Genomic DNA, 72,089 nt, shown 5'->3' on the forward strand with positions numbered 1-72,089 from the left:
CATCTGCATAAACCATTTCTAATAGAGAGTTTTTGCCCTTCTTGGAAATCCAGCTGGGTGATTACCTCCAACCTCAGAACTCATTGAAAAGCAAAGCAGTGGAATCTCTGGTTGTTTATACAATTTCCTTGATGGTTTTAGTTAAATAATTTCACAGCTCTATGCCTCAGTTTCCCCACCCACAATTCATTGCAAGTGCTTTTTTTTTCTTTTTTTTTTTAATTTTTTATTTTTTATAAACATATATTTTTATCCCCAGGGGTACAGGTCTGTGAATTGCCAGGTTTACACACTTCACAGCACTCACCAAAGCACATACCCTCCCCAATGCCCATAACCCCACCCCCTCTTCTCCCAACCCCCCTCCCCCCAGCAACCCTCAGTTTGTTTTGTGAGATTAAGAGTCACTTATGGTTTGTCTCCCTCCCAATCCCATCTTGTTTCATTTATTCTTCTCCTACCCATTTAAGCCCCCATGTTGCATCACCACTTCCTCATATCAGGGAGATCATATGATAGTTGTCTTTCTCCGCTTGACTTATTTCGCTAAGCATGATACGCTCTAGTTCCATCCATGTTGTCGCAAATGGCAAGATTTTGTTTCTTTTGATGGCTGCATAGTATTCCATTGTGTATATATATATACCACATCTTCTTTATCCATTCATCTGTTGATGGACATCTAGGTTCTTTCCATAGTTTGGCTATTGTGGACACTGCTGCTATAAACATTCGGGTGCACGTGCCCCTTTGGATCACTACCTTTGTATCTTTAGGGTAAATACCCAGTAGTGCAATTGCTGGGTCATAGGGCAGTTCTATTTTCAACATTTTGAGGAACCTCCATGATGTTTTCAAGAGTGGTTGCACCAGCTTGCATTCCCACCAACAGTGTAGGAGGGTTCCCCTTTCTCCGCATCCTCGCCAGCATCTGTCATTTCCTGACTTGATTTTAACCATTCTGACTGGTGTAAGGTGATATCTCATTGTGGTTTTGATTTGTATTTCCCTGATGCCGAGTGATATGGAGCGCTTTTTCATGTGTCTGTTGGCCATCTGGATGTCTTCTTTGCAGAAATGTCTGTTCATGTCCTCTGCCCATTTCTTGATTGGATTATTTGTTCTTTGGGTGTTGAGTTTGCTAAGTTCTTTATAGATTTTGGACACTAGTCCTTTATCTGATACGTCGTTTGCAAATATCTTCTCCCATTCTGTCTCCTGGATTGGAAGAATAAATATTGTGAAAATGTCTATGTTACCTAGAGCAATCTACACATTTAATGCAATTCCTATCAAAGTACCATCCATCTTCTTCAAAGAAATGGAACAAATAATTTTAAAATTTATATGGAACCAGAAAAGACCTCGAATAGCCAAAGGGATATTGAAAAACAAAGCCAAAGTTGGTGGCATCACAATTCCAGACTTCAAGCTTTATTACAAAGCTGTCATCATCAAGACAGCATGGTACTGGCACAAAAACAGACACATAGACCAATGGAACAGAATAGAGAGCCCAGAAATAGACCCTCAACTCTATGGTCAACTAATCTTCGACAAAGCAGGAAAGAATGTCCAATGGAAAAAAGACAGCCTCTTCAATAAATGGTGTTGGGAAAATTGGACAGCCACGTGCAGAAAAATGAAATTGGACCATTTCCTTACACCACACACAAAAATAGACTCAAAATGAATGAAGGACCTCAATGTGAGAAAGGAATCCATCAAAATCCTTGAGGAGAACACAGGCAGTAACCTCTTCGACCTCAGCCGCAGCAACATCTTCCTAGGAACATCGCCAAAGGCAAGGGAAACAAGGGCAAAAATGAACTATTGGGATTTCATCAAGAGCAAAAGCTTTTGCATTGCAAGTGCTTTTTAATGTATATCATATATTATAAAAATTTAAGAGTTTCCCTGACAATACATCAAAATTATTTGTTGGCATAAAGCCATATTTAAATGGCAGCTTTGTTCCAATGGGCAAATACATATAATCTGCTGTTTTTCTCATTTTTAAATTGGATTCAGTGATGCTGAATTTATGGCAGGCACCCCATTGGAGGCAACACAAATTGCAGGGACAGGAAAGGTTCGTTCAAAAGCAGAACCTGGGAAGTGAATACTATCTGTCATCTTTCTTACCTAATGACATTTGAATGTAAGATTTGAATGTAAGACACCTTAATAAAGATGACTTGCTTTCCAAAATGTCCTGCTGATTTGGTAAAAGAGGATTTGGAGAAGGAAAGCAACAACAGTTGGAAGGGAAAAAGACTAATTCCTACAAATTTTGACAAATACCAGAAATTGCCCTGGGTAGTCCAGTGGATTTAAATGAGGATCCCTGGAAAAACTGAGCATTGCTTTGTAAATGGACATCTCTAAATTTTATGGATCTACTATCGAGTCAAAAAATGATCCATGGGATTTTCCAAGATTTCTTGCCCTTTGGTCCACAGTGGAATTTCTCAAAGTATATTTTCAATGGATGATGATTAAGAATTATATGAAAAAAATGAAATAGGAAGGTCATGATCAGAACCCATTATATATAGAAGCTTGATTCATGGCAAAAATGAAACTGCAGGAAGTAGGGAAAGAATGGCTATCATAATAAATGGTGCTAGAACAACTGGGCATCCATAAGGGAGAGAAAATGATATTACATCTATGACATTAGAGTAAAAAAAATTAAAATCACACTGCATATTTGACATTTTATATATAGAGCAGTGCCTCTCAAAGTGTGGTTTATGGACCACTTGCATTCAGGTCACCAGCGTGATAATGAAATATATAGATTCCCTAGATTACCTTAGACCTGCTAATTCTCTAGGAATGAGACCGAAGAATCTGTATTTTTATCAAACTCCCCTAGATGAGTTTTAGCACATTAAAGCTTGTCTTTCACCAGCAGAGTGTTTGGCAGTTATGAAAACAACCATCTGAATCCCAGCTCTGCCATTTAGGGGTAAATTAATAAATCTGTCTAAAAGCAGTTTTCTTACCAGTAAAGTGGTGATAATACCAACATCATAGATAGGTTGCAGTGATTAAGTGAGATACTGGATATATAGTGCTTAGCACAGTCTTAGTTCACAGTAAACACTCAGTAAATATTACAATTACTTCCCATATCCAGTAAACCTACCAAAAATGAAGAGTTTTCAGTCACTAACAAAAATTTGCAATTATAAAATTGCGGTTTGGTACTCGTGATACGGTATATAAAGCACATAACTTTATCACGTGTATTAACAGGTAAGTGGTGAGTATTTGATCTTGAGAACTTATTTGGAGGTCCTGCTTGAAGATCATAGCTATTCATTCATATACCCCCATCTAAGAAGTCATGGTCCCATCCAAAGATACAACTTTAGAATGTGTGTATGTGATGCAGTGATCACTGTCTACCCAGTGACCCTGACGAGCTAAGTCACCTTGGTCATCAATGCAATGACAGATTAATTTATTCAGCAAATGTTTATGTCCCAGGCCCTGCAGCAGATGCTGAGCACTAAGAAGAAAAAGATGCGGACCTTGCTCTCTAATAGCACCTAGTTTGTGTATATTCCAGCAATTTTTGCTGTTGTTGCTGTCAAGTGGCAAGAAGACTAGGAAACCCCAGTTTTATGGGCAGGGCATTTACGGCTGAATCAGTGATAAAAGAAAGATATTAAACAATAAATGCACCCAGCTCCCTCTCCTCCTCCTGTCTCCGAAAGCAAACACTTTTCCAGATTTTCTTCCAGCATCCAGTACTACATTGATGAGAAATGTGCCACAATGAATGAAGGAAGGGAACTACCGTGAGGAGTAAAACTACCTTAGCAATCTCTTGTGCCTGTACATTCCTCTGCTTGCTCTTCAGCATCGAGGGACTAACCGTCAATGCAGAGAAGAAACAGCTGCTTCAGAAAAGAAAAGGCAAAGAATGCAGGTGTCTGGGCTCTACTGTGCCGGGACAGTCCTAGCCAGGGACACCTGAGATTCAGATGAGACATTCTGCAGAGACAGGACAAATTAGTTTCCTAGGGCTGCTATAACAAAGTTCCACACATTGGGTGCCTCACACAATGAAAATTTATTCTCTTACCATTCTGGAGGCTAAGAAATTCATCAGCAAGATGTCACCAGGGCCATGTTTCCTCTCAGTGCTGCAGGGAAGAATCTGTTCTGTACCTCTCTTCGAGCTTCTTGGTGTTCCTTGGCTGGTAGCTGCATCGCTCCAATCTCTGCCCCCATCTTCCCAGCACCTTCTTCCCTCTGTGTCGTCTCTTCTTAGAAGGACACCAGTCCTTGGATAAAAGGCTCACCCAAATCCAGGATCTTCCCCTAAACTTAACTAATTATATCTCCAAGGACACTATTTCTCAATAATCACATTCTGAGGTAGAGACAGATTTAGGGGAGGCACTATTCAACCCAGCCCAGTCTCAGTAGAGTATGGTTTGAGGAGGAGAAGGCAATGAGGCAGGGATGGGAGCAAAGGCAGAAAATCCTACACACTTAACATCTGGCAGCACCCAAGTAGTCAGGGCTGCCTTCCACATATTCCTATCTCCACCAGCAGGGCCCCCATATCCACAGGAACAATAAGCACAGGCCCTAGTTCCTTTAGGGGCCCATGAAAATGTTTCAAACTCTTAAAATCTACAAAAATAAACAAATATAATCCAACCTAGATTCCACATATACTTATATTGATGCAGTCCATAAAATACAGTTTTTAATATTTTAGGCAAAAATGCCTAGGGCACACAAAATCACAATGCAGCCCTGTTCACTAACATCCATCCTCACACTTTCCACCTGAAATTTCCTTCCTCTCCACCACCATCTTGTCTTACCCTTCAGGACTCAATTTATGAGTCAGTGCCTCGGGGAATGTTCCTTGACAACCACCCCCACTCCCTTCCATTCCATTCCCCCACCTAGCTTGGTTACGTGCACCCCCTTTCCAGGATTCCCTCAGTTTATCACTTGCATAAGAAGTCCCACCTCACTCTCTGCTTCTAGAGACCATGACCTAAGACACTTTGTGTCTCTCTGACCGGCAGCATTACCTGGCAAAAATTCTCTAATGAGCAAACATGCTGAATGAACAAAGCGTTAGACATGGAAGCGAGTATCAAAGACTTACCCAGGCTTCCAATAGGGCTGAATTGCTAATAAAAGAGCTTCAGTCCTTGATAAACTAAAAACCTGAGCACAGAAAGAAAAAGATAGGGTATAAGTTCCAGAACAACAACACAAGAAGGGTTCCTGACAAAAGCTAGAGAAGGATCTAACAATTAAACCTGAGGGACAGCACCTACTATGTGCCAGCAAATCACTCCCAGACACCACAGACTAATGATAGTAAGCCATCAAAACGGAACCAGGTGCCCTTAAACTCTCTAAGATGGCATCGGCCCCAGAGCTGGGGACGAGATGAATTGGCAACCATGGACCATGAGGTTGGTGCTGAGGAATTTCTGGGAACAATGAGTTGGTGATAAACGGTTTGCCTCTGAAGACCTGATACCTCATGAGAATATCCTGGTGAGCCTCAAAGTGTGATCCTCTGGAGCCCACATTCAACAAGCTGGAAAGATGAGAGAGGGTTTCACGGCATGGAATTTCTATCGTGGATGCGGTTCATTCCTCTCAACCTTTGCAGCAGTTTTGGAGCTGAGCAGATGGCAGGGGAGGGCTTGACTAAGTGGTGAAGTTTTAGCTGCAAAAGGCAATTCCTAGAATGACAATTCAGAAACTCATTTCCCCCAACACTTATCATATTGGCAAAGGGCTTGTGAATCTTTTTAGGAAAATGAGAAGGAAGCAGTGCATCAGAATAAGGCGTCCTATGTTTGGGTAGGTTATGTGGAAGCAAACACGACCGAATCCAATTCTTCCCTTCTGTTTGCTCTTCCCAAGGAAGGGGCCAGACTTGTTTGTAAATTAAATAATACTGAAAAGACTAAAGCTTAGGGTCTGAGGTATAACAAACCTCCAGCACACAAAGCAAGTGATCAATGCATTCTGAAACCGTATATGATAGTTTCCGCTGAACTGCTCCAACCCCACCTGGCATTACAGACCCATGTAGCTTCTAGCTCTCTCTTATAAAGAAACGGCAAGTTTGTAGAAAGAGCATAATCTGGATTCAAAGCCTGTCTCTGGTCCTAAATAACTATATGATCTTGAACAAATGACTTTTCCTTTCAGAGCCTGTTTCTACAAACATAAAAAGGCGGAGGAGGTGGGGGAGGGGACAATAGCTCTCTCAAAGGATTATTGTAAGAATTCAGTGTGATGATGTATACAAAGTCTCTGGCAGACAGTATATGACCTTAAAGTGTTACCAGTTGTGTTTTTGATAGTTGGCTTTTCTGTTTATTTCTATTCTGCCTAGCTTGGCAGAAGTTTATGTCAAAGTAACTGTCATGCTTTCAAAAATTCTTTCAGTTCTAGCTCATCTATATAATTTTCCCCTTAGCTTCAAGCAACTTTAATATTAAGATAGTTAATGAAAAAAAATTTGTTTTCCTTTAAGTTCCATAGCCCTTATTCTGTGTGAATGAGGCAGTAAGATTCAGCTTTGGTTTTAGTTTTGATCTTTACAATATACACATAACTGAAACTGTAAATGATGTATTTGATATTCAGAAACAATGTATTGTCTTTTAACGAGGACTGTTTTAATTCCGTTTAATTTACTCAAATGCAAAAGAAGTGTTATCTGCGGAGATGATTTCTGTGGCAAATAACAGAAAAGCTATTTAACTGGTTTAAACAAGGGAATTTACTGACTCCTGTAACTGAAAAGTCTATAGGACTTTTCATGGTTTGGTCCAGGCTCTGCTTCAGTTTTTCTGCATCCCCCCCCCCCCAGTTCTATCTGCCTTCAGATGTTGGCTTTGTTCTTGGGCTGGCCTCATAAAATGGTGGCCAGCAGCACTGATAGTTATTCTGCATTCACATCCAAGGGCAAAGCAAAGGCCAAGGTCAGTTTTTAGAACCATCATGTCACTCTGATTGGACTACCCTGATAACAATCTCAGTGCTAGGGAAATGCTATGCACTGATTGGCTTAAACTCCTATCAATCACTATGGCAAGGAAATGAGATTATTCTGAGTGGCTTAGACGAAGCAGGACCTGCCTCTGGATCAGAAGATAAGATTCATCTATGCTAAACTTCATCGTTGTCACTCAAGGAAGATGAAATGGATATTAGAGGAGAAAAATCCCTCTGAAAATTGTTAAAAAACCAATCTCTAGCAATTTAGTACAGTGTTCCTCAGTGCCTATTTTTTTTGAACTATCACTAATTTCCCTATGCTAAACTCTTACAAATAAAATAACATAGTTTAGCATCCAATGCAATGTTAGAGTCTACTAATATAAGGCAAGTTATTAGCGAGAATTAAAAGACATCTAGGTTGACGGGGTCTCTTTTCTTGGTTTTCCTCTCCCCACTTTTCCTTATTTTTCTCTCCCCCTATTTCCTCACTTTTTCTTTTTCTCACTTTCTTCCTTCCATCTGTATTCGTCTTCTTCTTAATATGCCTTTTAATATATGCACATGAAACAAGATGTGAGATTAGACATTTCCTGATGTCTCGCGATTTTAGCTAAAGCCGTAAAGCTGTTGAAACAGATGATAGTGTCCTCTTAGGGAGGCACAAGAGTATCCATTGCTCACCTCCCTGGCAGCCTAGGAAAGGGAAAACTAGAAATTCATTAGAAAGTTCCTCAAAGGTAAATTTATATACACAGGTAGGAGGGATGCCTTCACCTGTCTGGAACAACTAAGGCCGGCTTTTCAAGTGAATCGCTGAGAAGGCAGCACTTGCCAGAGGGAAACTGGTATCTTACTCCCATGCTAGATGTCTATAAAAACCCACAGTCTGGGAGTCTAGGGGCACAGGGAAAGAAAGGAGAGAGTGGAAGAACAGATACTGCCCATCTTTGCCACCGTCAAACCCCAAGCTTCTAGTCAGAATTGGGTTGAGGAGAGGGTAGAGACCTTGAGGGAAGTGTTTTAATTGTGTGCATAGAATGGAAGGTCTGGGGTTTTGTGTGTTTGTTTTACGTTGAACTAGGTTTTCTAATACCCCAAAATATAACTTCAATAATAACCAAATGGGACTGCCTGAGCTGTTTTCAAGAGGTGAGGAAGAAAAAACCCTAAAGAACATTGTTAGTTGTTGGTACATCTTTAAAATGTTTTATGTTACATTTTGATATAAAGGGGGAAAAAGCTGTTTCCTAATTGTACTCCACTGAATGCAAGTTATTTAATAAACTCATGAAAGCATCACAGATGTATCTTCAGTGCGCTTTCCGTGACCATATCTACATCATGCATCAGTCGGGTCCTGCAGGAAACAGGAAATGTTCAGAGAGCAACTGAGGGGTTAACAAAGACATAGGTGGGACTAGAAACTGAAGATGGCGGAAGGGAGCTTCCAACAAAAGAGAGCACCCTGAGGGAGAAAGGAAGGGGGTGATTGCCCGAGCCCTGAGACAGGGCGAACTGGTGCCTTGGATATCAGCCAGCAAGGAAGCCCAGCCCGTGGTAAGCACAGAGCTGAATGGAGACAGGTGAAAAGCTCACTGGGATTGGCAGATGGCAAATACTTGGCATAGATAATATACTTCAGTTGTGAAACCCTGGCAAATATAACTGTAACTGATGTATGGAATATTCAAATTACTTAAAACTGGTGATAAAGCAGAATTTTCCCACTTTCTCCAGGCAAAAAATGGAATTTTAGTCCTCAAGGAGAAAAAATGAACCTCAGACCAATGAAATCAGCCTTAAGAGTAGAGAAAATATTTAAACACAAATGTTATTCATCTAAAATGAATATAGATAATGATATGATAAAATTAATCCCCAAAAGAAATCTGCAAATAAAAACACTGAAAATGGAAGCTGAAGAAAGAGTGATACTCTGCGGGATTACAAATGGTGGCCACTAGACTCTGAGCCACTTCACCCACACTGACATGTCTGCACAGATCATTAAAGCACCTTCTCTGGTAACACCTTTGCTAAGACAGGCCCTCAGTAGTCTATTTTCTGACATCTGCCATCTAAAATCATGATAATCAACTGTACTCCTAGGGAGAAAGTTTTGTCTTTCTTAGTCTTTTTCCCCCGTTGCGTCCTTTTGCCATGACTCTCTGCCTTCTTATCTTGGTGAAGTTAACATGGGCCAATGAAAGTTTCCACATCCTTGTTCTTTCTCACTGATAAACTAGGAAAGCAAGATGTATTCAGCTAACTGTTTCCTGGCCCTACCCCTCCAGCTGGTTCCCACATTCCGACCATGCAGATATCTTTCTCTTTCTGAATACAAACACGAAGAGTTCTGGGTTCTTCCATTGCTCTGGAAACTTTCTTCCCTGTCCCCAACACACACACACACACACACACACACACACACACACACACCCTCCTGCTTCCTTCCCATCCAAAGAAATTCTTCAAGGTCCAGTTTAAAGGCCATCTCTTTAATCAACCCCCTAAAAATCTCTCCCTATACTACACCCCCACCCCTAGTCTGGCCAACAGAGTTCAACATCCTTTCTCCTCTGTTCTCCTGGTACTCAGTCTCCAAACTTTAGAATGGTCCTTATCACGTATGCTACAGGTAGCTCTGATGGTAACCATCTTCTCATGAGAATGTTATCTCTATAGTTCCGGTGGCAGAGGGAGAAGGTTCATAATTTATGCTGAAAGAAAGAGAAAAATATCTAAAAAGTTTTTCAAGGTGTCATTAAGGTTTTATAAGCAATAGAAGTAACCCTCTGTTCCACAGGTGTATTAGGGACCAGGACTATAAGGAGGTAGATGACAAGCTTCCCACTTGAACCAGAAATCAGATCAAGGCCACCTCAACATCCCTTTAAAACAAATACAAGAACAACATGTAATAAATTAAAACATGCATTTGCCTCTTAATTTTTAATCAAGTTCTTTATGTCAAGTTGCCTTAAAATGAGAGGTGGCTGTTTATTAATATCTTCCTGTTTATTAAGGAGCAATGAGGTGGCTGTGTTTATGAAATGGGCTGTTGCAACAAGACATCTACACAATTATAAATAAAGCAAAGATTAGCAACGCAAGATCTGAGATTTTATTTGTTTTCACGAGGATTCTCCCAGTCGCTTCATGCTTAATGGCAAAGTCATGACTGTACCCTAAGGTCTATTTACACAAGACTAAGTGGCCATCACCAGCCCCATTAATGCCTCAGCACACTCAGTAGAGCGGACTATAGACCAGGAAGAAGTACGATGTCACTTGGCTTTTTATAGATACAATTCCTTAGTCTTTGAGTTTCCTTTGCAGTCCATAAAGACAGACCCCCAAGCGCAGGTAGAGACGTTTCAGACTGTGAACTTTCAAGAGTTCCCTCTGGGCCCACCCCTCCCCTTGTCATATTTACTATGCACAGTACACGGGTCACTCAGGCACAGTAAGTTCCGATTACCTGCAATCCATTGTTCTCCAAAACTGCTTGGTAAACTTATAAACAACTTTAAAATTTCATTGGTTTTCCTGCCTGAGGTAGGAACATTCTTCCTGCATCTACAGTTATCAGCACATAGATCACAACTACCTAGCAGCGAGGATAAATTTCCCTGATTTCTAAAGCAACATACTGACGTGGAAAGAACGCTTTATTTAGAGAACTAAAGTCCACATTCTGGCTATATTACCGGAGCAGGGACTAGGGTGAGGTGAGCACTCACTCTCTGGGTCTTCCTGGTCCTGGCAGCCATTACAACCTCTGTGACTTTTGTTTTTTTGAGTCAATTCATAAACCATAACATTAATCATTTTGAAGCGTATCTTTTAGGGACATTTAGTATGTCACAATGTGGTACAACATCTATCTAGTCCCCAACATTTTCATCATCCCGAAAGGAAATCTTATTCCCATTAAAGCAGTCACACCCCATAACCTCCTTCCCCAGTCCCTGGCAACCACCATCAGTTTTTCTATCTCTATGGATTTAACTCTCCCGGATACAACCTGTGGGCTTTTGAACAGTAGTCCTAATACCTAATTTACCTTGTGCCACGATGCGATTTGAAGAGTTTTATGTGCGTTAATCCAATCAATCCTCACAAAAACCCAATGAGATGGACACAAATAGCCCCAGGTGAATGGCTTATTATTTAATTCTCTAATTATGATTTCTTCATCTGTGAGCTAAAGAAAAAAGCAATACTCCAACAATAATTTGCTAAGCATGTTTATTTATGGGAGAAGCATTGTTCTGGTTCAGGAATAGCAAACGAGATTCATCTCTAACCAAGTGGGAGTGACTTCCTGTTGAACAAGGGGAGAGAGGTCTTTGAGATGGTTCATGGGGCAGAGTATAATCATTGACTCGTGGTGTCTGTCATGGACGGAGGCATGGATGAAGTATCATAAGGAACAGAGAATTTGCCTTTCCTCCTAGAGGATGAGTGGGGCGGGGGAAGGAAAATGCAGACTCCGTCTTAGCCAGGATGGAAAGGAAGCATCACTCAGAGGAGCATGATGAGAATAAGGTAATTTACAGAGTATTAAGAGCAGAGGTGTCAGAAGTCAAAAAACCAAAATGGAATATGTTCAAATCTCAATACTCTACAACTCTTGAAAAGGGTAACATCTTAAAAATTTTTTAACCTTCCATTACCTCTTTTGTAAAATGGGTAAATAAATCCAACACATAGGGTTCTGGTGGGAACAGCATAGGATAATGCAAGTGAACTGCGGAGCACAACAACTACACATAGTAAGAGCTTAATAAGTGGTAAGGAAATAAAATATATATAGTACATTGTATATTGAAATATTATCAATATACTTTGTATATGTGAGATATGTGTGTGTGTGTATATAAAGTGGGGGAGAGGTATAGGTATATGTGTACATTGTAACAAAAACACAAACACATATACCTACACCTTCTCTCCTCTTTATGGGACATACAGTGGACAGAAAGGAGGAATCAAGGCTACTTACAAGAAGGAGAAGAGGTCAGAAAAGCCTCATGAAAGAGGAGGGCCTTCAGATGATACTTGAGAGAACAGACCCACATGCCTCTGCCTCACCCTGTTGTTTTGAGGATTTGGTGACATCATTTATTTAGAGCATTCAGCACGATGCTCCCAGGCCACAAACATAAGCTGAATATAAATGTCTGGGTTCGTTGCTTTATTATTCCACTGTGACCCTCTGAATCAGTCAGGGCTCTTGATGGCGAACAATAGAAACTGCCTCCGGCTAACCTAAGCAGAAGAGAAATTTCTTAGGCGGGTCTCAGGGAGCTCAATGAATCAAGTGGAAGCAGGCTCAGAGCAGAGGTGGGAACGCAGGGAGGCTGGGCAGTTGTAGCCAGGAGCAGGCAGCCTGGCTGGGCTGTCACCATGCACCCCACCTCTGGGGGGGACACTCAGCACTGCTTCCATCAGCGGTGTCCCTGGGGTTCCCTACCACTCCCTTGATGTAACCCCTGGTGAGAAAGCCTACTGACTGACTGGGTCTGTTGTCTACACCTCAGTTACCCATTTCATCCAAAGAAGCCATCTGGCCTCCTCAACTTGCACAATGAGAAGCAGCGCCCTTTTTCCTACTGAAAATAATCACATGACAGGGATTGACTTCAGTGATAGAAAAGGAATCTGGATGGAAGGTGTCAGAAGAGTTTCAGCTGTACCTTAAAGAACACTGTCTTGACATAGCAGAGAACATCACCATAAATCCCAGAACTTTCTCTTCAAAATATAAAATATTTAGAAATCAAGATATTCAGGTCATGTTTAGGTTTTTCATGTCAAAGATCTGCTGTATAGTAGGCAATCAATAAAAAGTAGTGAAGTAATTGTAAAAAGAGTCAGAAACTGATTAATATTAATCATAAACTATGATTTCTTCAAATCTTTAAAAATGGCTCTAAAATGTTAATTTCTCAGTTTGAACTCCCCATATAGGCTAATTTGAGATGTGGGAAGATTAGTTCTGCTCTCTTTACCCCCATTAACAAATCTGAGAGATGTTTTTATCTAATGTGAGCGTGAGCATCTGGAAAGTAGTCAGAGGGGAATACGGGCTTACTGAGTTGATAACAAAAGCTGGTTGTTAAGAGTGAGTTGATAATGGATTAGCAAGAGATCTTTCTGATGCTCCTAAAAGATCTGCTCTGAGATTTCCAGGAACTACACAGAACTTTAGACAGAGGGCAGGAGCTAGAGAAGAGAAAAATTACTTCAGTAGAAAAACTGGCCTCTTACCACCGGTACTGAAACGTGTCCAGCTCTGTCTCATGTCAGATAAACCCTCCCTCTACATCTTCCTCTGTGGGGCCTGCCCTACTTCTCTTCCCTCAACTGTCCTAAACTTCATAGTTCCTCATATTTGTTTTTCGACTTCCCACCTCCCACTCACTTTCCAGCCCACCTCAGTCTGGCTTCTGGTCACACTACTCCACTGAACCATCACCTGCCAAGGTCACCAATAATTGCCTTATAGCTAAACCTAACAGATGCTTTTCCATCTTTGTTTTCTTTGGCCTCACATTGTCTGTGGATAATGCTCACGTCCTCTTAGAAGTACGCTTTATGAAACTTTCCTAATTCAAGAGTCTCATGGTTTGTGCCTCTGTGTATATTCAGTTGTAATGCATTATCTTGGATTTTGCAAAGGCACCCAAAACTCCCAGATTGAACTCATCATCTTTTTCTGCAGATATATTTTTCCTGTGTCCTCCTCCAAAATGAATGCCTCTCGGTTGCCCAGGTCCTAAAGCTAAAGACTGTACCATCTTTTTTTTTTTTTTTTAAATTTATTTATTTGACAGAGAGAGATCACAAGTAGGCAGAGAGACAGGCAGAGAGAGGGGAGGAAGCAGGCTCCCTGCTGAGCAGAGAGCCCGATGTGGGGCTCGATCCCAGGACCCTGGGATCATGACCTGAGCCGAAGGCAGAGGCTTTAACCCACTGAGCCACCCAGGCGCCCCAAGACTGTACCATCTTTGAGTCTCCCCTGTGGGTACTCAGTCTCTCAGCCCCATGCCCCATGCCTGTGGGTACTCAGTCTCTCTGCCCCATGCCCCATGCCTGTGGGTACTCAGTCTCTCAGCACTGCACCCCCCCGTGGGTACTCAATCTCTCAGCACCGTGCCTCTCCCCTGTGAGGTATTCGGTCTCTCAGCACCATGCCCCTCCTCCGTGAGTACTCAGTCTGTCAGCACCGTGCCACCCCCCACCAGTCAGTGCTGATGTTACAGTTCCTAAATAGTTTTTGAATACTTCTACTTTTCTGTCTCCTTTCTGAAACAATCCTCATCCAAGAAACCAACTAAATAACCAGATGAGCTTAATGAGCTCGCACCTCTGAGTCTCAGTTTCCTGGTTTGTAAAATCAGACAGCATGAACACCAAATTTCTTCCTTTTCTATAGTCTGTGATTGTAGGAGTTTAATAACAAGAAGGGGCTTGAGGTAAAATCAATTCCTGTGCTTTGGGAGATGATCTCACTTTCTGCACTTAAATTAGATACTGGAGTGACCAAGACTGTGCTTCCCATCCTCCCACAGCAGTACTCATACAGGCAGTCGCAGGGTCTTCAAGACGACTTAAATAATAAGCCCCTTCTTCAGTAAAGATCTGCCTTATGCCACATTTTGAGCTGTAGAAAAAAGTTTCAAATGAGATTCTAATGTTGGTAACAAGTTATCTACTTTGTTTCATTTTTTTGGTCTGAAAGCTCCTTGAAAAGAATAAGACAGAGCTCCTACTTCCTGAAAATGTCCGATATGGGGGCGGGTGGGGAGTCTACCTTTGTTGACTACATCTTGAGGTTAAATTTGAAAATCTGGTTAACAAGGTTGTTGGAGATTGGTGGTGTGGAGATTGCCATAAGGAAGAAATTTGGTTGATCTGCAACAGTAGTAGGGTCAAAATGAAAGCATAGAAGAGTAAAGGATTTATTTAGGCCCAGTGCTTTCTGTGAGAGAAAAAATGAAAAACCATAAGAAGATGGAAAAAGTTAAGCAACACAATATGGTGGATTCTACTAATGAGTTTAATGGGCAGCCATTTTAATGGGAGCAAAACTAGACTGCAAACACTGTTCTAAAATTATAGGTTCCAGCTTCACTAGCCATAGTCTGGTGTCCCAATTTTTAAAAGGCTCATTAAAACGTATCATCAAAAAGTGATACGTTTTTGCTGGAAGAATCTCAGTCCCATAAAAAGCACAGTTGGGGATTCTTACCATAACCCACCAAATGAGTAACCAGCCTTCTCTTTGAGGGAAGAGACGAGATATGAGCTGAACATCAAGTGCAAATGACACGGAATCAGAACAGAGTTGGAAAAGGAGGACCATCACCAAATTGCAATGTGTGGTCCCTCTGGAAAACATAGAGCACCTAGAGTGAGGCCTGGGGAACCAAGAAGAAAAATATATATACATATATATTAATGGAGAAAAGATCAAGCTTGTAACTTTATTCCCGGGCTTCACAAGTCCCATTGTCCTTTCCTACCCACGAGAATCAGTAATATTCGGGGTGACTCCACTAATCATGTGGCCTTGAGTATTTCAGCAGACATCATTTAAGTCATTTAAAAGGATAACTGCAAATTAAATTAGTTCATCCTAATTATGCAAAAATGATCAATTCAAATAAGCAAGGTAATTCACTTCCAAATTAAAAAAAAATTTCAATCACTTGGCATCTCAAATCAAAGCAAATGGGTAATGTTACCAATTATATCAATTTGACTCTTAAATTTAAATACATAAACATATGATGAACTGAATTAAAATTCTTATTTGGTATGCACTTAACTTATTAACATTTGTACTGGGGTAGAGAACCACATTCAAGATATGAAACAGGGTCATGTCCTTGAAAAACAAAGAAGGTGGTCACAAAAGTATTTTTGTGAGAATCTAGTAACAGAATGAGTCCCCCAGATCTACTAAATAAGTTATCCCACAGGAAAAGTAAAGTAGATCACATTAGTAAAGGTAATACTATGGAAGCTTATGAAATATTTATCAAGGGTAATATTTGATAACTAATAAAAATAGTTTTAGGAAGCAGTGTGATAATGTTAAGTTTCAACATGGTTGCACTTATGAGCATGAGACTTTCATAGAAATGGAAAGAAATGAACATTTATTGAATATGCTGTGCTAGGCACTATTAAATACTTTCAAATACAGTGTATCATTGGAAACTAGAATTAGAGACATTAAATAACTTACCCTAGATCACATAGTGATAAATGACAGAGAGCTAGGACTTAAACTCCATCTTTTGATTACACACGAGAATTATTTTTGTCACATCTGTATCACTTTATCCTGAGCCAGTACTCAAAATATGACGGTGTTTAAAATATTTGCGGGGGGTGCTGGGGTGCCCGGATGTCTTAGTCAGTTCAACATCTGACTTTGATCTCACCTCAGGTCTTGATCTTATGATTCTAATTTTAAGCCCCACGTTGGGCTCCACAAGAGGTGTGGAGCTTACTTAAAAATAAATTAAAATGATAAAACACAAAATATTTGCTTAAGTATTTCCTAAGATTTCTGATCAAGATCAATTCAGATTCCAATTTCAAAGCTACTGAGTAATAAAGTGATTTTTAGGAGAAAGACAAAAACAAAAAATGTGCATACATTCTGGGTGACATTAGGAATCTCTCAAACACTTGATAAAGCATTCTTTATGACTCATATAAGAATGAAGGAATTATCTATTGCTATATAAAAAATCACACCAGGGACGCCTGGGTGGCTCAGTCAGTTAAGCGTCTGCCTTCAGCTTAGGTCATGATCCCAGGGTCCTGAGATCGGGCTCCTTGCTCAGTGGGGAGCCTGCTTCTCCCTCTGCCCGCTGTTCCCTCTGCTTGTGCTCTCTCTCTCTCTCTTTGACAAATAAATAAATAAATAAATAAAATCTTTTAAAAAAGAGAACAAAGAAATCACACTAAAGTGTAGTAGCTTAATACAGTAATACATTCCCGTGTGTTACTATTCTGTGGATTGACTGGGACTGACTGGGCAGTTCTGGCTTAGGGTCTCCCAGTAACTGCAGTCAGAGGTCAGCTGGGGCTGCAACCATCCATAGCTCGACCGAGCCGGATGTCAAGATGGTTCACTCACATGACTGGCAAGGGATGCGGCTATCCTCTTATTTGGGGCCGGCAACTGGAGGGTCTCAGATGACTTGAGCTTTCCTCAAAGTAATGGCTGGATTCCAAAAGAGCGCATACCACAGTTAATGTTCCCAAAGACCCAGGCTTCTTATAGCCTTGACTCAGAAGTCCCCAAAAGTCATTCCCAGATCATGCTATTCGTTGAGCTGATCACTAAGTCCTAGGGGTAGATTTAACTCCACCTCTTTGATATGAAGAATAACATGACCTAAAGGAACAGAAGAAGACTAATCACACCTTCGTCTTCTGCCTCCTGGCGTCTCTACTTTACTAGCTGACTTCAAAGGGGAAATGTATAATAAAATTACAATACCATAAGTCATTTTGTTGTATCTTCTCTATCTGTTTGGCTTTCTTCCTCTGGAAACAGCATTCTTTTTCTTTTTCTTTGAAGATTTTATTTATTGATTTGACAGAGAAAGAGCAGGAGAGCACAAGAAAGGGGAGCAGCAGAGGGAGAGGGAGACGCAGGCTCCTGGCTGAGCAGGGAGCCTGATGCAGGGCTCTCTGTCAAGACTCTGGGATCATGACCTGAGCCCAAGGCAGACGTTTGACAAACTCTGTCACTCGGCGTCCCTGGAAACAGCATTCTTGAATGAATAAGTAAACGAAAATTTTTCTCTCTCCTTTTTTTCATTCTACTCTTTTTTCCCCTTATCTTTCTTCTTATCTTTTCTTTCCTTCTTTCTAACTAAAGAGAAAAGATACAAAACAAATTTTTTAAGTAGCAACATATTCTAATTAGTTAGTGAATCTTATGATTAATGTTTACCCATATCTTCCATCTGATATCTGTCTGACTCACTTATCATCCTGTATAGGAAGGTAAAAGAAAAAAAATTTAAATGCAAGCAAAAGAAAGAAAAGAGGGGAAAAAAATAGAAAGAAAAAGGAGATTATCAAGGGAAGAAGGAAAATTTAAATGGTAAGGAAAACAAATCAGGAAGACTGAACGGTATTAAGCCCAAATGGCTGAAAAGACCAAGAGAAAGAAGCCAAATTCTCCTGTTATAATGCTGCACCCACCCCTTCCTTTCTGATCCATCACCACCATGACCAGCCCTGGCCAACCTTATTTTTAATGCCTGAATTATCACTGTATTATCATACTGCCTCGAGTCTTCAACGCCCTACAAACCATCAAAAACACTGTTTTCCTCATGGGGCTCCCAATTAACAAACAAACAAACAAAACACTAAATGACTTCTATGGATAAAGTTCAAGTTAAGTATTTTAAGGATTTTCATAATATGACCGAACCTCCCCCCCCAACCTTGTTTCTCATGAAACTATTCATTCAGCCATTGCACTCTAGTCACTGTATCTAAATACAAAGAAAAATGAGAGCAGATATCACTATTGATTACATCATAAAAACATGAAATCTGGATCAAGGAAAATGATCACAAAAATATCGTGTTTCACAAAGCGGTGGCAATGCTGTAAGCTTATATTTATCACACCGGAGGTCCAGATCGCTTCTCAGGCATACAGCCTCCTCATTTTTGCCTTCTGTCCTTTGCTGCAACTGATCTCGTCCCCAGGAGCTTTCCCTGCTGCTCTCTGCCTTCCCAAATCCTATCCCACCCAGACTCATAAAGACCTCTTCTTCATGGAAAACAAAATTAGTTGATTAATCTGGAAGAAGCATGATTAGCAAGATTATTCTGGATCCAAAGCACTCTGTTAACACTACAGCATCCGATCTGATTCTGCGTGGAGACCCAGTTACACAAGTTCCATTTCAGTTTTTGCTCTGTGGATTTGTTCAGTACACAGTAGTTTAAAAGACCACATTATCCCAATCTGGTAGACAATGCAACTGGCATTCAATCGTTTGTACAACTTTGATTTGCAAGAATTACAAACAGCAATTACAGAAACAGCACCACTGCAAATATTATAACTCTTTGGGAACCTGATAAAAATGGGATTTTTTTTCTTTAAATAGGATATTTGAAGATAATGATGGGTATAGTGCAAGATCAAACAGATTTTGTGGTGAGAGTTTATTGTCAGGTATAATTAAAGATGTAGATAGCATTTTGAAAGTACAGACTTTAGGAGACTTTTGAAAGCCAAGTAAAAATTAGGAATAATAACAGTGATGATCACGGGATAGCAATGACCATTCTATGAGGAGTTGGGTATCCTCCCCCTGAGTCCAGGAAAGGATGTGTATGAGATCCAAGGCAGCTTTGGGAAGAACACCTTTGAAATATGAAAGAGCAGAATGACTAGCAGTCAGCAAACATAAAAGTGCACTAAAGAGTGAATATCCTGATCACCAAAAGAAATCGTATACTTCAAAATATTTTTTGTAAGTAATTTTTTTTTTTTTTTTTAAGAGAGAGAGAGAGAACGCTTGTGAGCTGGGAAGGAGGGGCAGAGGGAGGGGGAGAGAGAAAGAATGTGGAGCCCAACGTGGGGCTCAGTCCCATCATGCTGAGATCATGACCTCAGTTGAAACTGATTTAGACACTTAACCGACTGAGCCACCAAGGCACCCCTACATCTCAAAATATCTTATTTTAAAAAACACTAGTTTTCGGGGCGCCTGGGTGGCTCAGTGGGTTAGGCCGCTGCCTTCGGCTCAGGTCATGATCTCAGGGTCCTGGGATCGAGTCCCGCATCGGGCTCTCTGCTCGGCAGGGAGCCTGCTTCCTCCTCTCTCTCTCTGCCTGCCTCTCTGCCTACTTGTGATCTCTGTCTGTCAAATAAATAAATAAAATCTTTAAAAAAAAAAAAAAACACTAGTTTTCTTTTCCATGTCTGATGTTGAATACACGAGGAGTTGTTGTTTTTCTTTTTTAATCTATTTTGATTTCAAAATTGGGTAAACCCAAACTTTTTAGGGGAGCTTCTAAAGGTGGTAAAATTATAAAGAAAAGTCAGTAAACGATGATTATATCAGACAGGAGAGTGGAGGCTTCTAGGGTGATATCAAAGTTGTATCGCCTATAGTTCTACAGGCGCTCACATCGTCCTATTCACCTATGTTTTATGCATTTTGCTGTTTATGAAGATGTTATGGAGAAAACCATGGACAGTGAAGTGTACAGCTTCTACAACTCATTAGCTCCTAAGTGTCTGTTACTGCTGTAACCAGGGCTTTGCTCACATTCCCTTTTGCCCAAATGAGGCTGGTTGTGCATTGAGACAGGACTTCTTACATTCCAGAAGAAATAGGTAACCAGATCCGGCCCTTGTTGAAATTTCAAAGCAACCTTTCTGTGCATGAATTCTTAAGCCAAGGATGAAGTTTCATACTTTGTATTATTTAAAGTAACTGGTACAATGCTATACAACTAGTACATATTCACTCATTCATTTGACAGATATTTATTGACTTACCCATCATCTGACTCCCTGGAAACCCAGAGTGGTTTGCCAAAAATACGGTTAAATGGCATTTGCTACGTGCTACAAAGACACCACAGCTTCAGCAATTCCTCCCAGCTATCAAATGTGTTTTGCATAATGGAGGACCACCCTCATTCCCAATGAAGTCTTACAAACGGATACTAGAAGAAGACTGGCCATAAGAGGCAGAGATTTAATACAAATTGAAATAGAAAGAGTCAGAAACAGGAGGGGATTAGAAAAAGGAGAGGAAGGGTTGCCTGGGCTGGCTTAGTTGGTAGAGCATACAACTCTTTGATCTCAAGGTGGTGAGTTCAAGCCCCACATTGGGCACAGAGTTTACTTTCAAAAAAATAAAACAAATAAAAAGGAGAGAAGTAAGGAGGCCGAGACTGCACAACAGCAAGCCCTCAGTGTCCGCTGGGCCAGGTACTCTTCCTGTTTCCTTGCATGGTTTTTGTTTGATCCTTCCTCTTGTGCATGCCGCCATGCGGAGAAGTCCTGACCAGCACGGGATGCCACAGAGACAGGCCAAAGCCAGGAAATAATCCTGGGATCAAAATTTGGCTGCATAGGGGCAAAACTTCTGAGCACTCAGAAACAGAAAGAGCCAGAAGATCAACATAATCCATTTCGAAGGAGTGCCAAAGATGAAAAGTGGGAAAGCCAAAATTACTCATCAAGTCCAAAACGGGTAAGCAAAAAAGAAAAGGGAAAAAAAGGATCCAAGACAGTAACTGGGTATCATTGCTTGGGGTTTGATACTGGATTTTATTACGTATAGGTTAGCTTAATTTAAGAGCACAGGATCCAGGGGCACCTGAGTGGCTCAATGGGTTAAGCGTCTGATTTTAGGTAAGGTCATGATCCCAGGATCCTGGGATTGAGCCCCACCAGGGCCCTGGCTCAGTCTTCTTGTCTCTCTCTCCCTCTGCCCCTCACCCTGCTTGTGCACTGTCTCTCTCAAATAAATAAAAAGAGCCCAGGATCTAAGCAGGTATCTTCCTTCCTTATGCCTCTCTCTCCCACCTACTGACAGACCATTACCAACAAGACATTAAAAAAACACTAACCAAACAGGGGCACCTGAATGGCTCAGTCAGTTAAGCATCCGACTCTTGATTCTGGCTGCAGTTAGGAACTCAGAGTTTTGGGATGGAACCTCTTGTTGAGCCCTGCGTTGAGCCCCCTGTAGAGCCCTCTGTCGAGCTGCATGCTCAGTGGGATACCGGTTTGAGATTCCCTTTTTTTCCCTCTCCTTTTACTCCCGAAAAAGAAATTGTTTAAAAAAAAAAACAAACAAACAGCTTACCCAACAAAATCTGAAAGCCATGAACCAACTTTGCCTAGACTAATTTGACCGTGAGAATGACCACATCTCCTGAGGACCATTGTCCCTACATTCCTCCACTGACTATTTTGGGAAACAGAGCACTTGAAGAAATGGTATACTTAAATAAGATGAGTTCAGTTTTGAGCCACCTGAGACACTGGTAGATGGAAATGCTTTACTCACCAGCAGAAAATTTACTGAGCACTTACTATTCCCGTGGTGCATGCTAACCCAAAATACTTGACATAATACCATAATGTCATGTGCCAGAGTACTTTAACATTTAAAAATTTCTCCATTTGGTCAAAATCAATTCGATTTTTTTGAGGCCCTTAACCTCCCTCACCCCACTTTAAACCGCAATTTCCTGAAGACTAGGATTATCCTGCCATATTCTTTTTAACCTCTCTAATTTCTAGAAAGCATGCACTGGGAGCTCTTACCACCTCCAAGGTCATCTCCAGTCTGCCTGACCCATGGCGGGAAAGGGACATGCTCATTCAATACAGAACAAAGTATTTAGTATCAGCCTTAAAAGAAGTGTTTTTTAATTGTCTTCTCTTCCTGCTTTTTGTTTTTTTTTTTTTTTAAGATTTTATTTATTTATTTGACAGAGAGAGATCACAAGTAGGCAGAGAGGCAGGCAGAGAGAGAGAGAGGAGGAAGCAGGCTCCCCGCTGAGCAGAGAGCCCGATGTGGGACTCGATCCCAGGACCCTGAGATCATGACCTGAGCCGAAGGCAGCGGCTTAACCCACTGAGCCACCCAGGCGCCCCTCTTCCTGCTTTTTGGAGAAAAAGAAACAGTAATGTCAACTTTTCTATTCTGAGGCCTACACCCCGCAGGTCCTGCACAGCAGCTGAGCCAGGACCCCACAAAGGATCGGGAGGGTCTGGGTGTGCAGGTGTACACAGGCTTGTGTGCATCACACTGTGTGACTGTCCCACGTGAGGTACGAGACAGCAAAGAATTTTCAGGCACATGCCTATTTATATCAAAGAGATGATAGGACCCCCCCACACACAAAAAGATAATTCATTTTGGGGGGCATTAATGTTAAATTTGGGGGAGAGATTTGGCAGGGAAGGATGAAGAGCCGCTAGGAAATGGGTTCCCATCTCTAATCGTGGAGGGAGGATAGGGTAGCGAGCCAACAGAAGTCTTTCCCAGAATTGGGATATTTCATTCTGGAAGGGAAAAATGCCACTCTCCCTTCTCTCTTCCCTCCCGCCTCACTTCCTTGGTGCCCTTCCAAGGTAGGGCCCCTTGGTGCTGGCTTCTCAGTCCCCCCCCCTCCTACCTCCACCCCGGGGAAGGCTTACCAAGGCCAAGAGGGCCAGATGGGGCTGCTGGCAGAGACGCTGCTGATCCGGCTCTTTCTCTTCCCACTTTCTGTCTGCCAGTGCTTTTGGGGGAGGCAGCGCCTAGTCCTGACGGGGTTAGAATGACCGCCCGGTAGCAGACGGCGCGAGCTCCTGCAAGCACGCGGTCGCATTCACCAGCCATCCCTGGGCCCGCTCTGGGCTGTAATGTGCCATTATCTTGCTACTCCCATTTTACACTTCACACACCAGCTTTCTCTCAAGACAGTTATTTGATCACTAACACTTTGAATATCATGATCATCGGCTCATTTATTTTTTCTATTTTAAAGGATAGTGTTGGTGTGCACAGGGAGCAGCCGTATCAATTTCCACATTTGCCAAGGCATCCGAGTGTGAGCTGCCTATCACGGTGCTGACTTTAATAAAAGGTTATTACTGTGATCATTATTTAGCATTTATATAGCTCCTCACAATTGTTTACCCATTATTCCTCAGAGCACCCCTGTCAAGGTGATCAGTATTAGCAAGCCCTGTTGTAGAGGCAATGAATCAGGGGTCCTAGAGAGCTTTTAGTAATATCCACAAAAGGACACAGAATGAATAAGCAGAAACCTAGGACCGGCCCGGTCTCCCTCCCTCTGGCACACTTGGTGAGTTCACTCACCCCATCATTCTGGTTGGCAGACCGACCCGGGGTGGGCTCCTTGTGGCAGGCTGCAGCTCAAATATATACCTCTCAGCAGGCAGGCCTACCCTGCCTACCCTATCTAAAATAGCACCCCCTCCCCAAGACACTGCATACCGCATTCCTGTGTTTATGGGCTTTGCAGAGCTTAGAACTACCTAAAGTTACCTTGTTTGTGTATTTATGTTCCTGTTTATTGTCTGTCTTCACCACTCAAGAAGGAAATCTCTATGACAACAGCAGCCCTGCCTAGGTTGTTCATGGCTGTACCCATTCTCTTTGTTGAAAGCACCTGGCATACAGTAGGTGCTTAATAATGCTTGTTGAGTGAATGACAATAACAAGAGCCCCGTAAATACTGCTACTCACACATCATTTCCTACACCTTTTCATCTCTTTTCTGGACTTTCTGGATATAATCACACATACACTCAATTATATTTAATTACCCTGGAGCTAATGATCTAGTTTGCAGATGGCCTGAGTCTTTGGCTTCCTCTCCTCTAGAGATTCCTCCAGATCTTTCTGTCATTTCTTACCTCTAGTTGAGATGGGTCAAGGAGAGAATAGGGCAATGAAAACAACCCTGTTAGACAATTTCACTAGTTCTAATAGCTTTGGAAACACAGAAAGTTGAAATTATCGATTCCAAGATTTCTTGTTTTACCTCATTTGTGGATTTCAAAAAAAATCCATCTGTTTTATATATGCAATACAGTGAAATGTGCTTTGAAGAAGTTAAAAGCACTGTATAAATGTAGCATATAATTATGTATGCATGTAGTCCCATTAACCTTGGTAATTGAGAGTTGGTTATACATTTAAGGTTTAATTAGTTTTGATAGAACAGTAGCTCACACTTTTCTAATGGGTAGGGCTGGACAAGAGCTTAGAAAATGTACCTTTGGTTGACTTTTTTTTCTTTTTTTTTCAACCATCAAGTCAAGATAAAGCTTGAAAAATCCCCCCAAAGCCTGAAAAATAAGCAGTAATGCTGATTTCTCATCAACAAGCAAGAATAGGGAAATGGTACTAAAGTTTGAGTTTTCGTGCTTCAAATTTCAAACCATAAGATTTCAATTTCCCTAAAAATAATCTTAGGCTGATCTTGGAAGACACCCCCCCCCCCCGGATAATAATGAAGTTTTCTATTTAAAAGTTTTCTTTAATGTTCTTAATAGTTCTATGTGCAGCCAGAAAATGGGTTGCCTTGTTTTATATGTAAGGAATCAATGTAATATTTTTTTAAAGATTTTATTTATTTATTTGACAGACAGAGATCGCAAGGAGGCAGAGAGGCAGGCAGAGAGAGAGGAAGGGAAGCAGGCTCCCTGCTGAGCAGAGAGCCCGAGCGGGGCTCGATCCCAGGACCCTGGGATCATGACCTGAGCCGAAGGCAGAGGCTTTAACCCACTGTGCCACCTAGGCGCCCTGTAATATCTTATTCTGATAACATGTACTGTTGCATTTGGTCCTCACTGTAACTCTGCCCATAAATATTATGGAAATGGAAACAAAACCATTAAATGCCCTACCCACGTCACCAAGAAGTCACCAAGAAGCTTGGTCTGGTCTAAGTCTCCTGGCTCTGGTTTAATTTTCTCCACAATGTGAGAAAACCACATTGGAAAGGAAAAACTCATTCCTAGTCCTGCTGTCACTGTACAAACTTCAATGTTCAGGCAAATACTTTGCTTTACTGTTAAATTGGCCACACTTACTCACTGTGTAGTATATCCCCAGCCTTGTGCTTGGCCGTGGGAGGACACAGAGTCCAAGTAAAAGAGAGGTTAGATTTCCCCGGCTCTCACACTCTATTTGGGATGGGAGACACACGCATACAAACACTATTACAGAGGAGGTGGGGACATGCACCAAGGGAGGCACAGCACTCTGTGGGAGCAGAGGAGAAGCAGCATCTGAAAACATTCCCTGAATGGGGATGGCCCTGGCATGAAATCAAGATTAATTGATTGAGGATACACTGAGAAGAGGGAAAAGGAAAATGAGACGTCTACTAAATCTGATCTACCTAAAATCTTATCTACCATGGCAAGAAGGTAGTAGATAATATTTATAGGGATGGTGGACAAGGGGATGGGTTAAATGGGGCATTGGTCGTGGAGGGGACGTATAGTGATGGGCACTGGGTGTTGCTTGGAAGTGTTAGATCATTCTGTTGTACACCTGAAACTAATACTACACTGTATGTTAACTAGAATTTAAATAAAAGCTTGAAGAAAAAAAAAAAAAGAATGAGTAAGGTTTCTAGAAGGAGGGAGGAGAAGGAGCATTCCTAGCAGAACCACCATTATCAGGGAGAGACAGAGGGAAGAGCAAGTAGGTTACATGTAGAACGTCGTAACTGCTCGGCTACGGAACCAGCTGGTGCTGTTGAAGGCCTAGAATAGATGCACATAGATATACATGCTTATATGGCTGTTGGCAAGGACACCAAGAAAAGGAACAAAGAGGTGACAGGCTCAGAACTGGGCTTTACATACCACAGCAGCAGTGGTTCTCACATTCGAGATGACCTCCTTGTCAAAACCAAATTGTGGGTCCCCACGTCGAAGTTTCTTTTTGAGTAGGTCCAGGGTGAGGCCCCAGCATTTTCATTTCTAAAAAGTTCCCAGGTGATGCTAATGCTGCTGGTCTGGGAAGCACAGTCTGAGAACCTGTGATAGAGTAAGGAGCAACAAGAAGTCCAATCAGAGTTTTAAAAGGACTGAAGTAAACGGACGATTCCAACAGCGCAGACCAGAAGGAAAGGGGCCCTGCCCAGGGTGCTGATGGTGGGAAAGGAGGGAACAGAAACCAGGAGAACAGACAACTGCTTCGAAGGACAGGGGACCCCAGGACCACGTGGCAGGTCATTTCAAATCACAAATCATCAGGAAATCTTCAACACCCATGTCAGGTGCACAAGAAGCCTTTGAAATCCGTTATGAAAGTAGCAATCCTGTCTGGAAATTCAGCTCTGAGTTTTATCTTACTTTCCCTTCCTCCCACATCAATAACCTCATTCTAGTGCAATTTAGATTGCTAACGCCTTTTCCAGGGAGAGCATAACCTATCTGCACCCAGTCAGCTGATTTCCTTATTATTTCACGTTAGAACACCCTTGTCCCGAAATAGGGTTCGACATAAATATGGAGGACTGGAAGCAACCATCTCTACCTAGTGGGGCAAAAAATTATGAACTCACCATACCATATAAATACCCACGAAAGCACAGGTGAATCCTTTATCCGACCGACGTGCACTGAGTACGCACCACGTGATGAGCACCGTGGGTGTGCCTCGATACGAACAGGAATAAAACCTGGGCTATCCTCACCGCAGTTCAAAATCTAGCAGTCTTTCTCCTCTGCTCTGAAATCCACCTAAGGATGGTGTTGGCCTCATAATAAAAATTCTAAAGCAGGGACAGAAGATAGTTAGCGTTCCTAAATTGACCACCGCTGCTGTCTAATTATTCAACTGAAGAGAGCACTTTGGTCCTGGGTTGTTTCACTGAGCTCAGATATATTGTGCTGACACGTGGAGAGAGTCTGGGGAGCCTCCAGCGCCCGTTCACCCCCCTGCTCTTCAAGTATGGTGACCGTTTTTATCTCTTACACCTTTCAATACCCGGAGAGAGTGCCACTTGGGTTTTTAAAATATCGTTTCCTTTACTATGTCCTAAAATAACAAGGTCACTTCAGGACCAGTGAGTGGTTGGCACTGTGACGTGTTTCCCACAAGCACTAATAGTTCTGGAGAGGAGCAAGTATTTTCACAGCTGCAGGTCTGGGTGCTGAACTTTCTACTGTCAGTGAGAATCATGTCCCAGTAAAAATACAGAAGTGGAACCGACCGTCAAAGGGATAAGGTGACAGGGAGTGTTGTTTACTCCAGTCAGAGAGCAACCGAAAATGATTTCTGCAGCTGGAACAAAACAAAGACAAGGGTTGAAGGTCAACTTCCTCTTTTATTTTGGCTAATCAGCACGCCTAAGCAGACTTTTCCCAAATGTCTCAGGTCTGCTGAATGTTGTTACTCTGTAAAAAACCCCACAGGCTGTACTGCCCTATACCTCTTAGGACTGGAGGGAAAAAAATGGAAAATGTTCAGTCTCATCAGAATTCATGAAATCATCCACGGCACCCAGCTCTCTCTGCTCCAACCCCAACCTCATCCGTCTCTAAATATTTTGGGATTTTATCTGTGAAATGCCCTCATATCCATGCAAATCTCCCACCTTGGCTACCCCCAGCGCTGGCCCACCACGCTGATGTCATCTCTGTTGTAAATGACTGTGATAGCCTTCTATTGCTTAGTCACCACCACCCCCCACCAACAGGCCATTCGTCACATTAATTCACAGTATTAATTCACAATAATTCATTCACAGTAATCTTTTAGAAATTTGAATACTACCACTAAAGACAGAATACCCCACACATACACATAAAACCTACCTTAAGAATTTTCTCTGGCTACAAACTGTTGGCTGCCAGAAGGGAGGTGGGAAGTGGTAGGGCGGGGGATGGGTGAAATGGAGGAAGGGGATTAAGAGTACACTTCTGATGATGCGCACTAAGGCAGAGAATTGCTGACTCACTATATTGTATCCCTGAAACTAATATAACATTGTATGTTAATTACACTGGAATTTTAAAAATAAATAACTAAAAATTAAATTTTCCCCCTCTGGCTCCCCATTGCTCCAAAGACTTAACTCAATGTGTACTATAGCCCCGGGATGGCCCAGAGAGCTCCGTGCTCCTCATCTGCTCCTCCCGCTGCCTTTGCTCTCCTTGTTGCATCACACTCCTCCCCCCTCGCTGGCTCTGCTCTCATCACCCAGATCCCCCTGCCTGGAACACTCCTGCCTCCCTGTTTTGCCACACTGTTTCCCATATACCTTTTAGCTCTTAACCCTTATCAGCTCCTGATGGATGCTTGAGGAAGACCCTGTCCTCCCTGGTTGGGCCACATCCCCATGTTCTAAGCTCCCTTGGCCCCCTCAGCGAGCTCCTGAACCCTTCATGGAATGTATCACAGGACATTTACACGATCTTGTAGGACTATTTCATGTCTGCCTGTCTTCCCACTAGTCTATAAGACCCATGAAGGTAGGGACTTGGTCTCTTTTTGCTTATCATGGTGTCCCCGAGCCTAGCACATAGTAGGTACCAAATAACTATTTTCATTATGAAGGATGGAAGGAAGCCAGTCAGGAGGGCAAAGTGCTACTACTAAAATAAGAAAGAGGAGGTCTAGCGTCTTAATTGAATTATAATAGGTAACAACTTAAACTTCCAGGGTTGGGTAAAGTTTTAAGATACATTTATAATTCATTCCTCACAACAACGCTATGAGGTAGTGATTCTGATTACCCTCATTTCATAGATGAGGGAATTTAGGTACACAGAGATTAGCTACTCGAAATCCCACCTCTAGCAAATGTAATGTACTCAAAGGGAAAGATAGTATGATCATATGTAACCACACGAAGCCAGTATGCCCTGGGAGCTTTTTTTTTTTTTTTTTTTTGCTCCACCACTTTTAAGGGTTTTAGCAACCACTGCTTTTGATGGTCAAGGTCAACCTTATCTGGAATTGGGTATTGAGAGTAAAAAATTCTATGTCCTCTCTATAAATGTATCGATAGATGAAGATCAGAAGAAAACTTCACCTGGATTTCAACTGCCTTTGTGTCACTTTTCTGGATGAAACTTTTCCACGTGAATGTAAGGATGGGCCAATGCAAACGAGTCCAGCATTAAACGATAGCTCACTCTGACTTCAGGACTGACTGTATTGCTTTAAAGTGGGCAAAACAGAAATTGAAGAAGTTAAATGGACAAAAGAAAGGGGGTGAAGCTAAATGGACAAAAGAGAGTTCAGAGTATGGGAAGAAGAAAAGAGCCGTTCCCTAGGAAGAAAGATGGAAATAGAGATATATTTGTTTAGAAAAGAGGATGAAAAGAAATGCGCTGCCCTCCAAATATCTACAGGAAGCCACCGGCTGTGCACGCCACCATAGATCAGTTTATTTTGGGCCCAACCTGGAATAGAAAGCCTAATGTTTAGATAAGGCAAAGGCTTCTGGGGAGGAGGGGAAGAGAGGTTGGGAGGAAGGCCCTACATGAAATAAATAGCAACTTACTTGCAAAATGAAACTCTAGATGGAGCAGTTCCCTTTATTTGAATTTGCTGTGGAGACTGATTGTGATTTCCCTGGATTAGTAACTACGAAAGGATGCCTGGTAGGAATACCTTAGCTCTGTGAGAGGAAGTAGAAGGGGATGATCCACCACTTACAAAATAGAACCTGATGCACGGCAGAGCATTCATGGAAAGAGGGGAAGGCAAAAGGAGGAGGGGGAAGAAAGAGAAGAGTTACGGTGGGAGGAGCTCTAGAATGGCGTCTGAAAACATGGAGTGTGCTCTAGAATACGATACAGGTGCAAGGCTCTGGGGTCCAGCTGCTGGGATTTGAATCTAGCCTCTGCTATCCTCCCAAAACCTCAGACTCCCCATCTTTAGCACTGGGGTTATAATCATATCTCCCTCAGATTTTTCTTTAAAGAAACCAATCCTTGTTAACTTCACAGCACATAGTAACTGCTCAATAAATATTAGTGCCACTGTGGCTGGCAAAGATGACTTATCCCACCCAATAGCGTGACCCTTAAGTACCAGCTACGTTGGATAATGGTAGAATCCATCAGAAATAGCCGGGAATAATGCTGCATTGGATTCTCTCCTGGCGGAAGGTCAACAGTGAGTTTTATCTCTTTGACGCAGAAATCCAAGGTAAGATGCCATCTCCCAGAAACCGATTTCATGGGAAAGCCTACAGTGGACATCTCCTCCTCTCCCACTTTCTGCTTGCGTTCCCCATTGCTTTCCTCTTTGCTTGCTTTCCTTACTTTGTACTCTGTTTTCCAGTCCTTGGAAACCTCTGCTCCTCTCCCCATGTAAGGATCCTGTCGAGACAGACTAAGCAGATCTGTTTCCTCTATGCTTTAAACACTGGGGGCCAAGAGGGAAAAATGTTTCTTTTGGGCGGGTGCCAAGTAACTACAGGGAGTGGGGGAGAGAGTTTTTAATGACACAGTAAGAAAGAAAATATTTATGTTTCATTTTAATTGAACTTTTCTTAAGCTCACTACATTTTAGTAGGTGAAAAAAATCAACATATGAGAACACTGGGAACAAAAATACACATAGCTCCGGCTTCATGCACAGAAGTAGAAAAGCAAACGGGGAAAAGGAAACCCAGTAGAGGCATCTCTGGGAAGAGCTGCCCTACCAAAACTCTGAGCTTAGTAGACTGCCTTTATCACTTCATTTCCATGATTAGTGTAGATCCTGGTTCGTCGGCCCGTAAAATTGGAAAGATAATGAACAGGTTCATTACTTTAAATATATTTCATCTATTGGGTCCACTGCAATACCTCGAGAAGCAAGTTTATAGCGTGTCGCACCCCAGTCGAACTTGGAACCGTGAGTCTTATAAAAGGAGGCGGCTTCCCTTGTTAGGCGACTAGAAAGAGCTACTATTGTCACTGTTTCCTAAGCATTTACTATGTGCTAGGGATTGTGCTAACTACTTTCTAGCTCTGAGCTCATTTAAACCTCCCAGAAGCTGTGTGAGGCAGGTATTATCGAACCTATTTTGCTTATAGTTGACGTCAGGCAATTGACTGGGACCACACAGCTGGTATAGTAGCCGAGCTGGGATCTGAACCCAGGTCTGTAGGACACCAGACTCTGCACTTAACCTGCACTATCAGCCGAGGGCCCCTCCCCCTGCCCATCCATGTACCTGTAGCTAACAGCACCTAGAAAGATGCATTATCTTGGGGTTTATGAAAACAATAGAGTAGCTGAGAGAGAGAAATGTGTGTGTGTGTAACATAATTAAATGACATATAGTATCATTGTTCTGGTAAATGAATCATAGTGGGGGGCACCCAGGTGGCTCAGTCTCCTAAGCAGTTCCCTTTTTTTTTTTTTAAGATTTTTATTTATTTACTTGACAGAGAGCACAAGCAGGGGAGTGGGAGGCAGAGGGAGAGGCAGAAGCAGGCTCCCCACTGAGCAGAGAGGGGCTTGATACACAACCTGAGCCGAAGGCAGATGCTTAACCTACTGGCCACCCAAGTGCCCCAAGCAGTTGCCTCTTGATTTCCACTCAGATCATGATCTCAGGTTGTGAGACTGAGCCCCATGTAGGGCTCTGAGCACAGCAGGGAATCTGTTTGAGATTCTTTCTCTTCCTCTGTCCTCCCCAACCCCAAAAGAATCATAGCAGGACTAGGATAGAAACTTGTAGTTCCTCCCACTATTCCCAACTTAAAGAAAGCTTCTCTTCCTTGTTCAGTTTCCCTTCTCCCAGGGTCAGCTAGCTTTTCTAATCCATTTCTGTGTGAACCACCAACCTTCACATCTCGGCTGTGCCTCACTGTTACCATCTGTATAAGCCATGCTGAACTCACAGAGTTTTCAGGATTAAGAGAATGAATGCTTTTAAACATCTGAAAGACTACCTGGCATTTTCTTGGTATTTTGAAAATGTTCCCTGTCAGCATTGGGCTACTTCCTTGAAAGCGGATCAGACTGCCATTTGAAGAATCCACTTTTGTCCTTGTTGATGCACTTCCTCAAAAATACAGATGTTATCATGATATTGCCAAGGAGGCTTCGCTCCTCTCCAACGCATCTGTGAAATGCTCTCACCTGCCTGGCTTGTGAACTGCCCAGAAAAGGCTCCTTTTCTGTCCAACCCCGCCACCCATGTAGCTCCTCAGCATCCTCTGAAGAGGGTGAAAATGTGTGTTCTATGCCCTTTGTCACACTGGGATGAAGGAAGATTTTTTCAATGTTCTGATGGTAACAAGAATCACCTTCTGTTTGTAGTCAAAGCTACAAATGGATTTTTTTTTTTAAATAATGGCCATGAAATCTGTGTGTCTAAAATCCCCTAGAATGTAGCAACTCAGGAATGCTTCTATTCAATGTCAAGCTTTTAATCAGGTCTGGGAAACACATATAAAGACACCAATCCAAAACTGATCAGCCTAACCCATACATCTTCAAAAGAGATTGTCTGGGGGTGCCTGGGTGGCTCAGTGGGTTAAGCCTGTGCCTTCAGCCTAGGTCATGATCTCATGGTTTTGGGATCAAGCCCCGCATCGGGCTCTCTGCTCAACAGGGAGCCTGCTTTCCCTCTCTCTCTGCCTGTCTCTCGGCCTACTTGTAATATCTCTGTCAAATAAATAAATAAAATATTAAAAAAAAAAAAAAGGATCGTCTGTCTACTAATGTGGAGCATCCTGACTCAGAGCTGGTTTCCAAATCCCATGCCTATTTCAAGTGTCTATTAAGTGTCAGACTCTTCACATTGAATTAGCTAGCACAGTGCTCCAATTCTATAGATGAGAAAACTGAGACTCATTCAGATGGGTTAAGTCAGTGCCCCTGGTAATACTTTTCCTCTAATATTTTGTCTTACCAAACTTATCTTTCTTGAATTATAAAGATTTCCCACCCCTCGCCAATAAAGATACTGCTAAATTTTCTAGCTAAAATCCCTCAGTTTATCACTTGTTTTGATAACACATGGGAGGCGGGAAAGGGTTTCCATTTTGCTATTTTTGAATCTTTTCCTTTCTCACCTAATTTTAACTTCATTGTTCCCCAAGGGTCATTCTGTTTTTATAGGTGAAAAATATCATATATTGGCAACCTTCTATGTTTCAACCTGCTGCCTAAAAGCCAAGTACAGTCTGCATTTTTAGGCTTATTTAGTTATTGATACTGTAAATTTTGTTTCTTGCTTCTTTGTTTTCTTGGCATCCAGTATACTTTACAGTAAATCGTACAACGTCAAAAGATTTACTGTGTAAATAGCAGTAAAACATGCACAGGTATGAGCTAATGATCCACTCGTATACTCGTGAATTTCAGTCTCTCACAACACATCGAAGATACCTACTTCGGGGTCCCCAAGACTGGCCTGCCTTGTCTGATGTGGACACAGTAAGCCTCCAGGAGAAGAAATCAATTTACCGAAGAGGTCCGAACCTCTGCTCAACGACCAGAGAACAGCAAATTAGATCTGCCACATGAGTTTGAGCGGTGTGCCTGACTTTGACAGCAACCCAGGCCCGGGCAGAGGTGAGAGGTCACACGCAACCCCGACATACGTTCTCTCTCTCCTGCTTTGGGCCAGTTCCTTCAGAGTTAAACACGGAACAGCGAGCTCCAAGTGTATGATGTCAGTATGTCAGTGACAGCGCAACAGAAGGTGTGAGAAGTGTCGGACAATGCGACAGCGGGGTCTGCTCTCATACCCTCGAAGAGCATCTCCTGTGGGACTCAGACCATTCATCCATCACTTGCATGTGCAGAAAGTGACAAGCAAATCACGGGTCCCATCAAACTCCTCTTGTGTCGATAACATCCACAGGACAATCTATGGGGAGGACTGACCCAGAGGGGCAGAAGTTTATGAGTAAAGTGATCAAAAGAGGCTTCAAATCCAGCCTTTTTAAAAGGGCAAACAAGGTTGTAACTCAATAGTAGTTTCCCCAGGACCCCACAGCCAAGTCTTCGACTCCAGCGCACATGCCCGAAGGCGCCCGCGCTGCGTGTGGGACAGGGATGGCACAGCCACCAAGCCAGCAGCTTGGGCTCTGCAGAGAGAACGTCTCATTGTGCCCCTCCCTGCTTGGATCTCTTTGGGTGAATGATCCCACTGATGCTCAGTTTCCTCCCCTGCAAAATGGTAGGTACCCAAGTCACAGTGTTGCTGTGAGCAGTAGTGTTAGCTGGTCATTAGTGCTCTCCCCAAAGCTACAGAATGGTGCCAGGCAAGTAGCAGGAGATCGGGAAATAAGAAGGAGCCCCTCAGCACTTACTCTGTGCCCAGTCTAGTTTAAAGAACTTAAGTGCAGCCTTGATTCCATTGCCTCCACACTAAGACAAGAACTAATATATATGATCTGCATTTTGTAAGTGAAGGAGCCAGGCCTGCAACCCGGGCAGTCATGTAACCCCCAAAATCCATGCTCTTCACCAAAACACGGTGACCACTGTTGTTCCTGAGAATGACCAATAGGGGACAAGACCCTATTGACAAACTGGCTGAGGCCTTCCTTTCTCCTCCCCCATCTCCCTCCACCCCATGAAACCCCCTCTTCATGCATTCAGGGGAAAACCGGGCTCCTAGGAACTCCTAAGCCCTGCAAGGGGTGCCAAGGACAAGCTAAATGGTTCTGGGCCAAGGGGAGATCATTCCAGAATCTTTTCAAGCTTTGCCCTGGGCACTGAGCCTAACCTTTATTTTGTAACTGATTTACTCTACCCAAAAGTCAGCCTCGGCTACCTTCTGTGAGAACTGGGTAGACCTGGGAAATACTCGGCTGGCCAACCAGAAAATTAAATAAGAAAGTCATCAGGCCCTGAAGTCTAATCCTCAAATGCCAAACAATTCAGAACAATGAGTCACTTTTTCAAAACAGAAAATACTTATCATCCAGTGTTTAAGTTCTTGCAGCATAAAATAGTGTATGGGTTCAAAACACAGCATCAGTGCCCGAGTTCTAGTTCCAGCAGTACTGTGTGACCCTGAGCAAGTTTCTTACCCTCTCTGTGCTATAGTTACTCATTTATCATGTGGGAATAATAGTTGGCCCTGCCTCAGAAGCTGTTATGAGGATTAATGAATTAATATATGTAAGTACTTTAGAACATGCCTGGCACATCATCAAAGCTCTATAAATATTAGCTTTTCTTCTTCTTCTATTATGTTTCAGTACATGTATACGGGCTTCGCAGCAATGTCTTTAAAGAATAACTTTGCTGATGTTTTATTCCTTTTGAAAATGGTTTGCCATCTCACTACTAGCCACCACCCCTCCCTTAAAAAACACCCCTCCCCACCGTCTCATCTTTTCCTTAAAAGCAAAGGAAATTACATCTAAAAGCCTCATGGAATTACAACACTCAACATGCTCATAAAAGTCAGGAAATGCAAAAGTTAGAATTCTCTGAAGACCTTAACTCAGAAAGGGGCTCTGAGATACATGTCAGAGGGCTCCAGGTAGCTTCTAAAATTTCTGGAGGGAGCCTTGAGGCCTTCACTCACTGCCCCCGCCTCACCAGCTGCTCTCATCTCTAGAATGCTTCCTGCAGACATCCCCGGGCCTCTGCACCTGCCATTTCAAAGGCATCCTACCCTTCCTCAGAACTCACACTCAGCCACCGCCCCGAGCACTGGCTCTCAGACTCCATGAGCCTCGGACTGCCCTGGAGGGCTTATGAAAACAAAGGGTGCCAGCCCTCATTGCCAGTTCCCACTCGGTAGGTCTGGGGGAAGGCTTATAATCTGGGGTTCTCACAAGTGCCCCAGCCTGGATGCCAACGGTCTGGAGCACACTTGGAGAACCACTGCCGGGAGCAGGTGCCTGCACTCCAAATACGCACCGTTCAAATCTCACAGACCCCGACAAACCGCATCGCCAGTGGAGTGAACAGTTCTGTTTGCGCGTGTATATTACTCCTGGATTTGTCAAGAAATGGAAGGCAGATCTGTTCGAACCCCAACACTGCCTCACCAAAACAAGGCTCACCTCCCCTGAGCCTTGAAAGGCGCCGGCCTCGTTCCACCCACCTTTATCCCTGCAGCCAGTTTCTACCTCTCTGCGCACAGATGGTCAGGACTGTGTGTTTGTTTATACGTCTCCAGCCTCACTTGTTTACATGTACACATTTGTGTTTCTCCTTCTCCCCCATTAAACTATAAAGTCCTTGAATGTCTTTCTCTCTAAGGCTCCATAGCACCTGATGCTGAACACACAGTGGGTGTTGAATACATGCAGTTGACTGATAAATGTTGACTTTTTTATGGTACCTGGGAAGCAAAGTGAAGAAACAAATATTGCCATGAGAACTTTAAACTTTGCATCAGAGACCAAAGCGTGTTTATTTTTGCAGCATTAATGTAGCCAAAAGATGACTTTCCACTCACATGTAAATATGCGATACGTTGCCAATGAGCATTTTAAATGCTTTGATGCCATTCTCAGAAATACCATCTGTGCATCTTCTTCTCACATAGTTATCAGAATGAGTAATTTAACATAGGGGAGTCTGTTGCATCCTTATAGGGAATTAAAAGAGAGATGCAAGTTCCAGGAATATTAATGTAATTGTAATCAACTTCTTATTTTATGGGACCTTCATGGACGTATGTGCACCAACTACAACTCAATGTCATCTTCTCGGGATTAGATAAAGGGATGATATTGGCCCTGAATATCTTCTGAGAGTTAACAATTAACCCAGAAGTTATGATTATTATGTACTGATTTACAAATCACATGAACTTAAATTGTCAGTGGATGAGATCATTATTGTCTTAGCTATTGAACAGCTAGGAATTGAACTTCACCAAGTTAAGGACAAAGTATATTATCAGTCTTTTCCAAGCAAGCAAAGGCTAGGAGGGAGCCAATCAGTAAGCACAGTTTTCGTCTCAATGTCCTCTGAGGTCCAGAATATATATTAACCGTGATGACAATGGAGGTCAAATATTTACCCAATTCTGTTGAAAGAAGTCAGTGTTACACCTCTCCCTGTCGATGTGATGATGTGTGGCCTTTTAAGATTTTTTTTTAAAGGATTTGATGCTACCTCTAACCTTCTTCTGATCCTATTCTTTCCCAATCATTAAATTAAGGAGAATTTTGCTGGTGCATTCTGAACACTTGGTTTCTTTCAGCTTAAATCTTTCTGAAGTTCAACCGGGGACCAATAATGAATTCTAACTGAGAATAAGTGTAGGTTGTTTTTGAATTTTTAAAAAAGTGATTTCATGCTATTGTTACTTTCATAATAAAATGTAGCGACATCTAGGTTGATTTCTCTCCCTGGTCTGATTCCCAGTGTTGCTTTTATTCGCCCAAGTCAGGTCTTGTTTTATAGAAGAAGCTGTGTTCATACACTTGACCTAGCCTTTTCTTACACATACCACATAATTACAGGTGGCGTACTTCTTCCCCTTGCAATTAATTAATCTTTATCTCCTAAAGATATCAGGACAGTAGAGGATAAAGGGTATTCTTTTATCTTTAAAGGTTAAAATCACATTTTGCCATATCACATACAGATTTCAAGCCAGACTTTTTCTTCTGTATTTTTGTTTTTTGTTTTTTTAAGTAGGCTCCATGCCCAATATGGAGCCTAATGTGGGGCTTGAACTCATGACCCTGAGATCAAGACCTGAGCTGAAATCAAGAGTCAGATGCTTAACTGAATGAGCCATCCAGACACCCCTCAAGTCAATCTTTTTTTTTTTTTAATTTTGGGGTGGCTGCCTGGGTGGCTCAGTCAGTTAAGCATCTGCCTTTGGCTCAGGTCATGATCTCTAGGTGCTGGGATGGAGCCCTGCTTCTCCCTCTCCCTCTGTCTGCTGCTCCCCCTGCTTGTGCTCTCTTGCTCACTCTTGCTCTTTCTCTCTCTCAACTAAATAAATAAATCTTTAAAAAATTATATTTTTTAATTGAGCTATAATTGACATATCACATTGTGTATGCTTACAATGTATGATGTGTTGATGTGACACATTTATATACTGCAGTATGATTACCACTGTAGCATTAGCTAACACCTCTATCATGTCACATAATTATTTACTTTTTGTACTAGAAACAATGAAGATCTAGTCTCTTAGCAACTTTAAAGTTTATAATGCAGTCTTGTTGAGTATAATCACTATGCCGTGCATTATTAGACCTCCCGAATCTATTTCCCTATTAGTTGCAGATTTATACCCTTAGACATCTTCCCAATTCCCCCAACCCCCAAATCCCCAGTAACCACCATTCTACTCTGTTTTTACAAGCTCAGCTTTTTTTTAGATTTCACATATAAGTGAGGTCATATACCTAGTATATGTCTTTCTCTGTTCAAGCCAGTCAGACTCCAGGCTCATTGCAATGCTTTAAAAACCAAAAAGGCAGGTGCTTGCACATTAAAATATCCCAAGAACAGCTATGGTCAAGAAAATTGGGGGAAATAATCCTGATCTTCCTCTCCTACTTCAGAAGCAAAGTTAAAACTGACTTCAAAGGAAACTGATATTCGGATCAATTCCGAGAAGATGAGAATTCAATCCAGTTCAACCACCGCAGGAAACTGTGGATAATATGCAAGTAATAGTCAACATAAACCCAGTCTTCAAGAAAGTCAGAGAACATTAAAGGGATGATAAGAGGTCAAAAGCATTTTTGGCAAAGTACTTTTATTCTTCCAGGATTTTGTTGTGGTTTATTTCCTAAACTGTGCTGTTCCCAGTTAATAGGCACCTCTTAGACTTCAGAATTAATAAAAGATTATATCAGTGGTGTAATTAACAATGCTTTTCATTAATAAACAGATTTTTCAAAGCTAGTTAACAGTCCTTTAGTGAAGAAATTCTTACTGAGGAAAAAAAATTAATCCTTTTGTTTGTTTATTAAGATTAACTCTGTGGGGCAAAAAAAACAAAAAACAAAAAACAAAAAAACCCAGATCTTTAATGAAAAGACTGGAACTGAGCCCATTTTATACATTTCACTTATGGGAGATTGCTGGTGACTTAGCATTTTTCCAACTGGGCATTGGCTCTTTACCACAAGGTAAGATTCCCAGAGGCTTTGAGCTCTTCACATATAAATTAATTGGAGTTGTTTTAGGCTGAATCTACCACAATTCCCTTTCCATGCTGCACATTTATACCTGTAAGGCTTTTTTTTTTAAAAACTCAGATGTTGCCTGCTACAAAATTAATTGCATCCCCATAAAAGTCTTCTCAAGTATATATCATCTCATCATATCATACCCAAATATATCATCTCATCCATCAGTAAACTTTCAGAATCTCCCCTGCTATAAGAATTCCATGTATTTCTAAAGACATGTTCCTTTGCAGTGTAACACTTTTGCAAAAACACGTCTCGGTGACCAGACTCTGTGGTGTTCTCCACCGCTCTGAAGGTACCTTACAGGGAGGTGGATGTTACCTGGCACTGTGGTGGCCTAAACAGGCACCTGAGCTTCAGAGTCAGACCTGGGTTCAAGCGCCAGCTCCACTACTCAGCACCCACGTGACCTATGAGATTTTAAAAGCTTTCCAAATCTCAGTTTATCTTCTGGAAAGCAGGGATGAGAACAACATAATGGGATGAAGACAACTGCAAGCATTTAAGAAGATAAGGCAGGTGAGCCACTTTGGGATCAACACATTGGGTCTCAACACATAGTAACCACTCGATAAATGACACTTGCTGTTGTTATAACTGCTTGGTTGTGGTTCAGTAACTCCCTCCCTGTAGGAAAGTGCTCTTTTCCCACCAGTTTAAATACACACGAACATTTTGCCCCAGAAATGGCTCAGCCACATCACTCTACTACAACAAACCACCCAACGTCTGTCTGTTCACCTACAACCTGATCTTCATTCATTCAGTGTCTTCATGACAATATCCAGTCCACAAGCATTTGTTAAGTGCTTACTTCGTACCTGGGAAAGAAGGTAACTCTTCTCTGTAATATAATGCTATCCCTACTTTTTGAGATCTCACGATTTCATGGAAAAGACAGATTGAGAAAAAAAAAAATCAGGGAAGGGGCGCCTGGGTGGCTCAGTGGGTTAAGCCTCTGCCTTCGGCTCGGGTCATGATCTCAGGGTCCTGGGATCGAGCCCCGCATCGGGCTCTCTGCTCAACGGGAAGCCTGCTTCTTCCTCTCTCTTCTGCCTGCCTCTCTGACTACTTGTGATCTCTCTCTGTCAAATAAATAAATAAAATCTTTAAAAAAAAAAACCAGGGAAAAGGAATTAGGGAAATGACAGATAAAGGAATCTTTTTAAAAGAGGCCATCTTGCGGGATGAATAGGAGTCTGTCAGGTAGAAAGGACAGAGGCCAGGGGAGAATGAGGTTCTAGCAAAACTATTGGATGAGGCAAGTTATTAGTCAGAAGTTGACTAATGATGACAAAATCAGAACAAAAGAAATAAAATAAATGGTGGGAGGAGCACTCTTGCACCTAAGGATTGAGGGGAACACTGAGCTCTCTCTAGCTGATTGCAAAAACAGCTCTTGGAGATCAGACTGTCTGTTACCCAGGCTTTACGTGTCTCTGCTTGAAAAGCCGTAAGCTTTGCCTCTATGAACTCCATTTTCCATACTGGCATTTGCATGAGATACTGTTTCTTTTCTTCCAAATGTATATTCTCCATCTGCTAAATGCTTTGCTTATAAATATAAATGATAAAATCCAGGTGACTTTAGCACAGAAACAGAAAACAAAAAATCATGCTCATCTAAAGACAACTCCTTTCAACACTTCTGCTTTAAGTCTATAGTCTGTTCTTGGAAGGGTCCAGTCCTCTCTGATAAGAGCCGCCAAGTTCTGTAAACTCATTATGCACCAGTCCCTTTCCCTTGCCTCATGGAAACCTCCCGACAGCCTTAGGAAGAGTGGGACCACTCCTACCCACGTTGTATACAAGCAGAGATGAAACTTGAGAAATACTTGAAAAATCCCTGACCCAAGACCATACACCCACTCGTCACAAGGTGCAGACCTGACCACAGGCCATCTGACTCCACTGCCGACACATCGTAACACCTGAAGCAGAGGTTCCCTGTACCAGGTCTTGAACTGTGGCCAAATAAGAAGAACAAGTTCACGGTCTATTGTGGAATGAAAAACCAAAGCCCACTGTAATGACATTTTACATTTAAATAAACTTACAGATAAGTTTATTAAAGAATGGTTCTTTATGAGATTGTGACTTACTTTTTTTTTAATATCACACTGCCAGTCCTTTATTTTACGGGATGATAAAATTGAAGATGGTTGTTGCTTTCTTTATGATGCCCTACTTACAAAACAAAAAAAACAAAAGTTGGCGTCTGCTGTCAGTTTTTAATTTTTAAAAAAATTTGTTTTCATTCCCAGAAATCCAAAATCTAAAATTTACTACTGGATGAGAAAATATCTTCCACTCCGGAAGGCACATGTTTATCTTCTGTTGTCCACATGACTAGCCATTGTCATCTTGAACTTGTAATTTTTCGCTGCCTGATTTTTAAGTGCTGCCACTTCTCTTCCCCAAACTTGGACCCATCTCTTAAATGCATTTATATTTACAGGAGGAGAGTAAGTGAATAGATAATAGAATAGCTTTCTTCGACTGTGGTTTCCACAACAGTGAAAAATCCAGGCTTTTCTTATCATAACTGGCTGGAAACATTCCACACTGCAGATGTCAAGTCATAACAATGTGGGGGTAAAAAAGCCCACTTTGCTCTCAGAATGACACAGTTCTTCTATAGAAAAGACATTCTTAAAAGCTGTTTGCAATATCCTACATTAATTTCCTCTGGAAAGGCATCTCATACAAAGGGGTCTTATAAATGGATTAAATGTGGTTGAGCGCAAAAGTACAGTAAGCTCTCTGTCAGATGCTCTTGAGGGTGGATGCCACAAACAGGGGCTTCCTTCATAAGGGTTCCTTGCAAATAGCTGACTTGAAGTTTTGTGACCAGTAATAACCTCCTTAAAAATAAACCACTTATACCATCTGCTTAACAGTAGTCTCTAAATTATACCAGGAATGTGTGGCTTTTCTGCCCTGGAAAATGTCTTCCAAGTTGACAAAAGGATAAACAGAGGGAGGAGGCAGGGGCTGGGCAGCACTGGCTCTTCAAATGCCATTGCCGCCGCGCACCAGCATTGTTTGGCCCCTGCCTACGCTCGCATCTTCCGCAGCAAGAATAAGTTTCAGAGGGGGAAGAGCAGGACCCACCTCAGCATTTCCGAGATCCAGTGAATCAAAGTTGGACAAGGTTAGGTGAGGACAAGCAGGCAGAGGAGCTAGAATGAGCCCTCAGAGCTGCGGAGGCCAGAGGTTTTGGTTGTAGCGCAGGCTTTGATGGCTGAGGCAATGGACAAACCGTTGCAAGAGTGGAAGGCGGATCAAGACACTATTTTTAATATCCGACAAGTGTGTATTAGACATAACTACCATGGACCAGAGACCAATAGGGTTTTTATATCTTCCCTCAAAATGCAGATTCAGGTAAATCCACAAGGGGAAAGTGAGCTTCACAGAGAATTCATTATTTTTTTTTTAAGATTTTATTTATTTATTTGACAGAGATCACAGGTAGGCAGAGAGGCAGGCAGAGAGAGGAAGGGAAGCAGGCTCCCTGCTGAGCAGAAAGCCCGATGCGAGGCTAGATCCCAGGACCCCGGGATCAGGACCTGAGCCGAAGGCAGAGGCTTTAACCCACTGAGCCACCCACGTGCCCCGAGAATTCATTATCTAATCTAACTTAGTCCATTAGGACACAGCACGACTTGGATTTCCCTGAGAATTCAGAAGAAAATGACCCCACGGAGCCATTTCACCTACTAACTCACCCCACTGAGCCATGGTGGGGGGTCTCAACATCTCACATTTCTTTTCTCACTGGGGAGAGCCCAGGAGAGAGGAGGGGAAACAGCCGTTTCTCCCCAGTGACCCTCAGAAGGAAAGTTCTCTGGGAAGCGTGAGGCAGACGAGCGAGGTGAGAAAAAGGAGCATGTCGCGCCCAGAGGGTCTCCCCCAACGAGATCACAGTTTCTATAAAGCACCAACTTCAAAATCCCTCCAAACTCCAAAAACCTGGCTGAGGCCACCTCTCAGATGGTAAGAGAAACAATTTTGTCCGACACTTACTCCCAAGTGCTGGGCCCTGAATCACAGAATTCTAGAGTTTTACTTGGCTTTTCTCTAGTTAAGTAACACAAGCAGTTGCCAACCTAATATATCAAACATAATTGAGCCTTTCTCTTAAACAGTTTTTTACTCTTCAAAATGCAGCCAAACATGACAACAAGAGTGGGATGAAACAATCCTCAGAAAGAAAGCCCTGTGTTCAGGAAATGAGAAAATTAAAATGAAAAGAAAAATACTTGCACTTACACCAAATAAACCATATTATATTGGGTGTCATCCAAGCCAAGAGTTTTCTCAAGCAAAGTGCAGACAAGCTCATTTGTAATTAAAGTCTTCATGCTTCACCCAGTCAGCAGTCTCTGAGGTCAGTCTCCATTATGTCCTGAAGTACCAGAAGAAGGACGTTCCACCGGTGGTTCCAACTGGCTGCATTCTCTCTGTGATTCAAGTTTTCAGAGGAGTGCCTTACACTTGTGTGTGTGCATGTCTGCACATGGGTATGCGTGCGAGCGCGCGCACGCGTGTGTGTGTGTTCGCACGTGCGCACGTGTGCACATGTGTGGGGAAAGGAGCCAGCAGTAGCCTGCGGGAGCACCCAGGGAGCATTTCAGGTCCTGCTCCTGGAGGGTGGAACGAGCAGCATGTCATCACACCGTGGACAAGCTTCTGGCCTGCCTTCAAAACCCTCTCCTTTCTCTCAGGCCCTGAGATAAGAAAGGGGAAAGAAACCAGAGGTGCCCTGAGCCAGGCTAGAGGCAGACGGCGCATACAAGAAGGAAGACAATATTCCAGCTATTTCCAAATCCCACCTGATTTGCTGCTCTTCCTTTCAGAAGTGAGTCAAAGCAAAGTTGGAAGCTAAGGAGGAGAACACACTATTGTCAGGATGTTGAGACAACGATAATGTCCTCAGAGAAAAGGAGAAACGTGAAGCCAAGTCATTTGGATACTTGTCTTGGCTGAATCCAAGCTCGGACTCTTCGTTGTTGCAGTTTGGTCTTCAAATGGTGGCCTCTTGCTGACGTTCTGGGATTTCTCTATCACACTGCAGATATTTATTTGGGTAGTTGGGCCTCAATCGTCTTGAAATGGTTTTTAAAAATCTCTTATTTCATCAGGTTTGAGAACCACAATTGCAGGGAAACTCGGTCCAGAAGCCTACTTGAGTTTCCCTCAAGATTATCATATGTTTTCCCCTTTTTCCTTTCATTCTAGGTTCCCCTAACCCTCACCATTTTTGTTCCTTTCCTGTGACTTATTCAACATATGTTGCTTGGGACTAACACTGAATACATCCCTTTTAACCCTAGAAATTAACTACTCTTAAAAATTTCTCAAGGCAATATCCCTCAGATTCCAACAATCATATAAGAAACTATTTTAAGCAAAGCATCCCATTATGTGCTTTGGAGACTACAAAAGTATGCTAGTCCTACATATTTAGTTATCTACTGCTGCGTAACAAATCACTCCAAAGCTTAGCAGCTTAAGCAATACACATTTATGATCTTATAGTTTCTGTGGCTCAGGAATGGAGAAGCAGCTTCACTTGGTGGGTCTACCTCAGGGTCACTCAAAATGCTGCAAATCAAAGTGTGGGTAGGGGCTGTGGTCATTTCAAGGTTCAGCTCAGTGGAGGACCCACCTACATGCTCACTCACAGGTGCCTTTCCTCAAGTCATCCCATGCTTCTCCTTGTGGCCTGTCATCCTTCAGGGGCCTTCCTAGCAGGCTAACCTGGGCTTATTTACAAGGTGGCTGGGCTGGTGGGTGGGGAATGAGGGGTGGGGGGAAGAAGGAAGGAGAAGGGGGAGAGAGAGAGAGAGTGAGAGACAGCAGGAGAAGGAGAAGAAAGGGAGGGAGAAAGGACAAGAAAGAGATCATGACCAAGATGGATGTCAGTCTTTTTGTAACCTTATCTTGGAACTGGGATCCCATCACTTCTGCCACAGAAATAAGTCAACTCACATTCAGAAGAAAGGGAATACACACACACACACACACACACACATACAGATAAAAAATTAAAATGTTTTAAAAGGAGAGGAATACACAAGTTATGACTACCAAGACTCCACAACTTGGCCAAAGATTGACATATACCGATACAGCACTGCAAGGAATTTCTAGTAAGTTCTTTGACAATGGTAGAAGGGAAATGCTCCGAGATGGTAGGAAAAGGAGAACTTGATTTCATTCGCGAGATGCTGGCACGGCTTCTTGAAGAAAGCAAAATCTGAGGTAAGTCTCAAACAGACCTCAAAAAAGGCATTCCAGGCAGCCAGGAGAGCCTGAGCAAATGGTCTGGGATTTGAACAAGCACGGAAATCACCTGGAGGGCTTGTTTAAATGCAGATGGCTGGGGCCCAGTTCCAGAATTTCTATTCAGGAATTGGTTGGAGCAGGGGCAGGCAGATCATTTTCACCACGTGCTATGCTGACGTCCTCGGTCCAAGGACCACAGTTTGAGAAATGCTCAGCAAAGGCTCAGATAGAGCATATTTGGAAAGTGACAAATCTTTTTATTTGTCAGTTTGGACTGATTCAATTAGTTTCAAGATCCTCTTAGAATCAGCGGAAATGAAAGGCATTAGTCTGTACTTACTGAATGCCAAAACTATCCACTTTTAATGCTGGGAATGATTTAGAGAATCTAAAACCATCATTTTACAAATGAAGAAAGTGAGGGTAGGGGCTGAGATAGTGAGAGTTTTCTTTAACATCAGATGGATTTTTGTGGTTCCCTCACTCAAGGGCTCCTGAAAGTAATATACTAGAGTCCTTTTCCTTTCAAGTCTGAGAGCTTTCTATTCGAAATGGGCTAAGGAGTTTGTGACTCTCCCAACAGAATACTCACCCTCCATAAAATGCAGATGCCCATACTTTGGTACGGAAGGGAGGCTGAAAGACCTCTCACAACACATCAGGGTCTATTACACAAGCTTCCTTGTGCAGAAAGCTGTGCGTAACTCCCGCCTGGGGTCCACACCCTGAGAAGCCTTTCCCACCCCTCTGCCATCCGTTAGCCTCCCTGGCCTTTTCTCTTTCACAAAGCCATGGTGTACGAAGTTGGCTGCCTAAACCTCTCTGCAACACTTGGATTTGGGTTGCTGTTTCCTTTCAAAGTCTAAATAATTAGTAAGATCTAAGTGCAAACCGGGCTGCTTCCATCTTGGCTCCTGAAGTGTGCTTTCTTTGGAAACAGGGGAGTGAAACCCTGTAGTTTATTCCTTGCAATGTGTGCACAAAATTAGCTTGGTGCCTTTGTTCTGTTGTCTGAGCTTTTGTCACCTTTCATTTGACTGTACTTAGGGAAACAATATGAAGACATTTAAAAGAAGCCCAAGGGAATGTCACTTGCACCTTCAAACACAGCATTTGTAGCAGAATTCTCCTCTCCCCGACTTCCTCACTGTCACTCTTCCTCCATTCCCCTCCATCCCACTCTGACACAGATTCTTGCTCCAAAAGAAACAAAAACTTGAGAGGCAACTGAACTGTAACCCCCTTTCCACTTGTGGTTTCTGCACCAACTTGCAGGAGCACAGGTGTCTCTTCAATTGTGACATTCTGAGAAGTCCTCGAGCTCACCACCCACACTTCCTCCCGAGGGCAGGACCCGTCGTCCTGAGCTTTAACCTTGAATAAGAAGGTAAACTACAGACAGGCCGAGGTTAGCCAAAACTTCACTCCAGCTTCCCTCAAGCCCAAACTTGGTTTCTGATACATTTGCTCCCTGGTATGAAGGGATGCCACGTAGCTAATGTCTCCTTGCAATGCTGAGAGGTAAGAATGGCAAACTGTAAATCCATTTTATTCATCGCCTTTACCAATTCAACCACAAATTGTTTCCTCCTCTCCCACTGAGCACCATTTACTTAGCTGTATCAGGCGTCCAATGGAAGCAGTGAACCACAGATAGGAAGAGAACACATCATGTGACCAAGCGCAAGGGTCAGACCCTGCCTTCCCCACTTCCCAGCTCTTTGGCCTTGGCCGAGTTACTTAACATCTCCAGGCCTCGGGCTCCTCACTTGGGCCTTGGCTTCCTCACCCAAAACGGAGGTGGTAAATTGGAGCTGTTGTGAAGATCACAGACTCCATGTGAATACAGCAGGTGTTCAATAAATGGGCATCGTGATGGACCAATTAAACAAACGCGTGATGTTTCTCCCAAAGAAGCTCACGATCTTCGTAGACGTTATTCCCAGACTGATTCTGTCCTCCCTCGGCTCACAACCACTTTCGTGTATCATACTCTTCATTCTGGCTGAACCACAGAAATCCAAATTTACCTGAACACGAGTCCAGGGTCAGCCTCTGCCTGAAAACCTCTGAGCTGAAATGCCCAGTATGCTTTTTCCAACCAAGATCACGTTGTGAACAACGTTATTTTCTAAGCTGTTCGTAGGGAACTGTCAGAGAGGAATCATTCCCTGTATCTTCTGGGGGTTGATAGGGGAAAAAAAAAAAAAAAGAAGAAGAATTAAGAAACGTTGGAGGCTGAAGCATCAGCCACTGACATATATTCATCGGAAACAAAGATGACTTTTCAGAAAAGGAATCTGTGGTGCAGAGAGACGTGGAAAGAAAGACACGTTGGCTGCGAAATCCCCCATCTTCTCTGGGGAGGCTCCTGCCTCCACCCGCCTGTTGTTCATCAGCCTTGATTTTGATGGGGCGATTTTTAGTCAGCTGCCTCGATCATTTTGGCACAGACAAAAATCCTTTAAAAAATGTTACACTTCATCAAAGTGTATCATGAGACTTCACGGTCATTATCTCAATGGCCGCTCTGATGTGCTACAATTGGCAGAGACACAAACGGTAGGGGGTGTATGAGAAGAAAGCCAGCGTTTCTTGCGGAAAGCTGGCAAGCCTCGCCAAGCTTCTGTCAACAACTCCGCGGTCTGATCTGATGCACTGAGCGCGCTGATGATGCTCTTGTTTCTGGAGGAAGTAAACAAGAAAATGAATTCCACCGCGCAACACAGCCTCTTTGTATCTTCAAAATGGTGCGACTGGCCCCAAGCCAGCCGTGTTGAAAGTTTGGCCATTTATGTCATCAGGGACCCGGTCCTGATGGAGGCTTTGATTACGACTTGGACCCAGCTAGAAGAGCCTTCAGGGGCAGCCACGCAGCAAATAAAGGCATTGATTGGTTGTTGGGTCAATTTAGCCATAAGGGTACAGAGCACGGCTCTTTTGAAAAGCCTAATGGATTAGCTACACAACCAGTCCCACTGTCGGCCTTATTTTTCAAGTAACTTCATGACAGTTTTCCAGCTTGGCAGGGAACTAACTCTTCCTCCAGAGCAAGCTTCAGAGCACTTCTTGTTATCAATAGTGGTGCTCAGAGGATTAGACACAGCGGGCTTTACAATTTAATGAAAACAGCTGTTGAAACAACAATTAAGGCAAACAATAGTTTGCATGGAAAACTATTAATTATGTAAAGTTATGCAGAAAGTGGAATGCCCTTCTATTCAGGGCCTTCTAAAGCGACGGAGTCGCCTTCCATTCCAAGGCTCTCAAGTGTCGGAAGTGGGGTGCTTGTAGGAAGCAGCTCCAACGCTGATGGGTTGAATGTGAGCAGAGCTCCAGGCTCCCAGACTGCTGCAAAAGGAGTCATGGGTAAAATATGCAGGAAAAGAAGATCAGTGAAACTTACATTGCCTTGGGTGCCTCAAGATTTTTCAGACAAACTCAGAGCTGTGTTCTCACAAGTGTCTGAAATCCAATTTAAGCCTTGTGGTTGGGGTCTCTGCTATTGCTTTAAACACACACACACACACACACACACTCAAAGGCCCCCCATAAACCATTCCTATGGTATGCCTCCTTCCAGGCCTCACTCATCCTGAGACGTTATTAACGACAACGTTCTTTTCTGAGTCATTATTAAGGAACTGTCAGAAAGGAATCCTTCTCCAGTAACTGCTGGTGTCCCTTGTTCCTTGGACTAAGTAGGTTCTCACTGCATTCACTGGGCTAGTGCAGCTTGGACTCAACCATTCCTCTTCCTCCTCCTCCCCTTGCACCTCTCATCTCTCCTTCCTCCATCTCTGCTTGCTGGGGCTTTTAAATTCATTGCTCTCTCCTTGCAATTTCCATCCTTGACTAACCGTGCTGGGAATTGACTTATGGCCTTTCGCCCACCCTGTGTTCCACATCTCACTCTCCTCCCAGTGCGGGAATCACCAAGCCAAGCAGTCCCATTAAGAAGGTTATTAACTGTATACATAAACATTGCCTCCTGCCTACAGTTAGATTTATTTCTCATCACTTGCAAGTAACTGGTTTTAACACTCTTTCCAGTGCACACAACACCTTTTATTTGACTATATTGTTTTAGAAAGGCCTTTGGGAATTTAGCTAATTTCATGCTGGAACTTATTAAGTGGGATTTGACACTCTTTGATAATTCCAATAAACCATTAGTCAAGTCTCACTCCCTTCAGGGAAGAAATGAAAGCTTTATTAGTCATAGGGTCTCTATTCTAAACATGTCACTGGAATTTAGTAGCGCATCTGTGTTGAATGCAACTGACTTTGTGAATAAATAGAACTCTCCCTGACACTACAAAAGTGTTGTCATTGGCTACCACCAGTAAGAAAGCATGTGCCTTTTTCAGAAAATTCTCTTTAGATTCACCTGTGCATGTTGAAATAGTTCCATGAACTTAACTGACTGACCTATGAAATGTTAAGGAAATGAACAGCACACGTGGGCTCATGCACACACGCACATAAACCACGTTCTCAAATTCTCACAAAAGTACTTGGTTTAGTCATTTCTTTCACTTAGGATACAAGAATACAGAATAATCTCTTTTCTTTCAGGGGACAGCTTAAAAATCTTGAGAGATGATCGCATCTCTAGAAAGCCCCATAACATAATTGAGTGTGCAAATAAAATTCATTACTAGGGTCACAAACAAAAATCCAATTAATGTGTATTTGCGTGATGCCTTTAAAGTCATCCTAAACCCCAAAATTGCATTCATCTTTGAAGTATCACAGCAAGGACCACGTCCCAGCCATACTCCGGTTCACACTTTGCACTGGAGAGTTACAAAACAGCATCAAGATGGTAAAAGCAATTATTCCAGTTATCCAGATGTGGTTTTTCAATCATTCTAAGAATTTTTTTTTTTTTTTAAGCAGTTCATATTCTGTGGCACCACTCACAGCTCTCATGCTGGCACGGTACTTACATCTCTTCATTATTAATTCAGCTCATGGAGCTTAATTGGACAAGGCTAGAGCGAATTTGACAAACATCACAGCAGCAGAAAAAGCAATCACTCTTTCAAGATGAAAATTTGTTTGATGTCTTACTGTGTAACTCATTTACTCTCCTCGGGAGTCATGTGACCTGAATGTTAATCAGCCATTGATTGGTTTCTCTCCTTGGACAGTCACGTGACCTGAATATTAATGGGCTGGCACTCGGTAGCTATACTGTTAGGCAACCTTGTGATTGGCTGCCAGGTTAAGATACGGAGATAAGTGGGTGCTTGATGAGCACTTGACAGAACTTCACAGAAAATTAAGGCCCTAAAATAGCATGAGAAAGTCTTGTCAAATCAAGCATGATTATCATTGAATGCTTAAGGAATTCATCATCTGCATGAAATTGATACACTTCAGCACCAGCAGGCCCCGGAGTCAGCAGGGACTCATCAGATTTTTATTTATATGTGTTCACCAAATCACATTAATTCTGAGAGCTAAAACATGCTAAGGATGAAGGTTATTTTCTGTTCAATCTAATTTATCTATGACAATAATCATCACTAATAATGTGTCAAATTGGATTGCAGTCATTTTATGCATGCATGCTGATTTGGAAAATAGTGTTAAACCATCCCGTGGTAATTAACAACCGGTAAAGGTATGCCGGGGCCTGAAGTAATCAGCATATCTAGATGGAAAATTAAGTTTTATAGAATGGATTTATAGATACATATCCTTATTTAATTCGGAATATAAATTATTCCTGGTAAAAGCCGACATCATTTTTATAACACCATTAAAGCCAATAACCATTGAGGGACTCGCATCCTTAATTTGCTCCATCCTTCATTTTTTCTCTCATTTTCTGTGGTTAACTTTCTAATGGGTGTCACTTCCTTCTTGACGAGTCCTCATTTTAGTGGGGTTTGGTAGGGCTAAGAGATGAATGAATATGCACTGGTTTAAGTGTTAATCATGGATGAAGGACGCGCATCATACCTCTTAATACACAATGTTCTCTAATTATGGGCGGGGGGGGGGGGAGGTGGGCAGTGGGAAGAATACAAAGAGGGGGGTGGGGCCAGACTTTGGCCTTTTGGTGTTTCCCTATTCTTTCTCCTCAGAAAGGGACAATAGGAAATTTTGCAGATTAACTCATAAGGGATTAAGGTTTCTTGGGGAATCATTTAAGCCTAAATTGCTTTTATTGAAATACTTTTTATGGAACAGAAGTTGCTTTTGGTTGGTTTTGTTTTGTTTTGAAATAAACTTCTGCTTTATAGGGCATTATTGGAGTAATGGAGTACTGCAGTAATGAGATCTTACAGAAATGTTTACCCCGTTTGGTGAGTGTGGCTGAAATGTTTCAGAGGAGAATTACACCTCGAAAAGAAGGGGGAACATAAATGCGTATAAATGTTTTTTCTTTCCCACCACTACCCCCCTCATCTTAATCTCCAGAGCGACCAGGATGGCCCCTATTCTCTGACCCTCTCTCAGGAGGTCTCTTTATTGATTAAATGAATCTGCTCCAAAGGCTGGCTCCCAGGCTCTTTGATCTAATCCGATCTGATTTTATCCTATCGCTTCAGCAGGACATCGGGGAATTAACAATAAGCAGCTTTACCACAAGTGTTTAATAACTCAACACAATCTCCTTATGGCTCCGAGCTGCTCATGTTCCCATCCAGTCCACAGCAAACAGTGTAACAGATTGGCCACCCCCCCCACCCCCGAACCTGAGGAATTTTCATGCACTGTGAAACTAATCGCTTCAAGTTCCTTCATAAATCACACAAAGCAGATTTTAGCATCTTAACAAATTGAAAAACATACACACACACACACACACACACACACACAAAGAGGCAGAGTGGAAAGGGGGGGAGGGGTGGCAGAGAACTCGCCCTCCAGCTAAAGGGGGCTCTCAGGGAGAGGCCCCCTCCCAGATCCCAGAGGGGGTAAGGGGCCATGTAAAATCACTTCTCTCTTCTCATGCAATATGTTTCTCATCTCCTTACATTTTAACATGAATGAAATAATTTGGGCAGTCTCAAATCTCACAATGCTCTGAGCTCACAATGACCTTATTTTTTTTTCCCCCACTGGGATGGACATGAGGTAGGTTTCAACAACAGGCCTCTCATTGTTGTTCCTGTGACAAGCCCTTGAAGTATGCGAGGAGCAGACAATTAAGCAGGGATTGTGTATCCTGTGTGGCGTAGAAAGCAGAGAGGCTGAGATGGTAGGGCCCTTGGACTTCAGACCTGCTTGCGTGCATAAAGGGACCTCTACAATAAGCATTCTGGAAATGCCTTTTTTTACCTGGAGCTTCCCTCTCTACACAGCCTTAGCTCTAAATTGCAAAGGCAGAATTCATTTACTATCTTTCTCACTACCAACAACAACAAAAAAAAAAAAAGGAAGAAAAAAGAAAAAGAAAGAAAGAAGGAAAGGTGCACGAGACCCCTCTTTTCTGAATATCATGAGCACAATTAGTAAAGGTGATTCTCTCCTTTTCTGAGACAGAGGTGTGGACGCAGTGGCTCGACCTTATGCGGGAACACACAGAGCAGGAAGCCTGCAACAAACGGGGCAGGGAAAGCTACTGGATTATTAGTGCCACGGGGCGAATATCGCTCCAGCCCTAATCTCAAGTAAAACATATTTTAGTTGCTCTATTTAATACCTCCTGTACATCAGAATTACCTATAAAAACAGGTCTCATCACAGAGAAACAGCCCCATCTCCCCACCCCTGTCCCTGCTCTCCCTGGCAGTTCGCGATTTCTTGCTACATCAGCCGAGTAACTAAATGCCCTCTAACTGAACATCTGGGGGGCAGAGAGAATTTTCTGATTTAGGTTTAGGCCAGAGTACTATGACTACGGTGAGATCTTTTTCCATATCCCCAGGGCCCAGGGTACTTACACATGCACTCAGATACAGCTGGGTGCTTCATTATTGCTTTCCTAAGTAAAAACATTTCTTTTTATATCGTTATATCCTTCTCCACCCACATCCATTCATCAGGATTTATCCAGATTTTCCCACACTCTATGAGTCCAACATTTCAAGACACCTCCTTCCCCTGCCCCCACCACAAAAAAGTCTACTCTGACTTTGTGATCTACTCAATATGGAATGGCATGCTAACATGAATAGTGTTATTATTTCCTCTTTGGAAATGCCTTTTGCCTTACTTTTTTTTCCCCCCCAGATAAACTATGTCATAACAGAAGAATCCCTGTGAAGTTCTCCAAAGAACTCTATGCTGCATCCAGACCCTGGAACTATAATTATGCCTTGCGAAATTAAAACAGAAAGAGCGTCCCCTGCCAACTGTGAGTGCCCCTGTTTATATCGCAAAGAGATAGCAAAATGTACTCAGGAAGGTTCCAGCCAAAGTAATTGAGAGGGCTGCCTGAACTCAGCTCTGCTTTCTAAACATTGTCCCTGGGTCAGAACTGAGAGCCCGGGAAAGGAAAACAGGGGAGGAGAACCCCGAGCCAGAGGCCTGTTGACTTTTCCCGCCTGGGCATGATGTCATGGAGTTCAGTGACTCTGGGGGCTGGTGTTGACTGAAGTCTTGTTGCACATTTAGGTCCAGGTGCCTCTACCGGGGCGCTTCAGACCTGTCACTCCACGGCGCGGTGGCCTTCAGATGTTCTGAACCCCTGCACTCACACACAAAAGTCCAGAGCATTAGGCCAGGGTGTAAACACATTCCCAACGTCAAGTAGTACAAAGAGGATTCTTCTGCTTGCGGTTCAGTCACTTCGCAAGCTTGTCTTTCTTTGGAGCCTTCTTTGTAGGCTGTGCAACTGGAACATAACACAGAGAGACAGAGAAAGATGGGGAGACAGAGAGGCGGGGAGAGAGGGGGGTAAAGAGAAAAGAAAGGGCACCGAGGAAAAAGAGGGGGGCAGAGCCAAACCAAAGCCACAAGTGGAAAAAAAAATCCCTATAAAATAAAAGTGCATTATGTTTTTGTATATTTTCAAAATGTAGCCAAACTAAACCATTAAATGAGGATTTTGTTTCACAAAGTCTGCAAACTATTCAACCGCTAACCCACAATACCAAGAATGTGGTGCCAACCAAAATATGTCAAGATTAGTAGTACTCAATAAAATCTCGAAACCAAATGACATGCAAGCTGTATTTCATGATTAGAGCGCTTCCTTATGTCAAGGAACATACATATTAACTTGTTTAAACACAGCGATGGGCTGTCACTCTGTTTGTCAAAAGCAGAGGAAGGAGAATCTAGTGCTTACCGAGCCCATCCAGATGATACTTCATGCTTTCTGTCTCCCTGGCAGACAGCATGGACACCATCCAATTAATCTTTACATCATCTGAGAGAAGAGGAGCTGAGGGAGGGACCGAGGGAGGAAGGGAAGGAGGGGGACAGGGAACACCACCGCCCACAACAGGATTTATGATTGCCTTGCCCAAGGTCCTGACCCCAGTACGGAGTTGGGGCTGGAATCTAAATGCTTCCTTTTTTCTACCCAGTCACCAAAACTGCAAAATGTGAACACCCTGAATCTTCTTTTTCATCTTAGAAGTGACGTTTGCATAATGCGTTAATGACTACAGAGGGCTTTACAGTTTTCTCATGAATCCTCGGCACCCGGTCCTAGTCAGGTATGTCTCGGTCTCTCCCCTTTTCACAAAAGAGAAGGCCAAGTCTCAAGGAGATGGAGTGATGTGGGCCCAAGCAGCGCCAAGCAGGCGCAGGGGAGACCAGGGCAGGCCACTCGCCTTCGGTCTCTGAACCAAATGGGACCCACGCGAAGTGAAGCCGCTCTCCCCACACGGCACCTCTTTTCTGCACCGAAGTGCTGGAGTTTGAGCTGGATTCTAAAAATGGAGAGGGGTAATTATCTCATTCTCTGACTGTCAACAGCACGGCGCGGCTGTGTGCTTCTACCTGGCAGGAGCTGGAAAGGGAGGCTGTTCTCTCATTTACAAAATATGGGAGTCAGGTACGTGATTATGTGAGGAACACCCGAGGGGCCTTTGGGGTGAAAAGGAAAGAGCAGAGCCCGCTCCATCTGTTACTCAGGGGCTGCTTCTTCCCAAGTGCCGGCCTCGCGAGCCGGCCACCGATGCGGCCACCGATGAGGCCACGGCAACAGGGGACCCCCACAGGCCAGCTCTCCTCCGCAACTGCCATCCTTTTCCCCCCACAGCGGTCCCCCCCACACCCACACCCATACACATCCTTGTTCTCAGGGGTCCTCTTCTCGCTGGGGGATCACTGCCTCCCTTCAACGGCCACATAAGCCCTGGGGTGTGATGCACAGAACTGGAATTCAACCCGGGGTTTCCTCCGACCCATTACAGTGTGGTTCCTTCCAGTCCGCCCCGCACTACTCAGCCTGAGGTGTCCCTTTCCCCACACCGGCACCCTCCCTAGCGTTAGGAGAAGCCGGGCCTTTCAAGATCCAGCATCGCGATGTCGTCTGCTGATACCCATCCACTTGCCACCTGGTTCCAGCCAGACTTCACCGATGCCTCCTGTTAGGGGCTGAAATGGGTCCCTCGCCCAAATTCAGATGTGCAGACCTGAGCCCCCTGTACCTGAGAATGTGGCGCTATTTAGAGAGATGGCCTTTGAAGAGGAAATTTAGGCGGAAATGAGGTCACATGGGTGGGAACGTATCCAAGGCGACTAATGTCTTTATAAGAAGAGATTAGGATGTAGAGAAAAGGTCAAGTGAGGACATAGTGAGAAGGAAACTATCTGCGAGCCAACGAAAGAAGCCTCAGAAGAAACCTTACCTGCTGATACCTTGATCTTGACTTACAGCCTCTAGAGCTGTGAGAAGGCTCGTTTTGAGCCACCCCCCCCGTATTTTGTTATCACAGTTCTACTAATAAAACTTCTTTCTTTCTTTCTTTCTTTCTTTCTTTCTTTCTTTCTTTCTTTCTTTTTTTTAAAGACTTTATTTATTTATTTGACAGACAGAGATCACAAGTAGGCAGAGAGGCAGGCTCCTCGCTGAGCAGGGAGCCCGATGTGGGACTCGATCCCAGGACCCTGAGATCATGACCTGGGCGGAAGGCAGAGGCTTAACCCACTGAACCACCCAGGCACCCCTAAAACTTCTTACTCCCGATCCCACCATGGTCTTACACACACAGCCCTGGCCCCTCTGCCTGGAACACCTGTCAGAGTGTGGACACTCTGTTATCTCCAGTGTTCACATCAAATGCTGTGTCTCCTCCTCAAGAGGCCTTCCCAGCTAACCACAGACACCAGACGGTTTGTCTGTGATAACCTGGAGGCCGCGTGTCACACACCTCATCTCCTCCACTTACCCGATGGCCCATCTGATCTCATCCAATGAGATGACTCACAGACAGTGAATTTTCTGGAAAAGGGAGCCTCTCTTCCTCATTTCCCCATCCTGCCACAATGCCCATCACAGAGATGACATTCACTTCATGTGTGATGAGGGGACAAAGCAGGGCCTGGAAGGAAGGAAATGGCAACAGTATTAGCAAGAACGAAACCTTACCGAATGTTTGCTGTGTGCTAAACACTGGGCTAAGTGCTGCCCTGCTACCAACCAACGCTAGCCTCCTAGTGACTATATGACATAACTAATACCATGATGCTCATTTTCCGGCCGAGGACCAAGCCACTCCTAGATAAGTAACTTGCCCTGGGTCATGCAGAGCCAGCATCTAAAATCAGGTATCTGGGTTCAGAATCGACCCTTTTAAGAAAATGTCAGTCTGAGGAGAAAGGAAAGAAAGAAAGGAAAAGTGGGAAGGGAGCAAAAGAAGGCACTTAACAGGGCAAGATCCTTAAACTCCTGGAAACTCAGTTTGCTTATCTGCTTCTCTCAGAAGAGGCTCAAGAGGCAGAATACAGAACTACGGAACACAGAGCCTCTATTTTCAGGAGGTTTTTCCGGCCCCTTGAAGACAGGATTTCAGGGGAGACATCTTGCACAGTGGATAATCCTAAAAAGAGACATTTCAAGGAAGAGAAGAATTGCAGATGAGAGCTGGAAAGCCATGCTTGTTCTCCCACAGTCCAGGGGCTCCCGGCAGCGTCCTGGGGACACCCCCTCCATCCCCCTCCTGGATTGGTGCCTTCCCACTGCCCCACCAGGAGGGTCTCTGAGGACATCCTAGCGGGGTGTTGCCCCTGGTTCCACAACCACACATACCACCCTCGAGAGTCCTAGAACTCTAGGTTATATTAAAATGTCAGTTTACTAATCCAGTTTACTGGACTTAACGCGTAGAGCCGGGTGGAAGGGTCTCCTGCTTTGTTTCCAAACTGGACTTTTCTGGGTTCTGCTTGTTTGAAATATGGTCTTCAATGGAGCACCTTAGTATCTCTTTTTTCTTTGATTCATAAATGCATTGCGCATCAAACAATGACTTAATGAGGCCTGAGAAAGAGACAGGTCCCTTCTTTCTACACCTGCAGACTGTTCTTCTTTGAAGGTTTTCAGATGACCTACTTACCTAGGCTGGGAGGCCAACGGTTAAAGTGCTCGGAGGAAATCAACTGTAAATAGAAAGGCTATGTTTAACATAATCCCCTCCAGAAGACTCTCCTGCGGTCACTGTAATCAACCCCAATGTATCAGGTGAAGGTTCTTCATTATCTCCCTGTGGCATTATGTCTCACCACACAGCTGATAATAAACTGATGGATTATCAAACAAGATTACAGCTTTAGCAAATAAAATCATGTTTTCTGTGAAGAGAGAAAACTGCTCACTATCCCTATCTGCCTGGCTAAATATTTACATATCACAGGCTTTCTGGAGTCCCTGTTCTTGCAAATCTGATTTTTAAAAAACAACACAGAGGTTAAGTTAACAAAAAGGGAACACACTGTGCTTTTGACACTAAGCTAAATGCACCTCTGGGAGGAAACAGGGGACTGCCTAAAAGGTAGAACTAAGTAAATCGAAGGCCTCAGGTGCTGGTGAGATCAATGGGTAGCTGTGACAAAAGACAAAGCTGAAGGTGTTTGAGGGATTCAAATGTCTCCTTTAAAAGGAATGTAAATGAAAGACAATAGAAATCCAAAGCATGCATATAGCCGTGTGTGTGTGTGTGTGTGTGTGTGTGTGTGTCTGTGTGTGTGTGTGTGTGTGTGTGTGTAAGAAGCGGAGCAATGGGTTTATATAAAGTCTCACTCTGGTCTGTTCTTTATACCTTTCAAAGCCCTTTCTCCTTCATTATCTATATCCCCTCTCCAGCCCCGCTCTTCCTCAAGTCCCCCAATCTCTCCATTTTGCAGCTGACATAAAGTGAACGAAGCCTAGGAGAAGTGAAGTGACTTGCAAAAGATCCCAGAAGGCAGGCTTCAAACTGATTTTTGGATTCCTAGCGCAACCCGCTTTCTGTTGTTCTTTTCTGCTCCAACACAGGGAAACTCTCCTAAGGGAAAGGAAGGGCAGAGCGTTTATTTTGTTTGTTTGTTTGTTTGTTTTAAGCTTTTTGTATTCATATTGACAAACCTGATGTTGAATTACTATTTGGTTTAAGACTCATGGACAGAAATGGATATAACCTAAAATAGAAACAGACATTTAAAAATGCCTGTCTTTTAAGAGACAGAAAAAGAGAGAGAGAGTGAGAGAGAGAGAGAAAGAGAGAAAGAAATTGGTTTGGGAATTGTACTATACTGGACAGTCTAAATCTGTTACCGTCACAGGACAGAGTACAAAGCTCAGCCACCATGGCTAGTCGTACAGCACGTTATTTCAGATGACCTAACTTCCTTCCATGAATGACAGACCTTGCAAACACGGAAGGGCAAAGAGACGTGAGTCTCCACGTGTGAAATTCACAGAAGCTCTTGGTTCTAGGGACTTTTTCATCTGCTATACACAAAACAGCACCGGGCTGACCTTTGCTGCGAAGGAATTTCTATTCGGTGGACTAAGGAGGCCCACAAAAGCATGGGGGCAAGATGTTCTGTGTTTCTGTCTCTACTTTGTCAGGGCGCATCTGGTGTTCCAGACAAATCAACCAGAGTAATCCTGGACTGAGAACAGGCAGCCCCTCAGGCATTGTACCCGAGGATCTAGTGTTCTTTGCACGTTATCTGTCACCCAATGAACAGTCCTGAGTGCAAAAATCACAAGCGTAACACATAATAAAAATATAAGGCTCTATTTCCCTTTTGTAATGGTATGTTATCTATAAAACACATCAAATATAAACTAGTGAAACCATGACATTCCCTTTTAGTAAATCGAAGTTTGAAAAGGAGATAGCTTTTTTAAATATAAGAAATAGAATATCAATCAATACATTACAATTATCTACAACCTTATATAAATATCAACTTTATATAAATATCTAATGTATATAAATATATTAGAATTATCTACATCTTTATATAAAAGAAATAGAGTATCAATCAATACATTAGAATTATCTACAACTTTATATAAATATCTAATGTATATAAATATATTAGAATTATCTACATCTTTATATAAAAGAAATAGAGTATCAATCAATACATTAGAATTATCTACAACTTTATATAGGTGCATCTACACTATCCCACATCTTTTTCCCCCATCTCCAGAAGAACTATCTCTTTACAGTTTGGTATGTGTCCTTCCAGTTTTTCTTTTATTTTATATATAACTAGATTTTACACACACACACAGAGTTATGTACCTCTATCTATATCTGGTTTGGCCTTTAATATATATAGATGAGATTATACTTTATATATGGTTTTGTCACTTTTTTAGAAAAGAAATATTATGTGTCAAAGATCTTCTCAGGTTAGTAGTGGCTCATTTTCTTTTTAACTGCCCCTTAACTTTCAAGAGTATAGATGTTCCGTAAATTACTATGGATTCTCCTACTTAGATCATTTCCAATTTAGGGCTATTATAATTGATAATGCCATAAATATTCATGTGTGTATAATTTGTGCACATGGTTGGAACCCTGAGTTAAAAGAAATGTTGAGTTTTGGGGCAACTGCGTGGCTCAGTCAGTGAAGTGTCTGCCTTTGGTTCCTGTCATGATCTTAGGATCATGAGATTGAGCCTCTTGGCCAGCTCTCCACTGGGAGTGGATTCTGTTTAAAGTTCTCTCTCTCTTTCCCTCCCTCTCTCTCTGCCACCGCCCCCTACCTGCCCATCCCCATGGCACATGCTTGGATACTCTCTCTCAAAAACAAAACAAAACAAAACAAATGCCAGGTTTTAATTTTAATAGGTACTGCCAAAATAACTATCAATTTATACTTTTCCACCTACACTAGCTGTTAGTACCTACTTTCTTAGCTCCTCACCAGCATGGGCTATTATCAAATTTCTAAATCTGTACCAATATGAAGGGCAAAAACTACTTTGTGTTATTTCTTTTTCTGTGCCTCTTCTGTGGTTTTTAAGGAGCATTTTTTTTTAAAGACTTTATTTATTTATTTACAGAGAGAGATACAAGTAGGCAGAGAGGCAAGCAGAGAGAGAGAGGAGGAAGCAGGCTCCCTGCTGAGCAGAGAGCCCAATGTGGGACTCGATCCCAGGACCCTGAGATCATGACCTGAGCCGAAGGCAGCGGCTTAACCCACTGAGCCACCCAGGCGCCCCTTAAGGAGCATTTTTAACAAGTGTTAAGAACTCAATTATTGATCATAGTTTATTTTGAATTACATAAGCTACAAATACACTATATGACGTAAACTTTTGGTCACAGATTTTTGTATTGCCTTAAACCCTATAGAAATTCTAATTTTATGTTATAAAAATCTGCTAATCTTTTTGCCCTTAATGGCCCTTTTGAGTTTTGTGCTTCACCCCAAAAAAGACTTTTCCACTAAGTTTTTACATGCAGCTCCTTGATGCATTGAAATTCATTTTTCTGAGACAGGGCTCTCACTTTATTTTCTTTCAAAATCAAAAACGAATGTTCACAGCTCCATTTATGAAATCATCTACACTTTGCTATGTAATTTGAAATGTGAGCTTTTCCATAGAATAAATACCCACACTTGCTTAGGATTCTCTAATGTCGATAGCAATTATCCATCTATCTTCTCTCCAATCATTCAACACCATTTCAATTGCAATGACTGCACGTCATGTTCTGATATCTCTCGAATAAGTCCTTCTTCGTTGTTCTTTTTTCAAAATCTTTATAGCTAACATTGTACATTCTCTCGTTTAAAGCTTTTACTATGCATCAAAAAGATAAATAAGAATTTAAAATATATGTGAGATATAAAGAATAAAATGAATATGGGGCACCTGGGTGGCTCAGTTGTTGAGTGTCTGCCTTTGGCTCAGGTCACCGTCTCAGGGTTCTAGGATCGAGTCCTGCATCGTGCTCCCTGCTCAGCGGTGAGCCTGCTTCTCCCTCTCCCTCTCCCTCTGCCTGTCACTCCCCCTGCTTGTGCTAGTGCTTGTGCTGTCTCTTTCTCTCCCCAAAAAATAAATAAATAAAATCTTAAAAAACAAAAACAAAACACAATAAAATGAATATAGGCATAAACCCCATCCTACATTTTGCCCTCCAGAAAAATTTAAAAATCAGTGTATCTAATTCCATAAAAAAATCCTGCTGGAGGGGCGCCTGGGTGGCTCAGTGGGTTAAAGCCTCTGTCTTAGGCTCGGGTCATGATCCCAGGGTCCTGGGATCGAGCCCCACGTCCGTCCGGGCTCTCTGCTCAGCAGGGAGCCTGCTTCCTCCTATCTCCGCCTGTCTCTCTGCCTACTTATGATCTCTGTCAAATAAATAAATAAAAATCTTAAAAAAAAAATCCTGCTGGAATTATAATTGGGACTGCATTAAACTTACAGGTTAACCAGAGAGAAATGAACTGACACCTTTTAAACATTAAGTATTTGCAAACTGAAACATGGTATTTTCTCTTAATTTTTAGAGTGTTCCTATAACTATCAGTTACATCTTATATTTTTCTTCATATAGGCATGCATATGTCCTAATAGTTTTTATTGCTTGTTTGCACAAGGCATTTTTATGATACTTTCTGATTACTTACTGGTAAGGGATGGGTTTTGACAAGTTGATACTGTAATTCTTACTAAACACTCTTTGAAGAGTGCTAATGTTTTTCAATGGATTCTTTTGGATTTTGTAGACAGAATGTATATAAATAAAATACAGTGAAACACTTTGTTCTTTCCTTCCCAGTATTATACTCATTTTTTCTTATTTTTTTATTCTTACATAAAAGCTTCAGCTAGGACATCTATTATTATTTTCTTAAAGGTAGTTATAATAAGCCTGTCTGTCTTGTTCCTACTTTCGATGGTATACTCTATTTTACCATATAATTTTGTATTTGCTTTAGATTTCTGGTAGATATCTCTACCTAGCTAATGAAGTTTCCTTCTCTAACTAACCTAGAAGTTGTTTTATTTCAAATCACAAATAGATGTGGACTTTATATCCTGTGTTTTTTAGCACTACTGAGGTGAACCAATGGCTTTTCCTTCAACTCTTTAACATAGTAAAATACATTAATAAGATTTCCTAGTGTTCAACTAGTATTGCATTCCTGAGATTAATACTACTTGGTAATAATAAACTCAACTTGGTACTATTTTTCGTGGAGTTCTACATTGATGTATATAAGGCAGCTTGGCCCAAAGTGGTCATTTTGAGAGTGTGTGCAGTCACTGTCAATTTTGGTATCTCAACTCTATATAGAAAGATAGCTGAGTTGGGATGATTTCCTTCTATTAATTTATAGTAGGAATTAACTGGTTCTTAAGCATTTGCTGATTTAAAGCTCATAAAATAGTTAAGACTATGTATCTTTTGGGGGGTTAATTTTTTTTTATTACTTTGTCAATTTCTTCAATTGTTCCCTATAGGTTTTCTATCACCTTTTAATATAATATTAGTAATTTATGTTTTACTAAAAAAAGTGTTTCTTTTCAAATAGATTTTGAACACAGTATTTCAAGGTCAAAGACAGTATAATTTTATGATTTTTAAAAATTTGCTCTAAATCTGTAGTTAAGTCCTCTCCCTTGTTTCTAAAGTATATTTGTATCTTATCTCTTCTTTTCTTGATGAGACTCACCAAAGGTTTTGTTTACTTCATATACCGCTTCAAAAAAGCAGCTTTGGGTTTTGTAGAGAAAGTCAACTGTTTTGCTTTTTCTATGTCATTAATTTATTATCTCCATTTTTGCACATTCTTGTTTATCTTACTGCTTCTCTTCTCAATTACTGAATTTTTCAACCCCTTCTTACATTCTCATAAGTGAACTGAGGCTATAAAATTTCCTCTAAGTGTTGCTTTAGCTACAGTCAATAAAGCAATGTTTGGTAGAGCTTTGTTTATTTATAAATGATTAATAGTACCTGTCTTTATTTCCTCTTTAAACCAAGAGTTATTTAGAAGAGTATATCTTATTTTGAAATATGTAGATTAAGGATAGAGGATCCTCCTTTTGTTGTTACTATTTAATTTTACTATGTATTTTAAAAGATTTTATTTATTTATTTGATACAGAGAGAGTGCACACAGGCAGGGGGAGCAGCAGGCAGAAGAGGAGGGCGAAGCAGATCCCCCATTAAGCAGAGAGCCTGATGTGGGACTCCATCCCAGCACCCTGGGATCAGACCTGAGCTGATGCTTAACGGACTGAGCCACCCAGGCGCCCCTAATTTTACTACATTTTCTTCAGAGAATATGAACTATGACTTCTGCTGTTCAGAATTTAATGGAGGTTTTCCCAGTAGACTCACACATGATCATATTTTGTAAATGTCCCATGGATGCTTGAAAATTGTGTTAATTCTCTAGTTGATGATCATCAAGTTTATAAATATTTAAAATGTGTAAATTACATATGTTATAACAAGGTTGTTAAATGTGTTTTAAAATTCTATCTCCTAAATTTATTCATTTTTGAAAAAAGTTATAGTAAATTCTCCCACTGTGACTGTGGGTTATCTATTTCTCTGTATTTTCATCATTCTTTTTTTCCTTGGCTTTGCTTTATGTTTCATAACTTAGTCTTGCATACAAATTCATGATTATTGCATATTCTTGTCAAACATTTTTTATTGTTTTTCTTTGGAGATGTCACAGATTTTAACAGCATAAAATTGGATCTTTTATATATATTTATCTAGTCTAAAAGTTTATGTTAAAAGGGAGAATGTAAGTCATTTACATTTAGTGTGACTACTTCTATGTCTGACGTATTTCTGATGACCTATTTTCATGTTTTCCATTTATCATTCTTTTGTATCAATCTCTTTTGTCCTGTGTCTTTTGTTGAATTAAGGTAGTTGTTCCATTTTTTTTTCTTTTTTAAACATTTAAAAAGATATGTATTCTATTCTTTTCCTATTTTTCTTAGGGATTGTCTTGACATTTTAAATTCACATAAATGGGGGCTCCTGGGTGGCTCAGCCAGTTTAGTGTCTGCCTCTGGCTCAGATCATGATCGCCTGTATCGAGCCCCATATCAGGCTCCCTTCTCAGCATGAAGTAGGGAGCCTGCTTCTCCCTCTCCTGCTCTCCCTGCTTTCATACACTCTATCAAATAAATAAATAAAGTATTTTTTAAAATAAATAAACATATATATCTTATCAATATCTAGAAATAATCAGGATCTCTATTATCATCCTGATCAAGGCAAGAATCTCAAGACATCTTCAGTTCTGGTCCCCCAGATTTCTGGCTTCCTATTCTCTAATCCTTCTATTCCCACATCTACTACTTATAGGTTGGAATTTTAGTTCCATATTAATAACTTTATTTATTATGTCTCATAGTTCTTAAGACTCAGCTATAAATTTAATAATTTGGGGCTCACATCTTTCTTACTGCTTTTTGTTTTGTTTTGTTTTACTTGCAGTAAGAGAGTGAGCACAAGCAGGAGGAGGAGAAGTCAGGGGGAGAGGGAGAAGTAGGCTTCCTTCTGAGCAGGGAGCCTGACGTGGGATCATGACCCTAAACCAAAGGCAGATCCTTAACCAACTGAGCCACCCAGGCTTACTGCTGTGTTCATTTAATTTTTCCTTTTCTTATGATTTTAGAGTACTATATTGTAAATATTTCTTTCAAAGTAATCTGTTGGTCATGTCCATAATATCTTTATTTTGTTCTCTCAAGGGAACACAAATTTGGCTGGGTATAAAATCTAAGCTGCAAAATTGTTCACTTTCAGTAACACAATCTTTCGTAGTTTGGCTCTAAGTGCTAGTCAGTGGTCGTGAGTTTTTTGTGGGGGTTTTTTGGTGTTTTGTTTTGGTTAGGTTTTGGTGTTATTGTTTAATGAGAAGAAAAATGTGTTAAGGTTTCCTGTGTGGGGAAAAAAATTACTGAGTTTGATGTTTAAACATAAAGGAACTGTCTTTTTTTTTTACTTTCCCTCTCTAATTTTGCTTGGGGCAAAGAATCAAAGAAACTGAAACTGAAAATGGGATTCATTCTTATAAGCTCTTATGTAAAATGAGTTCTAAGTACCATCTGCTAAAATGTAGAGATTAACAATAGAAAGGCAACCAAAAGAGCTTCATATGCTACTCAAGTCACTTTCTAAAAGCCTTGAAACTATGTTTACTCCAAAAAGGGTTCGATAATGGTAGGTAAAAGTTGTTTTCTTTTTTTTTTTTTTTTTAAGATTTTATTTATTTATTTGAGAGAGAGAGACAGTGAGAGGGAGCATGAGCGAGGAGAAGGTCAGAGAGCGAAGCAGACTCCCCATGGAGCTGGGAGCCCGATGTGGGACTCGATCCCGGGACTCCAGGATCACTACCTGAGCCGAAGGCAGTCGTCCAACCAACTGAGCCATCCAGGCGTCCCATAAAAGTTGTTTTCTACAATAGTACTGCTGCTCAAATAATTAGATACAGATAAGCAGTAATACTAGTAACAACAAGGGAACCAGAGCATACCAATGTATTTGTATTTCTTTAAATTTTGCTCTCATTCACTATGTCATTAATACAATCATTGGCCACTAGAAATTATCATGCTTTATCATTTTAAGAGAAAACTTTTTCTTTAGAGAAACATCTATTTATAAATAAAGAATTTCACCACAATCTTTGTTCTCAGTTATTCTAGTCAACGGAAAACTTTGTCATTGAAGTCATAAAACTTAATCTAAAATATACCATTAACCACATAAGTTTCATGGGCTATTGTAAAGAAGGAAATAAACTTTCTGATGACTACTTTTACACACTGGAATCTGTAAAATGAGAGGAAACATTTTTTCCTCCCTCTACTCTTCTTACCACCATTTCTTCCCCTGAAGTTTTCTTGTCATTGGAAAGGGAGAAAACAAACTTCACAGAATCTTATTCAAACCAAGAAGAACAATTCATTATGCATATTTCAAATCTTCTGCTGAAAGCTCGTGCCTTTTCGATCACCCACACCATTCCTCACCCGCACAGCCTCTTGAATGACTAACAGTGTCCAAAATAGAATACACAAATTATAGCTGCTAAAAGGTCCCACAGAATCAACTTTGTTTGACAAAGTTTTATTAGACAGATTAGTCAAGGAATGTGAATGTGAGTAGTTATCTTTGGCTACAAAAGGAGGGATAGGAGGAGCAGTGAAGTTAAGAGGTCCCTACAATCATTTTCTGTCTATCTGGTTACTATTTAAAACCATTACAATGACTATATCAACATACAGAATCATGTAATATAAAATAATAAGGCAAATATCTCAAAAACACAAAAGAGAATGAAAACCAGTAGAGATGACCTAGTCACAAATCCCTCAACTGGGATAAAACTGGGATTAGAGAATGTAACTGACATACCCCAGGTCACAGAATAACCCAGTTTCTAACTCCTAACCTCCCTTGAAAGGAAGGAGGTGGGGAACAGCAAAAAGCTGCTCTAAGACCAGGCTTCCTCCCTTGAGAAAAGAAGAGATACCAGGGCTTGAGAGATGAGGTAACCCAGAAACCACACAGGAAAACTTTGGTTCATGTACTGGAAGAAATACGCAAAACCAGTGGATATGAGTTGAGGAAAGGTAAGGATTCAAGTCAGAGTCAATCCAGTGATTTGGAATCTGGGCTATGGGAACCAGTCAAGACATTAGCATCAAACTGAACCAACAGGTCGCCCCTCAACACCTCAAGAGACTGAGCTTTCCTTTGTGAGTTTATTTAACGGCTCAGTTTGTTATAAACAATCACAGGGGTGCGATGGGAGCTGACAGGAGATGCCTGGCTAGAATACAAAAACAACATGCTGAATTCCACTTTAAGTCTCCTTGCACTACTCTATCACATGCCAAACTCCGATAGTAAGAATTTCCCATGCTTACCTATGAGTGATGCCAAAAACAGGTATTGGGGCACCTGGGTGGCTCAGTGGGTTAAGCCGCTGCCTTCGGCTCAGGTCATGATCTCAGGATCCTGGGATTGAGTCCTGCATCGGGCTCTCTGCTCAGCAGGGAGCCTGCTTCCTCCTCTCTCTCTCTGCCTGCCTGTCTACTTGTGATTTCTGTCAAATAAATAAATAAAATCTTAAAAAAAAAAAAAAACAGGTATTAAAATGTGATGAACCCTTGGGTCAAAAGAGCTAAACTCTTTCAACAGGAGCAATAAGGAATCACTAAGGGCCATATTTTCTTATACTCCTATAACTTAGCAGTATTATTTTCATGGGATTGGGACTGAGTCATGACAATCTTTCAGTCTCCTATTTGGGAGAGTCAAAAATGAGAGTAACAATCTGGGGGACCCAAAAGAGGTGAAAAAATTTAAAGATTAGGGCACAAATGGATTTGGTAATTGTAATGACTTCTCTTTGTGCACCCATACTCTCCTCAGATGAAAAAAACAAAGCGGTGTCTTTCAGGATGATATTAGAAAATACCACAAAATTACAAACACCAGAGTATACTGATGTTCAAGTTAAGTTTCACATTTACTGGAAGTCTAAACAAACTTCTTGATAATTAATCTCCAAAATGTATAAATCTGCTGCAGATATGTGCACGTAAATTATAATAAAAAACGCTGGTATGCAATTTGATTCAAAGTGCTTTTTAGTAAAGTACATAATGATGCATGCTGAGGAGATGCAGGTATATTTAATTGGATATAATTAAAATAATGATGTGTGTTTAAAATAATGATATATTAAAAAAAATTTAAATGTAAGTGGCTGACGAACCTGTAATAAAAAGCCAAAGCAGTAAGTACTTTTTGATTACCTGATTATTCACAGAGCTAATACCTTTCACTTAACAAGTAATGCCATAATGCAGTAATAATGTCACACTGGAGGGAGTCAGGGAACCCTGCTGACAATTTGGGCCTTTGCTGCCCCCTCTTCAGAGTATGTTCCCAGGCCTCTTCTGATGCCAACTTCCTTCATCAATAAGAATTTTCTCTAAGATAGGTAAAATGGTGAAGCTGGGCAATGGGTACAGAGGGTTTTGTGAATTTTTCCTCCTTACTTCGGTGTATGTTTGAGTTGTTCTCTGGTCAATGAAAAAAACCAGAAGTATCCCTCTACATCTGAATATACATTCTATAATGTTTGGTAACTTTGCTGCTTCCCTACGCAAAGGATATAAGCTATGAATGTGTCTGTGCAGGCGCTTATTCTCCTGCATGAAATTCCCTTCAAATTTCTACTAAAAATTTGGGGCGCCTGGGTGGCTCAGAGGGTTAAAGCCTCTGCCTTCGGCTCAGGTCATGATCTCAGGGTCCTGTGATCGAGTCCCGCATCAGGCTCTCTGCTCAGCGGGGAGCCTGCTTCCTCTTGTCTCTCTGCCTGCCTTTCTGCCTACTTGTGATTTCTCTCTCTCTATCAAATAAATAAAAAAAAAAATCTTAAAAAAAAAATTCTACTAAAAATTCCGTTCTGGTAAGTGGACTAATAGCAGATAAATGTACATTTCCAACTCTTAGCCCTGGTTAGGTAAGGCCCCCTGTAAAGACTGGTTTTAATCTCGGCTATTTCCCACTGTCTTGAGCCTTTCTTTGTTCCCCTTCCTTGTCGTTCACCGTTCTTCCTGCTTCAAGTTGAATCAATGAGTCACATCCGCCTCATCCATGCACTGGGATTTCTCAGATGAGCCGCTGAAGAGCTACCCCACTGCCCAGACATCTCATTATCTTCTGTCCTCTGCTGCTCTGCTGTGACCTCAAACCGAGCACAGTTCAACTCCCTGCAGAGTTGTATGGGCAATCAGTGTCCTTGAACCCCCATCTCTATAATTCATGATCTTGGGAGAGGCAAATGGCTTGGTTGATTTTTTTTTTTTTTCTAAATTCCTGCTTATATGACCAAGCTTCTGCACTCAAAAGGGGAAACTAGGGTTGTGGTGCACACATAATACTTCTTAAGGATAAATACCACATTGTACAGGTTCTCTATATTTCCTCCCTTACTTTTAATGTTTAATAATTGACACCATATTTTCACCAGTTTGGAAGAGATATTCTAGACTTTTGATAAATCATTTCAAAAATGTGTCCATTCCTCTAAGAGTTAAAGGTTTTATAGCTTCACAACTTTATCTTAAATAGTGATCATGAAGCAGGGGTATCTTCTTTGCAGAAACACATGTAGGACATCCAGAAAACATAGAAATAAAGGCCGATAAATGTTCTGGCATTATTTTGTCTATAGCAATTTCATTCCAACTTGCAGGGACTGTGATCCCAAGCTTTTGATTATTCAAGGGTAATGATTTAGTTTATAAACTGCATCCATCTCCTATTCCTGTTTTGTTTGGCCCATCTTTGAACTGTGTTATTATACAATATTAATCTCAACTTTATGAAGAAAAGGCAAAGAAATAAAGGTAGAAAAAAAACAAACAAACACAAGTTCATCTATTGTACCCATTTTAGTGTCTCTCCCAGTGAGATGGTTTGGACGGAAACCTAAAACCACTGACCAAAATGAAATCTCTGGAGATTGAAGACTCATGTAATTACTCTCCTCCAGTGCTAAAAGCAATGAGGGAGTTGTTTTCATATCCCAACTCTAGCAAGATAACCATGGGATCCAATTCTTGAATACTGTGACTGAGTTCTTATAAGACTTTGAGCTAACACGGTTTATATAACAAGTACACTGAGCATCCAGGACGGAGCTGGATGTCTGAAAAAAAAAAAAAAAAAAAAAAAAAAAACCCACATAGTCTACATCCCATGAGAGTGTTTACATTTGAATTCTTACACGTTATCCTATGTCTTGAAGGGCAGCTGAAATCTAACTAATTAAAAAATTAAAAATAATTTTAAAAAGACAGTTAAAGTCCTCTCAGCAAGTCTTAACATTGCAAAGTTAGTTTTCTTAACATTTCTCTCTATTCCCTTTCATTTCCTTCTCGCTCACCCGCTATCACTGACCCAGATCTCCACCACCAGATTGTACATGGTAGAGAATGGGGAAACACATGGAGAACAACGAAGGGCGAGGAGGGATGAAAAGAGCCAACAGAAACTTTTACCAGGGCCAGGGTTTGGAGATAATGCTGTAAGCTAAACACAAAGCAGCCAAATTATTTATTTTGCAGTTAGTGGAATTTTCTTCTTTAATGTCAAGAGGCAGGAGCCAAACTTTAGAAAGTCAAAGTTTTCCCAGGACTTAAAAGAAAGATAGCCTTGATTATGCACATATTCTTGGAATGCTTATAGGTTCTAACTGATGTTCTTCCTCTGGATGGACTTAACAGGCCAAAACGCAATCAAGCTTGGGAGCTCCTAGCTCCAGTTACAACTTTGCAAATGAGGTAGACAGATTTCCAAATTACATCTTCAGACTGCCAGAGCATTCTCTGTAATACATCTCCATGGCCATGAATTTGAGATTCTAACAAACTACTCCATGTTCTTTGAAGTATTGTAATCTACGATTTTCTAAATCTCTGAAGGACAAGGGAAGGTATGCAGGAGTGAAAATATGTAAGGTATTGCATGCCATTGAAAGAAATATGACTTTCCCTTCAGGGGGAACTATGTATGACAGGTTTCTAAGCAGGTTTAAGATAAAACCTGCTTATCTTTATGTCTTTATTTTAGAAAGACAGTTCTGAAGATGCCAATTTCTTCCAAAACAATTTACAAATTTAATACAATCAACATAAAAATTTCAACCAAAAAAAATTTTTTTTAACTTGATTAAATGATGCTAAATTTTA

General features: G+C 41.8%; 1 long non-coding RNA gene across 1 annotated transcript; it reads right to left on the reverse strand.

The window, feature by feature from the left end:
- Window positions 1–1,195: 1,195 nt before the first annotated feature.
- On the reverse strand, window positions 1,196–57,518 carry LOC122917669. The gene is made up of 6 exons (XR_006386429.1): window positions 57,280–57,518; window positions 26,441–26,614; window positions 5,531–5,722; window positions 5,147–5,208; window positions 4,100–4,280; window positions 1,196–1,218 (listed from the first exon to the last, which is right to left on the reverse strand). It is a non-coding gene; the product is annotated as an uncharacterized LOC122917669 (long non-coding RNA).
- Window positions 57,519–72,089: the final 14,571 nt, after the last annotated feature.

This window comes from Neovison vison, chromosome 9 (genome assembly GCF_020171115.1).
Source record: "Neovison vison isolate M4711 chromosome 9, ASM_NN_V1, whole genome shotgun sequence".
In the NCBI taxonomy this organism is placed as follows: domain Eukaryota; kingdom Metazoa; phylum Chordata; class Mammalia; order Carnivora; family Mustelidae; genus Neogale; species Neogale vison.